We start from the raw sequence: 72,089 nt of genomic DNA, 5'->3' as shown, positions 1-72,089 counted from the left end.
AAATCGCTCTGTATATACGCATCGGGATATTTTAGTGAGTGATCGTCAGAATAATTATTAAAAAACCATTAAGGATGAAGTTTAAAGTTGTACAACACCAATAAGTGAATAATTACAAATTTATTGACAAATCATTAACCAAAACACTATTTATTGGGTACTATATTACCATGTATAATCATGAGAGGTATGCATACAGTACAAACGCAGTTATTAAAAGTTATTTGAGCGCAGTTAGGTATATTTATAATATAATATTGTTTGGTGTACACATTTATACCGCAAAGGGTAGTGCGAAGTACAGCAAAACGAACGATTATATCAAAAGATTTTTGAAGGCCTCGTCGACTTAAGATTCAACTTTTATAATTCGGAATATTATTATTATTATTATTACTATACACTCTCTGTGCCTATAATATGATATATTATTATTATATACATTTATACGTTTTTACAATAGTAATAACTCTGAAAGAATTAGTATTATAATGGGCGCGTCATTATACCATAAGAGTATCATTATATTATACTGTACGGTATAAGTTTAACACCAGATAATATATTTCCGGTTATTAAAACACGTATACTTATATTATTCGCGGAAGAAGTGTATCATAAAATATAATACTATAATGTGTATGGTTTATTATAATTGACATATTTTGTGTGCGCTGTTCACCTCGCACAGATATTATATTATAATATAAATTGTCCAAAACAATTATAATATTACTCATATTCATACTATTATTATGCGCGTTACCCATCGCGGACTATGAAAAACGTTTTGATACTATTATTATCATCACAGTGATATATTTTAATAATAATAATAATTGTTTAAACGCACACCAATCCAAACGGACATCGTCAACGGTAGAGATTTTTGGACGGTATATTTATTATGTGTATCATAATAACAATTTATGCATGCACAATGTATATTGTATATTATACATAAATATATATACAGGGTGATTCATCGAGCATGATAAACCCATTTTTTTCTATTAATAATGAATTTATTTAAATTTAGATGTTTTGGAATTTTTTAATATAATTTATTATTCAAAGACAATTTTTTCAAATTCTTGAATTATTTGCATTACTTAAGGAGTGTTCTGTGGCGATACAACTTCTGTTTTTCTAATAAGATTAATGAGAACCACCTTTTTTGCTGTAAATTATTTAGTGGATAAGTTTTTTGCAAATTCTGATGTATACCTAGTTCAAAATTTGAATCAGTAGGTAGTTTCTTAGTTATTAAAATGTTTGTACAAAGGATAATATTCTTTAAAAATGATTCTACAAAAATGTAAATTAAACATGTTGGATCTAGTATTGATTATACTTGGCCCATTTTTACAAATTATTACTGTTGATAGATTAAAGACTAACATTTTCAAATCACCATGGCCCCCATATCTTACCCATTACAATGGACCTTTTATCCTCAGAACACAAAGTTAAATAACTCAAAAATTACTTTTACGAATTTTGATTTCGATACGACAAATGTTTGAGAATAATGATTAACTGAATAATTTACAATTGAAAAGGGGGATTCTCATTTGGAAAAGAGGAGTTTGTATCTTCACTCCTCAAGAATTTAATAATATGGGTAGTTAGTAGGTATATATAAAAGTTCCGAAAATCAGATCTTAAATAACTTAATTATTGAAAAATAAAAGGGGTGAGCATGCTTGGTGAATCACCCTGTATAGTTAAATTTATTATTTTTTGGTTAAGTTATTGTTTTTATATATAATATATATAAATAGTATATTAGTATTCGAACAAGAACCTATATAGGAATGAAGAATGGTTTTGATTATTTTACTGCCACGTAACTGCAGAGCTATACGCACACATGACGGAATATGGTTTTTTTTTTAATAATTCTTATCGAGCTATTGTTATACACTGCACAAAACGACAATTAATATGTTATGTGAAATAGAACGCCGTCGCGAGGTCAATCAGAAGAATTTTTAATTGGTCGCGTATAGGTGTTTGAAATACTATGCGAATTATGTTTGCGGATTTATAGGATTTTACATTATGACTGTAAAGTAGTTTATTCTGGACGTCATTACCTATCGGAATCTCAATTTTATTTTATTTCTTATATTATATTGTCTGTATTAATCGCTACAATGGTAAAGAAACGAAAAATTCATAAAATTATCAATACATTGCAGTACAATACCTTTGTACACGCGCCTTGTTGGCAAATGCCGTAGATACGTCCTATACGATTTCGTGTGATCTATACTGCAGATGACTCGCCTCTTTAATAGTCATTAATAATAATATATTATTGCGTTTATTTATTAAGCGAACATATAATATTCCGGCCGTTGACCTATAACATTTCTGGTAAACTGCACGAATAAACCGGCAGTTATAATTTTTGAGTTAATTATTCTATGATCCGTGTGTACCTACCTATATTAATTAAAAATAAAACATTTTTGATTTAATCGCTGCTGTACGAAACACGTAACGCCAGCAACGTAAGTAGGCCAACAATACTGAATAATTCACCGATTGTCTACTTACCGGCATTGATTTATTACCGAGTAGATATCGTGTTTGCAAATAGGCAAATTGTCTACGATTTATACAGTGATTAGAGGTATGGAAATCACTTTTTAGAATTTATATTATAAAAAAATAATATATATATACGTCCAGATTGTACAAAGCACACGTACATGCAGTCGACATTACATTATTGATTGACGATTGTTTTAATGGCTAATCGATTAGATCAGAGGTCTCCAACCTACCGATTCCGACCGGTCAAGCTTTTCGAACCAGCCGGCCAAGCTGGGTAATTGATATTCAGGAAATAATGTATTCGTTTAGCATTTATTATAATTTTTGACCAAAAAGGAAATAATAAAATAAAAGGTGTTTATAATAAGCAACGACGCTGCTGATTAGATAACGACGAAAATGTGATGCAAACTATGACGAAACAAGCGATTTGAAACTTCTCACTAAGTTACCTGACATATTATTACAATATTTACCCATGTAAAACCATTGTTAAAATAATTAATAAACTATAAAATAATAAAATGATTCTAATCTTTTTTTAAATTTTATTACCTTTCTGTCTGCTTCGATGAACAATAATTCTGACCCGCGATGCCAGATGCATATTTTAGATTTGACTCACCGTAAAAAGAAAGGTCAGAGACTACTGGATTAGACTATAGTTATAATATGTATATTACAATTTACCTAATATATTAATTTAAGCCAGTCAAAATACAGGATATTTATCTGAATGCAATTAAATTATTTTAGATTCTGAGCGAAGCAATGAATGTATTGATTTTACAATGATGTGTGTTTTTTTTGTGTCTGTCATCACTTTTTAGGACAATAAAAGTGCTTGGATTTTCTTCAACAGTAACTTTTCTGATAGGAAAGTGAATCTAGTTGGTACTTTGGGGGGTCAAAAGTAAAAATTTCTCAGTAGTTTTCACAAGCGACGTGAAAAACAAAAGAAAAATTAAGGAAAAACGGGAATTTTTACGCAAAATCTGTTTTCGAGAAAATCGATTTTGGTTTTTGGTGTAACTCTAAAACAAATGATTGTAGGGACATGAAATTTTGACTGAATGTTTATATTAGCATTTTCTATACACCATAAAATTTACAAAATATTTTGACTCTTTTTGAGCTGTTTACGACCATTGTCAGTTTTCAATTTTTTTAGTTTTTTTTTCTATAAATATCAATAAAATTTTATCTGTTGGGTAAAAAAGCATGAAAATTTAATATAAGGCTCCTAGGTTATTGTTTCAAAGGCAGATGAAAAAAATTAAAAATCCTTTGTCACAGTTTTTAATTATAAGCATTTAAAGTTCAAATTTTGACAAAATACAGAAAAATCACGAAAAATAGCAAATTATTTTGATGAGAATTCATAAAAATTTTTCTTTTTAAATATAAGATTACTCATAAGTTTGTCTACCTTTATCAAAAAAAAAAAATGTCTAGAAGAAACTTAAATTAAATTTTTATGACCGTCTGAAATTTATATTTTTACAACATTTGATATTTACTCGATTTCTCATGTAACAATTTTCTTATTTTATTGTAATTAAAAAACGAATGACTGTAGATACTTGAAAATTTCACTGAATGTTTATATTAGCATTTTCTATACACCATAAAATGTTGAAAATATTTTGACTCTTTTTGAGCTGTTTACGGACATTGTCAGTTTTCAATTTTTTTAGTTTTTTTTTCTATAAATATCAATAAATTTTTATTTGTTGGGTAAAAAAGCGTGAAAATTTAATATAAGGCTCCCGATATATCGTTCTAATAGCAGTTGAAAAATATTAAAAATACATAGGCACAATTTTTTTTTATAAGCATTTAAAGTTCAAATTTTGACAACATTTATCAAATTTATAATTTATTAATTATTTTGTAAAATTTATAAATTTTTAACTTTTATGGCTAAGGATTGAAAATTTAAAACAAGGCTCCACGTAAATAGGTTATATATAAATTACTTTATTCACAATAATATCATCAAATATACTTGGTAAAATCATAGGCTGACTCACCGTTTTCGCTCAGAATCGTTTTTCTTATACAATGATATTATATCATTGAATTCAAATTTAACACCATCCATTACAGTGACCCACTTGTAACCTACCGTACAGCAGAGCGACATCCACTTATCCACCTTTTTTTAGTTTAATTTATATAATATTGCATTTACCTATGATATACTTTCACAATAGGAAGGTCACATAGTTTTTAAGTTACCTAAAATTCACATAATATTATTGTCAATGTGCATAATATCATTGTATAACGTGACCATTATTTGTGCAGAAAAAGGGATAGTTATACCTAACAGCTGCAAGCTATGTATTTCAATAATTTATTAAGTTAAAACAATTTTATTATTTTTAAATATCAACAGTTATAATATATTATGACAAAACTAGTGAGTGGAGTGTGTCGGGATGAATATACTAAAAGTGAAAAAACGAGGATTGTCACTTGTCTGCATATTTGTAATTCAGTTGAACTAGCAGAAAAGCTGTTGGTAAGTCATTAGACCCAAATTGTATCACGCCTTGGTGAGCTGCAGCATTGAATATAGTAAAGAAGTCTTTTATTAAACTACTACCTATATACACTGCTACAGCTATATACTTATATATATTATATGACTAATACTAAAATTGAAGTGGAAAAGCATCCCATAGGTCGGTAATATATAAACATTTTCGTATCGAGGTCACCAAGGAACCGGCGGACAGAGGAGCTCCAGGCGTATTGTGGCCTGCCTAAACGGTGGAAAAAGGAAAAAGAGTTATGAAAAAGCTATATACTTATTATGATAGAAGCTATATAAAATGCCTAATATACGTCGTGCACACAAACATAAAGAGGAATGAATAATTAAAATCGAAAGATGGGAATGTTTGCAATAGGAAGGGTTTTGATGGAGGTTTAAAACGGTCAGAGCTATATATAATATTTTATCCGTTCATCATTTATTTTTCGCAAACAAAATATAATATTCGATTAGATATCTGAAATGCGCGCCGCCGACGTATATATCATAAAAGAAAATTGAATTTTGAGATAACTATTATGCGAGTTTAGATAATGGGATCGAAGAGAAAATAATGTCGAGTCGTTCTTAAATATAAAAGGAGGACACGCTCGCTGGCGGATTCAAATGAAATCCTCGGCCGAATAATAATGAAAATAAATGTATAGAAGTACTTCAAATGCGCGAATATTAAATACCAGCTATACAAAGATCAGGAAAATCGTCTTTGATATAATCCACGTCCGTGAATTGCTTATCTCTTGAACACCCGAATTATTGACTAATTACGTCTAATTTTAATTAGACTGATGGCCAAGACACAGATACGATGGCGGATCTCTTTTCAAAAACCGCTCCTTTTCCGGTCGGGCGGACGTCAAAAGTTTAACAAGTCGGCGGTGGCGGCCGGGTTGAAAAAAAAAAGACTGGCGAAAAAACTTATCGAAAAAGCTGTGAAAAAGGGTTGAAAAGGCAACCCTTAGGAAAAAGGGTTTGGGTTTTTCCGTCCGAGGGAGAGATTCTATATTAATTAATTAACCGACCTGCTGCCGCCATCGCAGCATCAATCAACGTCCTTTCTCGCAGCGATATTCGAACGGGACCATAATATATATATATACTATTATTATTATTATGTTTATATATATATATATACATAAGTATATAGTATAAATTATACTTCGTATGCGCCGCACAACGTAACGTATAATATTATATTATATACCTACCTGGCCGGATTCTAATTTCATTGCGAACGGGTTTCATGCACAATTTACGGTTTATTGTATCTGCAGCAATCCAGCTCCGATACATAGGAACGCGTAATACATTACATACGCGCACGGAGAATATAAGTTAGAACAAACAAAAAAAAAGGCCAAACGTATTTTTTAATAATAATTTTATATCATATTATATTATACTGTACCTCATCGTACCTATTATGAAATGCGGCGCTCGACACATGTGGCTGCGTACACGACATTATATTATATAATATTTTATAACCTATACGTCCTATTATAATATTATTATAAATTTATAACATAATATTGTACATCACGCGTGCCTACCTATATTACATTAAAACTGAGAAAAAAATATTAATTTGGCGGTAGCGTCTGCGTGGAAGGGGTGGTGGTTTATGTGCGTGCGGCGCGGGGAGGTCGATGGTGGGGAGGGCTGGAAATCCCCGAAATGGGCCAAAGGGGATTATTAAGATAGATTGGATCAGGGCCTATGTGACGTTGAAACAAAGGCTTGTTTTAATTTAAACGAACGGTTTGACCGGGACTAAAGCCGCGATTTTGACGGATCGCATAATAAAGAAGATTTTCCTCGTCTGCAACCGCCGCCGCCGCACTCTTCTTCGTCCGTCGTCCGCTGTTGTATACATCACACACGCACTGCTCTGCCGCCGCGTCTGTCCTATTATATTATCGGTTGGTAAATTAATGGAAAAACAACAACAAGACGCGCGGTGGGCGTTTCGCGCTCCAATTAACGCGTTTGGGATGCCGACGACGGAGAGACTTAATAATAATAATAATAACAATAATATTACCAAGTGCGAAGCGAAAAAAAAAGTTAAAATAATACGTAAAATTCGCCAGCGTCGATCTATCCTGTACACACCATACACCCACGTGAAGATTCCGTCAAACGCTGTCGGTTTGATAAATATTATTTATATTTACTGTATAATATTATTATGTATATTTACCTACTGAATACGCGTCTGTTATTATAATAATATAATATAATTTTTCCTTCGAGACGACGTTTCACGCATCCGTCCGGCTCCATCTGGTTTTGTCTAGTGTCCCGAAGAACTGCCAAATATTATTGTATACAGCACGATCGAAGCGTTAAACGATCAGCTGACAATATGATCGAACAATATTTCGGCCGTTTAACATATTTTTCAGGATGACCAGAAGTCCAATACGTAGACATAATATTACCATTATGTCGATAATATGGTCCGAAACCGTCCGACGACTTATTAGATAAAGCTATGTGTACGATAAGCTATAATGTTCTCGGCTATCACCTTTTCTGAAAGTATTTCCGTCGCTATAATTACGTTTTGACGGTATAAGATCCAAAACAAATATACATCATTTGTTTGAATAAAAAAAACATATACGATTTGATGTCTGAGCATGTATAATATATTTGTATGTCATTCCATTAGTATTATGTAGAGCACGCCAGGACGAATTGATGACGGGATAACAGCAGCCATCATTTCTCCTTATATATATACTCCGCAAAGTTTCTCGGTTTTAATGGATAACATGCAAACACACATAATAATATAATATATTATATTATATACATTTGCGGAAAGTAGAAGATCATAATTGAGCTGTTTTATATGTTTACGTGCAAGAAACTAAGAAACTGAAAAATGGAGATACGCGTTTCGCCGTATACATCTGAGAGTAAAGACATAACTCATACATATGGTACGGTCCCTCGATGTCGAACAATATATTGTGGATAATCTGCAAGATTTCATCTTTCTACTGATTTGACTATTATTTGGTGACATTTTGAAGTCGATCGGGCAAAGGGGGGGGGGGGAAAGCTGGACCCCTTAATGTTAAATCCGATTTTACTCAAATCATTCAGATTTGCAACTACCGAAACTCAATTTGTAATTAATTTTAAATTATTTTATTGTATTTTGAAGTTGATCGGAGCAAGTGAGCAGGGAGCCAATGTCATGTGGTTACATATAATTTTCCACGAATCCAACACTTCTTTTGTTCAAAATTATCCATCCCTCTTTGGAAATTTTAATACCTTATTTCAAGTTATTTCTTTTGATAGTTTTTTCAGCTCTTATAAACAATGTTGACCAATTGTTTTTATACAATTATCTTGCAATAGGTTATTTTTTTACTTAGCATTTTTTGTTTTTTAAAATCTTAATACATTACATCGAAAGTCAGTTGTAGACTAATATACGTCTTAAGACTCAGTCTTATCACTGAGGTAGATAACAGCACAGAGCAATACACCAACAGGTGATAATAGCTGCAGTTATAAATAGGAAATAGATAAGGTGTGCCTGAACGATACGCTTAGTATATATAATAATAGAACATAAGTTGCGACGCTGAAATGCACGCTAAAGAAAAATACTATATAAATAGTTGTTTAAACGACGACCTGTCAAATCTGTTTACGGGGATTATTTGCGAAAAACGAAACAAAAAAAAAAACGAAATACGAAAATAAAGAAGCCTTTTGCGAAAGGGTTCGAAGTTATTAAAACCATAGAGTCGAGTAAATAGAGGGATTTTTTTCCCCCGTCAATCCGTCACCGCCCGTGCGTATGTATATATACGAATGTGGTGGAAAAAAAGTTTAAGGGACGCGGCGGGGGAAGAATGAAAAAAAAAACAGAAATAAAAAAAAGATTAAAAATTAATAACAACAACAAAGTCATAACTGAATCAAACTCGGCGGGAGAAAGACAATAATACGACGATATTTCAAGTTTGCACTTTGATTAAAAAATATTAAGAGCAGGAAAAAAAATGAAAACAAAATAAAACCCAAGTGCGTGTGGCGGGAAGACGTGGTATCGGGGTAAAGGGTTAAGATTTTGGGAGGCCATAAATATAATTTGTCCTCTTTACCCCTTTCGCTCTCTTTAATTGTATTTCGTTTTGCCGACAGATGTTTGTTTGAAGAATGAACTCTTAACTTTTGTTTTATTATTATTATTATTTCTTTTTTTTTCTTTCACTTTTTCAAATGAATTACAAATGCCAAACTTTTACTAATACAATATTCAGTACCGGCGGGGGCGGCATCTGAGGTTCTTGTCGGTTTTATTCGCGTGCGCGAGCTTCCCTATTAACGCGTCCACGACAAGCGAATATTTCGTTTATATTGTAGGGACTTTTATATTGTGTAATACTCACCTTATAGACTACCGAACTACGATCGTTGTTGTTCTCACTAATTATAATATCCGTCATTGTTATTGACAATGGTTACCAATATTGTTAATAGGTAATTATAATGGTAACACGATAGTGTCATCATTATTAGATATTAAACTATTAAACGATGATCGTGTGCGCACCGGTCGAATGATAATATTTGATATATTAATACATTACGGTTCGTTTGTTCAATGACTTATTTCACAAGTGGCCATTATCACTAATTCCCGTATATGTTAAAAACTACCCACATACGATAACGCGAGCGCAGCGCGACAATAATCGGTTTCCTGGCCGATTGGCTATATTATTATTATTATTATTATTGTCAGTGCATTTATGTTATAATATACGCGTATATCATTCGACCGCGTCTGCGTGCTCAGTCGTGTAACACATTTTATAGCGTATACATAATCATATATATTTATATATATATATATAATCGTATAGACGCCGACGTACATCAGTCAATTTTTTTCGTTTTTTTTTTTTTTATTATTATTATTTCCATTATTATTTTCAACCATTCGCCTGTTAATGAACGAACATCCTGCGTGCGCGCGTGTTACATCATTTATATTGTACAGGATGACATCATCGACTGGGGGTCCATATAATATATATTAATATACACGAGATATTAATTGATAATCGCTCTCACGCACTCGAACCAATTGGGTTCTGAAGAACAATAATAATAATAATAATAATAATAATAATAACAACAACAATACCGCCGCCACAACTACTACTACTAATAATAATTGGTCGTGAAAAATCGACACGGATGTCGTCGGCTAACCAGTTTACGTACGGCGACCGGTCGCAAAAAACATATTAATAATATATAGTGTGTTCATTTTCAGAACGTCATCACAAAGTCGATATTTGCCATAGTTATAACGCCGAATTTCGATTGAGGTCTTCCCCACTTCTACTACAATAACATCTTAAATTTCAAAACGTATACTCTTCTCTATTTTAAATTTCCTTTTTTTTTAAAAACACCGAAAACCGTTTCGTTTGTTATTATAATAGTACGATGTACTTTACGTTTGTCGTTGACGAGACTTAACGATTTTGATATCGTGTCTAGAGTCAGTGCGGTGTGATCACCAATTTAGTTTATGTAAACGCAACGAAATCGTATTAACGGTCATCCGCCTAAATTAACTGCCAAAACAGTAGGAATTATAAAAAAAATTGGGGTTTGCTGCACAAAATCTCAAAGTCGTACACAAATCAGCACAAAAGAAGCTCCTATAGTTTGGTTCTTAAATTTCGAGGTGAGGAAATTAATTTTTCATTATTCGTACTTCATATTATAATAGTACTAAACACAATATATTGTATACGTACGGTCATTAAATTGTTACTAGTCGTGATGATTTATTATAATATTTAGCTAAAACCTAAATGGTGTCTAAAGGTGGTCCTAAGGTGTCTCTTTCCACACCTTTGCAACAGTCACGCCAGAATCTATTTCGCAAGCCGATTGTAAAAACATGTCTACACGTTTCCCCAAACAATGATTGTATTGTATAAGCGTACTCATTAGAGTTATGTCAGCAGAAAATAATAAAAAACTCGCCTGTTTATCAGCAGGTAACCGCGGTATATACACAGCGAGTTTGATATTATTGTAATATTATATGAGTTATGACGTATAATCTGCGTTATTAACTGAAAATATTAGTTTTATTTTATTTTAAATATTTTTTTTTGTCAAAACTATTATAAATATGATAGGTAATGATTATGATCGTGTTATTATTATGAATAGTAAAATAAATTGTTGGATGAAACAATAAAATATAATATAGAAGCATAAACATTTGTATACCTAACATTTTTTCTACACTCGGGGACAACTACTAGCGTCGAGAAATAATAAAATAATATGATCAAAACTATATCGCTGCATCGCCCTCCCCCTCTCCCCCTAGATCAAAGTCTCCGCAAGCATAATATACATGAGTAAACGAGTCTATCGCACCGGATGCAACCCGGGTTTATGTGGGGGGGGGGGGGGAGAGGACGAGGATCTTGGCGAACACACCATCGAGTCCTGCTGCAGCCCCACGTCGTCCCACGCTTCCGGTTAAATTTTGTCGATTGAAAAACAAATTCTGCCGTTGAAAATTTTGTTCAACGGAAATGTATAAAATATAATAATATGCATATAATATAATATTATGCCGCACGCGTAGATAATTGATCACTTCAGGATAATATTATAATGACAATTAATGCGTTTATTGGACTTATCTCGGTCGGTCGATCGGAACCGCTTAAGCGTGTATATACCTATACCGTAATTATGGTAATATATTACCAATAGATATGCATATATTATTATTATACGATGCTTATAATATAACATAATGTACACGTACCACATTATACACCTAATATGTGTGTACAAAAATATAGAATATAGAATATGATTAATAGTAGACTGAAAATTATTATTCGAAACGATGACGAAAGGCCGCGCGCGATCGAATAATAATAATAATAATAATAATAATAATAATAATAACCAGTCGCAATTTGTTATGACTACGTTTTTTTCCGAACACGTTATAAAAAGTAGTGATTCGTTTTGAATTATTTTCGTTTTAAAGCACAATAATATTCGCAGCAGTGTTCCGGCTGTGACAATTATGAATGGTCCACCGGCGAATTTATAACCAGTTTTGCGACCGGACATCATCACGGGTGATTATTTTTCGACGAAAATCGCATAATCCTACGCAAAAATCGTACGACGAGACGCCAGTTTTTATTTTTTAAACATCAATATGCGGGTTTTAAACACACCTATTTGTATACATTTTGGCTTTTTTTTCCCCCCCAGTCGTGCAGGTAAGATTTCAATAATAAATTTAGATTTCCAGTGGAACGAGAAATATTTAGTAGTATTTCGCGGATACGATCACTGCAGATAATAATAATATGTAGCTGTCGACGAGTGCGGTGTTTCTACATATTTTATCATTCCGCCAGTTTTTAAAATCAAATATATTATTATAGTTCGGAAAAAAATATGGTCGACAAATTTCAAAACAGTATGAAATGTGTTTAACAGTTATTTGCGATGGTTCGCGTTCCGCTGTTTAAAATTAAATTATTTACATAATCTCTGGCATTGCGTTTTCGAAAGTTTGAATAAGTTCGTGGGAACTGCATAATATAATATATACCACGTCTAATTGTTATTCATTTGTATATAAGTCAGTGTTACCCTGTCATAACATTTTTTTATTTAATATCAAAGCCGTATAAACGTTAAAAATATTTTATTAATTGTTGAACTATATACGAACGGCATTTTCTGGTAACACTGCGGCACACTGCACTTGGCGTACAATATAATAAAATATATAGACAAAACCGAATGTTTTCGAGGGTCGTTGTGTCGATCGAACGATTCGAAACGAACGAAATTACGCGGACTCGACGACGAGGGGCTAGTTTTTGATTGCAGTGATTGTTTCGTTTGTACAATTTTATATAAAAGCCAATATGATGTTATACCTACTTACTGCGCTGACGTGTACCTATGTGTAATTGTACAACAAAATAATAACATGTATTAATAATAATTGTGCGAGTGCAATCGGTCGAAAGTCCCGGTTTTTTATGTCGAGTGTATAAACAACTGCTCTGACCACGCGGGTACTGTATATTATGATATTATTATAAACATTCTACAGACCTGCAGTGGCAATTGCACATTGTTCAACGGCGAAAGGGCCGAAACAAACGCACTTGCAGCGTCGCCGAAGCGAGTTATTTACCTATATATTTTTTAATTTATTCGTACAATGTGTGTGTGTGTGTGTGTGTGTCGTGTGTGTGCGCGCGCACTTATAAACGACTCCTATACCAATGTTATTGTACTTGCGTATTTAAGAAACATATTGTAATATTATTGTGCAGTGTTTTCGGACCGCAGAGTGTTTTGAAATGCCATATTTTGAAACGGTCCGTCGAGAAGTAGCTTATGTATTCTTATTAAGATTTTATCGTTCGAGTGGATTTATTAATAATATATTATACCGACTGTACGAAAGCACTCGATTAATGAGTAACAGTCGCTGTTCAATAACTATTATACAATATCATTATATATATTTTTTAAATGTATTTATAATATTATACCCTTGGCCACATAGTGAAAATAATAAGTTGCATAAATTATATACTAAATCTAGGTGGTAATTCAATTTTGTTTTGAAGATTGGTGGCTGTGATGAATCGGATGATGTTGGCTATGGATTGGGGGTGATTGTTTAATATTTCGGCTGAATAATATTATATTATTGCGCGTGACAATCGCGGTTTGTTGCGTATATATAGCCACAGAAATCGAACGCATACGGCTTTAATATTATATAGCTAGATGTCCGGTACAGCGTCCGGTCCATGCAAACATTTTTTATTTGTTATAAATATATTTGTAAAAAATGTATAATATACAAATTTCTACTAATTATAATAATAATATAATATGTAACCAATGACAATTATCTAAATAAACAAAAAAAAATATTCTTTTTTCGTAGGCTGAAATAAAATGCACGTATAAATTACCTCCGAAGCATAAGGATTGAAAAAAAAAGCTATAAACACTCTACAAATTTCTAGAAATCTATTAATATAACTTTTATTGACAAAAGTCCAATAATTTTTTAATTATGATACAGAACGATATTATATACATATTTGTATACATACATACAGATATCCATTTTAATATATAGAGAGATATCGTATATAGGTATATCGTATATGCAATCGGCCTCTACCCTGTATCCCGAACATTCGTGTTGTATGAGATCTATCTATTTGATTGTATAGTGTTATAATATGTGACTTCTGTCTATTTGTATTAAGTGTTATGTTGTAGGACTTACGTTTTCTAGATAACATGTTGTTGTTGAATGTTGATAGTTGATACCTCTGTTGTATTATAACCGATAAATGGGCATAATACAGAATATAAATATAGAAAATTAAACTACACGGAAAACTTAATCGGTCCTGATGCTGCGGGTGCTAATACGCAGACAATTGAATTTATTTGTCAAATTTAAAATTCAAAATATCGAGTAAAATGCTTCATAATGGGACTAATCCAGAAAATATGTTGGCACGTCATCTTATGAATATAGAAAGCTTGATACCGATCCGTACCTAACCAGTTCTGAAGATACGTTTATTCGATTTTTAAAGAATGATATATTTTATCAAATATAAGTGTAAAACATTTTTTTTTAATAAATTAATTGTTTTTCATAAGTACCTATCCCGATATTATAACTTAAAAATATCTCTATCATATTTTGACACACCATTCATTTTGCACACTAAAACAGTTAATAAATTATCGTTCATATCTTTAGTTCATAATAGTTTATCATAAATATACCCACATATGAGATGGTAGGTATGAATAGATCGCATACGTCACAAATATCTCATATCCCGTGGACAGCTTTGATTGCACGCGGAGAACATTCGGCAGCCTGTATAATACTACTGTTTTATAAAAAGTCATTTTGAAGTCTTTTATAGCTCATACAACAATAGATATACCTATACTGGCCAAAATATTATCTTCGAATGTTCCAGCAAAATGGCGGCAAAATGTAAAGTACCTTTTTACAATATATATATTATAGTATGTGCGTGAGAATGCGGTCTGCGAAGACGGTGGCGCTTTGCACAGGGGCGACATCAACGGTTTACTACCATTTTTTGGTCCCTCTGATCAAAAAACGGCTCATACCGAAACCATCTAGACCATCTAACCGGTAGCCTGCACCTCTCGTTGCTGCGGAGACTCGTCGTCACGATGAGGCCTTTATACACGTAACTGTACAGATACTCGTTTATTATTTATGACATAGAATCGTCACACTGTCACGCCGTAAAGCTGTGCGACGTGTGGTGTACATGTATCGTATTATATTGAGACTTAAGGTATATTATAATGAGAAAATGACGTGTACCCATGCTACCTACCTGTCGAAAACGCGTCGCGGCGCAGACGACCGTATTTAGTCTTCGTCGGACGCGCTCCGCACAATGGCCGGACGATTTATACCGGTCGACGACAGTTCGAAGTTATATACCTGCCTACATTATATTATTATTATTATTATTATTATACTGCGCGCGAGCATTATACGCGTATTTGATAATAATAATATAACGACTACGCAACAATAACCATGGTACAGTATGATATTTTACACGGCCGAATATCGTCTGTCGCGTACAATGTAATAATGTTCTATACATACTATATAGACGACGGAAAAATATATATATATCGTTTCTTCGCTCCAATATATATATATATATATATTTTATTATATACTCAGACACTATATAATAATATATATATATATATATGCCACAATAATATATTACCGCAGCAGTAATATCATATTTACGTCGACGTCGAACAACGGGTCCGGCGCGGTTGTGTTGGATATAATATATATATATAATATTATACAATATACGCCACGAAATCCCCCGGAATCATTAATTTGCATCAGTGTCCCCGCGGACGACGAAGCGCTCTCCCCGCTCGCCGGTGACGCGACGTCGTCGGCGGGACATCGCCTTTTATAATAATTACACGGCTATTTATTACGCTTTGTAAATACAACGCGGACGGATATCATTATAATACGACGTCATCGCCGCCGCCGCCGCCCCTCGAAAGGCGAGAGACACAATGACGTTTTTGACACGAAAAAAAAAAAAAAAATAAGACAGATACGTCTATATACCGACTATTATGTGGGTAGGCACGTAGGTAATAATAGTGTGGGATATTATTATTGTTATTATATTATTATTAATACGCACGCAGCCGCCATGAGGTGTATATTATCAATTGATACGGACGGCGGCGCGCATAAGTCTGCGCGGCCGTCTTATATTATGAATAATATTTAATGAAAATTAATTTCCCGAGTGATGGAATAATATTGTATTAACATAATGCGCGCAATACATATTATTTTGTATTGTGAATGTGTTGTGTACCTATTTATACGACTCGATCGCCGCCGCCTCCACCACAAAGGTCGACGTTAATTTTTTTTTCATACCACCAGCCATCGTGAGACGTTAAAACCGTTCTCTCTATGCGCATAATCTATAGTGTCATAATGTGTGTGACGGCTGTCGGGGAGTTGTCTCCGTACAGAAATTCGTCGAGACACTGGACATTTGAATGCATCTGATGTATTGCTCTCAATAGCATTAGGTACAACTGCAGGACTCTAACAACTACAGACGACTGGAAAGAATTGTTCATTCTTCATTGCGCACCGCCACGAGTGACATTTTTCCCGCTGATCTTCATATTGTTTTTAATCATACTGGGTGTCTCGTGACTCTCTTCTTATCAGTGGCCTCTCCTGATAACTATATAGTGTCACGGAGCAACAATATTTTTTTACGACATAGCTACAGCACAGGTAAATCCGGCAAAAGATCTAGGTATTATTCTTGCAAAGAGACTAACCTGCAGGGGTCCTCACTTAAAAACTAAAAGGAAAAAAGTAAATGGTATCGACTACATCTTCTTCGACCATACATAAGGCTCAAGTCAAAGACGTCTATAGATACGAAAAATATTATATGTATATACAAGTCCCTCCTAACTCTCATGTGGGTTTATGCTATTCACACGTCTTGGGGCCGTGCTGAAACTTCACAAATCTGTACCATACAGCTGGGAATTCCAATCAATAGAACTTCGTCTCGCCACTTCAGCTTCTGCTCTATGGTGCATATCCAACGACACGCTCATCAATGACAACTCAAAAATAGAAACCGTAAGACAACTTACTAGCTTCCAAATACTACTTCAGATTCCACTAAAAATGATCAACACATCAAAACATTTTAATTTTCTCACTCTCGTACAATTAATCTCTCATTGGAAATCCAACTCGCCGTTTGAAACGCCAATGGTACAGCGAGCTTTACTCAAAATATAAGTACACGACAAATAAAATCTCGTTGGGTTCCATCACTGGATTGCTTCCCTCCTCGAGTGATTCAAGTAAATAAAAATATCTGTAATCATATTTTCCTATTATGCATGTATAGATTGTTAATTTTCTAGTAAAAACAACAAAAGTAAGGTTTAAAACTGTATATTCTAATTTCTAGTTTAGAACCTCTTCATAAACCGCTGCTGACGCGAGTAAGTATTTACTATATAATAATACATATTATACACAATTACCACTACAACTGTCGAATCGAGATCGGGTTTCGCATTCCACGCCAAACACCTCTGCGCTTTTATCTTATATTATCATCGTGCGGTTAAAATACCGAATCCTGACTCGGTTACGGCATATATAATATTATTATATGTTATGTTTACACGTGTGTACGGTTCGCCTTATGCAAAAGGGTTGTAATGCCGGGTGTAAACCTCTTAATCGAGTGCGTTTGAATATATATATATATATATATATGTATATATTGTATCGCAATATTATTATAGGTTTATATATAATATATTATATTATAATGTACATGTGTATAGTGCACTATGTACAGAGCAGGTAATCGTCGAGTGGATTTTGAAAAACGTTTGTGTTGTTTCCCCGCTTACTCTCTCCCTCCTCGTGCTAACCGTTCAGTGGTACAACATCGTTATTATATAATAATATGTACACAACAATATTCGACGGGGTACGCATCCGCGTGGACCGGGTCTAAACCGGTAGCTGCATCGCACTGGGTTCTGTGGCATTTATCTCTCTCTCTCTCTCTCTCTCTCTCTCTCTTAGAAAGAAATTCAAGTGCACACCGAGAAACGACGACTGTTTAATAATGATAAATTATTATTTTGTATTACTGCAGCCGGTTCGAAATTATATTGTTTTGTACGGACGAGTTGTAGGCTAATTTTACACAAATATAGAGAGAAAGACACACACTGCGTTAAACGACGTCCGTCGGTTAATATATTAATATTCACAAGCCATAAAGATATTATTATTATTTTTTTATTGGTATTTTTATAGTATAATATTATATTGGGAGACGAAAAAAAGTATTTCAAATGCATAAAACAATGATATTATCAATATTCAATACTTAACAGTTATTTTTCTGTTTAAAACTAAATATCCAATATTTTAGAAATTATAATAACTAAAAACAAGTAGTAACTATATAATATTATAATCATAATTATAGTCCAAAAATATACGCCTGCCGTCCATCTCTATTGAAATGTCCAATAAAAGTCAGCTGACTTTTAATGATGGGGATATGCTCAAATAATTTTGAAAGAACACGGTTTTTTGTCACAAAAGTACGATATTTCCAAATGCCCAATGATATAAATAATAATATATATTATTTTATACAGAGTGAGATTTTATTATTTATTATATAAAAGTCGCGCATCGCTGTTATATATTATATATTATACAGTGGCTATTAAATACCTACGTCAAATTCGTCACGTGGTCAGTGTACATTCCCCGTCGGACTACGTAGTTATATTGTGTATAATTTATTGAGTGAAAAATAAATAATGTGTCAAAAACATATAACTCATAATTAATTTTAATATTTTGACACGTTTTAATACGATCATAAATTAAAACGCAGAAGTGCAATATATCTCATTATATATTAGTATGTGTACTTGTACAGAAATTGAATTAATACATTTTTTTCAATATCTACCTATGATAATATATTACGTAAAATAAATTGTATATATTGTTATTATGTTTTAATTGCACCGTACAACCTACAATAGTGCACTTATTATAGGTACAACCGATTTTTATATACATTATTTATAGTCGCAACGTAGACCGCGACGGCTCGCTGAACCCATTCGGTGTTGTGGGTGGGTAGGTATATCCATATTAATAATAATTGGAGACATGGCGAATTATCATAAAATGGATGCAATGATTAATATACTTTTGAGTTTTTCACATATTATTAAAGTCTTGATCGGTGTAGTGTACAAAATAATATATAATACTATTATTATGTATTACGTAATGTGGTCAAATTAAATGCATGGCGGAAAATACGACCGCTAAAATGTTTTTTTTAAGAACTTATTTCGATCAGAACTGTTATGTCTTTCCGGTGCCTATCGTTGCAACGGCGAACGTACACGTACTATATAATTAATACATAGCAGCTTAAAACTTTTGTTTTTAATTACAAGCAAACAAATTAGTTACGAAAACGGGTTTTCGTTGTTCTATTGTTCGCGCCACACTTTTTCGATTTACCTATACATAATATTAAACATATGCTAATCGTACCCGATCGAGATAGCTCGCTTATATATACGTGTGTGTGTGTGGTACATCACAATGCACCACAACAATGTGTTTTTAGATAAAAAATGACTGATCATTTAAATATATGCAAATCGCCGTGTAACGACTACTGCTATAAGTACGGTCGGCTTGTTCAAACATATTATATACGCGTAATAAACCGAACGGATAGGACTGAATATTATGTATACTGTATAGGTATATAGTGAGTCGATATAGGTACCTATACGGATGGTTGTTAAATAATATATTATTATATTATACGCGATGTGTTAAATGAACTGATCGATTCGTGTTAACATATTTTTCTATAATACCCGTGGTGTCTTTCATATAATGTGTATAAAAAAGAAAAAAAAAATGAAAAATCGAATAACGACGATTCGTTTACAATAGTAATATCATAATAATATACAGTATTATATATATCTATATATACGTAATGCGACGTGTAAAGAAGTCGCTTGTGTAAAAGATTTGTTAAAAAAAAAAATGAAACGAGGAAAATAACTCAAAGCTAACCTATAGGTACACGTGTAACATATTTAATATTATACGCGTCGATCGGTCGGAGCGATAATCGACTCTGTTAAATTATTACGATATAGATGCAGATATATTATACTACATTACGACTTACGCGCGGCGGCACACGACAATAATATTATTATATTATTATTAAAATATCGTTATTATTATTATTATAACGCGTTGTACATATTATTATTATAGGTAGGCAGGTGCCCACATTATTATAATCGGTTCGGAATCCAATAGCTACTTATCAACCCATGTGTGAATGTGTGTGTGTGTGTGTGTGCCGGCGAGGCGTACTTGTATATATTATATGTATACATTATTATATATTATTATCATTATATGGGTATATAATACCTTTATATGCTATATAATATGTTCAGGTATATACCATACTCGCGCGGACCGATAACCGGGCAATGCATCAAAGCGGTAGTGACACGGCGGCGGAGAGACGACGCGCGTATAGTTCGACGTGTCCGACAACGGGAAACAACAATTTTTTCTTATTTTTTTTTTTTTTATACTTCATTTTTATTCTTATGCTCATTTTTCCTTTCCAGCGCAGACCACGTCGAATAAATTATAATCGGGGCCCGGTAAAAAGTTCTCTCGGTGAGTTATTTATCGACCCGGCGTGTCCGAACGGGCGGCGCGCGCGCGAGCGCTGCACGTATTAAAATATGACTGTGCGCCCGCCGCCGCCGCCGTATTGTCTTTGGTATATACCTATATAGGTATATACACACACACACGCTTATTATTATTATTATGTATTCATATTCGTTTTTATTTTATTCTTACAGATTGAACGATATCGAGAAATTGTGGTTTTCGGAATATTCGGCCCAGCATGCGGCCAGGTGCGATAATCACTGTTTGGAAAGAGAGGCCCGTGCGGCGGCGGACGGACGGACGCTAGGGGAACGGGAGATGCGAAGGGGGAACAAAAAGATTAAAAAAAAAGCATTTTTCGAAAAATAAAAATAACCGTCGCCCACCCAACATGCAGCGCGCGTTCGGCGGCGGCTATATGGGATGTATAGGTATTACGCGCGGCATAAATCAATTTCGTCTCTGAGATTTATGCGGTCTCGCTGGGAAAAATAAAAAAAAAAAAAACGAAAAAATATAAATAAATAAATAAAAAAAATGTCGATGTCGAACATATTTTATTATACGATATAGGTAGGTATAGGTAGGTACCTATAATATACTCGGCTCTCGCTGCGGCACAGTATGCGCACGGCCGCATAATTATAACTCACTGCATATGCCCACACGACGTCCGGGCTGCTGCTGCAGCAGTGAGCGCTACCGATCTCGTTGCTATACGGAAATTTGTTGCGCGGGATACCTACACGATATAATAGCAATTTTATAGTAATGATAAATGATAATAATAATAATATAACAGTATAATATATGATACCATGGTATATACAATGTACCGGATACCAATTACCATATTATACCATGTACCATGCAGGGCTCTATATAGGTGTATTATAAAGTCATAATGCGCCAGTACGCGAGGCGGTGGCGTGGCGTGCGAGTAGGACGCGACAAATGTGTAAGTAAACGTCGCCGCGGTCGTTTGGTATTTCGTTAGGTATATAATTTTCGGGTCGTCCGCGTCCCTACGGCCTCTGTGTTGTGATATCTACCTATCGATATATCGAGTTGGACCACGCCTGATTTGTTGACGACACCGTTTTAATGTGCAGCACTGTCAAAAATAAACTAAATTCCGTTGATTTTTTTTTAGTAAAGTGCGCATAGGCCACGCGAAATCGACCAAGACTCTCTGCAAAAGTACCTATATTATAAAAGTCTCTTGCGCGTCTTCTGTAGTGTATAACATCACGGGTAATTACGATTGCTGTATTTTGAATTTTTTAAAAGTCAACGTTCTAAAAATAAAATATTCTATATAAACTTTGACGTTACATAAGTTGGCGAATTGCATGCATTAATTCTCGTGGTCGTCGAAAATTGACGATATTTTATACGACCAATCCCGCAAGCTTATAATATTTTCTCGTCACACACGACGTCAGCACAGGAAATGTGCAGTTTTAAATTTGAGAAAAATATTTATATTTTTTTTCATATACCTATAGCTTGTATAAGAGTCACTTGATATTGCATTATACATAATATTATATTGGCTGATAAATCTTGTCGATGTATAAAAATATGTAGTCACCACGGTCGACTCGAAGTCATATATTGACCGCGGGGGGGCGTATAAGGTTCGTTATTGCGGGAATCGAATCGAATCAAAACAAATAATAATATTCTATTTACCGGGCGAGGATCATATCACCACGTGAACTATACCCTCGTTACAAGGACAATGCACAGCTATGAAATGTTTAGTGTATATTTTTTTACAGAACATCGATAATGAAACGCGATTGTTCGAAAACCGTTTGATGGCCCCGCTTTACCTGTTTCTCGGAAAACAAATTTAGTGTGTAAAAAATTGGACTTTTCGTCTTTGCTGCAGCCGACGATCGACCACCTCCAATTAGATACAAAGAAACATTTTGTGATTATTTTCATTCATTTAATTGCGTGTATACACCACAGCAGTTCGTTACGTCATGTAATATAAGTACAATACGGACGGTAATTTAGTCCACATGATAATAGGTTTAGAAGATTTGGGAAAAAAATTATTTGAAATTTACAGTGGGTACTTATATATTCATATCTAATAGTTTAATATTGTATTAACATTCTATAATATTTATAATAACTGTCTAAATATAATAAATTCCATCTAGATTAAATCTTACATAATATTTTTTTTTTGTAAAACCATCATTAAAAACCATTATTCTTATTAGTAAATAAAGTTAAAAAAACTTGGAAACTAATCATTCAAATCCTACTAAGATGCATCAACATTTGAAAAAAATTGGGTAGAACACATTTGAAAAAAAAATAAGTTTGTTTCACCACAGGATGTTCTTTTAATGATAGAAGCTCAAAGCATTTAAAATTATGCCCTTTAAGACGTATACTTACATAAAATTCGTAAAACTAGTCTTTAAATAAGCGCATCACCAAACGAAAAATGATTGGGGGAGAGAAGGAGCTCTTGGTGAATCACTCTGTATATATATCGTATAAAACGCATGATAAAATTAAACAATATTTTGTGCTTTCTGGATTGAAATGTACTTATATAGGTAAAGTTGCACGACAAATCGGGCCTAAAGTGATATCGAACAATTTATTCTGCGATTGTCGTGTACTCTTGTTATTAAAAAAAATCAAATAAATCGGTTTCTCCTGAAACGTGTTTTACGCATACATAATAAACATGCATTAAATAATTAAACTGCATTTATAGGAATTCGTGACATATGTTATATACTATATTTTATTATTATGCATATGATATTTTTAAGAATAACTCCCAGCCCCTTAGGTAGGTACACACGTAATATATATCCGATAATATTATGACGTCGAATGTATATTATAATAATAATATTTAAAATTATTATACGAGACGATATCGAAACAATATTTATTCAAAAGAGATCGTCAGTCGAGATAACGATTGTATATTATAATATTGTAAACACAGTGATTATATATTATTATAATATACTCACAACAGATAGGTACCTATATGGGGAAAAAAAACGAAACGTTTATTAACGCGACGGACCGCGAAACAAATCAAGACCAGTTATATATGTATACGCACGGCCCGCTGTCGCGTGTAGGTGAGTTTCGAAGGTAATTTTTTTTTACGAAATGTTATACGACAAACAAATTATAGCGTTTTCGGTTTAACGTGCTCATGACTATAATATAATATACGTCATAGTATACCTATATATATATATACACACCGTGGTGGACGTTCGTCCGGATAATAATATTAATATAATATAAAATATAAAATATCTTTCGTCGGGACCATCAATATTGCGCGTATCGGTGCGAGTATAGGTATATAATATTATTGTATAATATAATAATATACGTTTGCGTGCATTCGTTACTATACGCATTAACGTCCGCCGCGAGTATAAAAATTTCATAAAAAAAAAAATAAATACGAGCATTAATTTTTTTTATGTAATACATAATAATATAATACAATATATCTACATATATATACACCTAAATCATACGTATACGCTGCAGAACAGTTGGTGCGACGCAAAAGAATGTCATTTAACCCTGAGTGATGTTATAATTTTACACGCATATTCTATTGATAGATACTTTATGGCATTTCGTGAGCTTAAAAAAAAAAATGGTATGTATTAAAATTACGAAATTTCGACTTAGAAAATATAACGTTTTTAATGTATGGTGTCGCGTATAATGCATGTCATTAGTGCGAATCCGGCTAAAGATCGCGTATTCGTTATTATGAAAGACGTATTCAGACCGACAAAAAGTCACGCGATTGCCAAAATCATATCAAACACGTGCGATATTTTGCTTGAAATATTATAAGTATCTAAAAAAAAAGGGAATCTCTTGGCAATTCTGTGTTTGCACGTATAATGATTAAACTGCGACGACGACGTTTGTCACAGTGGCTAGGGTTTAAAAATATACGCAATGTGCAAGGATCGATAAACATTATTTTCGCGGACGACATTTAAATGGACGGCGGAAATAAGTCAATCCTATAAAAAATATATAACAGTATAGCTAGTACACAAACACACACATTTTTATTTTGTGTTACAGCCTAACATGTAAAAACTAACAATTATTCAGTTTATACTCGTATATATTATATTGTCATTTTTCAAAACGTGCTATGTAAAGTTGTATAGCTAAATAATATATTTTAGTCGACATTCTAGTCTCGATATGACTCAAATCTCAAGGGTGATACGAATTCAATTTTAAATTTAAATTTGATGGTCTAAACAACTAAGATAGTGCATTATCGAAAATGCATTCATGCCCTAAAAATGTAAAATGACACTTTTATAAAATGCATTAGGCAACTATATAATCACGACACAAATATGATGGGTATATTTAACATGTTTAGGATCTAACATGCATTGTACCTACATATAAATATATCATTTAAATCGTTTTGTATAATTTGTATGAAAATTAGGTGGTGTATTAATTTGATGATGCTGAAGTTGGTTTATTTGTTTCCAGTGGTTATAAAGGTTTGTTCACGGAGAGGTAGCTGCAGGTTAAACTTTACGTATATAACGGTCAGTATCGAATTGTATGGAGCATCAAATGCAAAATTTGATTAATTTTAATTATTGGTGTTGGTCGAAGAATAAATATGTACCTATTGGATTCCATGGTTAGAATCTTGAAATACATTTTTTCAATTTCAACTTTCGTATAAAATCCTCTATTCCTCTACAAATTATTATAAACGCCTTCAAAAACCAAACATTCTAAAAAAATTTTGTATTTATTTAACGCGACATGCAACAGATTTGTACTGAAAAGAGCATTTATAGCTACCACTAGAAAAAAAATGCAATTATCATTGAAAACCCACGTGCTGTATTATGTCGATAAATGTTTTTGAGTCTTTAAAGATTGCAGTAAAAATAGCCACTGTATAATGGCTGCACGCTCGTGATCGACGTGATCGATGATCACATTGCGAATGGACCGGAGGTAAAGTGCTCGCCTCCGCCAATATCATATTTAAATCCACTTGCCTGGTGCGTGTGTAGATTGTAGAGGTTTGGTTTCACGTGGTATAAATAACGAACGGAGATTGGGATAATATGCTCGAGTGTATATAATATATAGTTGAACTGAGGCTGCAGACTACGCCCGCCGGGCCACAGGAGGAGGAAAAGGAGAAAGAGAAGGAGGACGAGGAGGAGGAGGAGAAGGAGAAGGATGAGGAGAAAGAGTGGGACGGCGTGTTCGGAACAGTGATGCGACGTATATATGTGCAGAAACATCGGAAAAGTTTCGTCGTGACAGGTTTTCGGATAAGCGGAAGATTTTTGTACGCGCGCGTTATTATTTTATATATAATATTGTAATTTCGAGTACAATATAATGTGACGTATGTATAACGCGCTACAGGGACGGGGTGAGGGAGAGGGTGAGATATCGGGGGAGAGAAAGAGAAAGTCTATAAAATAATTAAAAGCTCGCGCCCTCTCGACACTCTCGTGTGGGTGCGGGTGTGGAGGGGGTGTAGACGCTGCGCTGTTCGTGTTTTCAAAAGAGTTTTGTACGCGCGATCGTTTGTTATCAATCATTCGAAAAAACGGTTGTCGGCACGATGGGTAGGTTAGAGGGGGGGGGAAGCAAGTATTATATACACACGTTATATGACGTAAGGTGCGCACGCTCCCGCACATTATATATACAGTAGGTATATAGCGAGCGTCTGTCAGAAACAACCAGCAGTGGCGTAAACGCGTTCGATCAAAAACCCTTATAAGTTTTACACGAACCGAAGATGAAAAAAACGCGGTCGCTCCAAGCAGGTACCCCCTAGCCAGTCGCTGCACAGATGCCCTAGAAAGAGTATATATACCTATATAGGTATATTGTAATATATACGATGCGATGAAAGCTGACGGAATCCGTCGAGACGGATATAATACAATAATATATAGCAACGGAAGCGAACTTTGTGCCGCACGATATTATATTATTATATACACCATATACCTTGTACCATTATTACATACTTATATATTACAACATATAATATTAAAACCGTATCGGTTGTGCAACTCATCGTACACATTATACGACCCTCACCCGGCGTGTTCGGCCATAGTTTTTTTTTCCGACTGCGCGATATTAAATAATATGTGTTCAACTCGTTCCTTTATAAGGAAGATCGACGAGGAGGAAATATTATTAAACGCGTTTATATATTATTATTATATTATAATCTGCCAAGACGGTGTGTGCCCGGACGGCACCGCGTGCTTGCGAATAGTCTATCGCCGGAACGTTTAAATCTTTGTGTAGGTATGTAACCTATGTAGTATTTATAAGTATACGTATATATATATATATATACTATATAGGTATAATAATGGTATATACGGAAATATATCTCGACTATATGTATATATAATTATTTATACCTATGAGTTCCCCCAGAAGACTATATGCTGATAATGTAATAATAAAATAATAATGGTTATTATTATTTTTATAATGTTATGCTCGTATCCATATCGAACGTCTGAAGTGCACACGGGATTTAACGATTTATTAAAAAAGTGAAGTGATGCGCACACTACGTTAACTTTTAACAAGACGTCGCGAAGCACATTGTAACACGTTCCTATGTATAGGTAATAGGTATATAGGTAATACGCGTGTTGCGCACACACACACAAACTCATATAATTATACATACAAAGCTGTATATAAAAGTATAAATATATATTCTATACGTCTGACAGTATATTAGCTTAAGAAAAAATTGTTTACCAAACTATAATTGATGTTGAAATAATATTTAATCTGCCATGTTTGTTGCGATGCAATGATTTAATGATCATTTACCTAACTTTAACTTTGGTACGCACGGCTTGTTTTTGAAATTTCTATTGAGTAAACACAACGAAAAGTTTTCTCGCGGTTTTATATATACCTATACATATATATTAATCAAATTGTTCATAACATAGAAACCGCGTAAAATGCCTCTTGGAAAAAAAAATGAAATCACGGTGGCGCACAACTTAGCTAGATTTTCTTATAGTGCAGACTTACTGTACTCGCTCGTTAGCATACAAAGTTTCAAATTGAACCGCGATTCCACTCAACGTTCACGTCTTATATCCTCGATACAACAACTTTTAAAAACCTCATCCGAGTCCCCGATGGTTCCTTTCTTTTGAATAATTTGTTCGTCTAAAATATATACCTTCAGATGCGCGAGGCACATATAGCAACACGCATATTGTATACAACATTATAGGTGCACCGCTAATACATAAAATGTATGCACCGCCTTAAACTCGACACATAAAATAATCCATCTGTGAACGAAAAAGCGTACTATGTATATCGCTTATAAACCTATGTCTGAAGTAAGAGTTAAGAGTGCCTATATCTTATTCATTTGATTAAAGATAACTGCAGTTAATAGTAAATAGGTACACACGGCCTGTGTTTTGCAGTGGTACCTATATAGTCGTTTAGTTCCACTGAATTATTATGATTTTAAAAATGGTAGTGAAAAGAAAGTTTTTGAGGAAAAAAAACCAAACGTAACACACATAATAATATAACCGTATTATATTATGATGACTCGCTTAATGGTTCCAAGATACAATGAAATAATATGTGTGATTATATTATTATTATGTTGTACACAACAATCGGAAACGATTAAATACCAACGACTCAAATAATTAAACGTTATATTTTCTTAATATTCGAAACTTCTAAGTGAAGTAAAGACAATTACAATGGATCCTGATTTCTATTTCTGTATTAGCATAATAGGCGTAGGATTGATCTGAAGGGTCGTCTGCTGCAGGTCATTAAATAATAACAATTAAAATAATAATAATTCAAACGTAATAGCCTCTCCTAGATTTATTAATATTAATATGTATCTATATGAACATGTGAATTAAAAAACTATAAAATCAAAATAAAACAAAATAAATGTGTATAGTATAATAATATATAACTAGCTAGGTAGTATATTATAATTGTTATACGTTGCCATATTAAATAAAATAACAATACTATATTATACAGTTTTTCAGAGAGTAAATAGGTAGGTACATTGATTATCGTAATTTTGTCAAAATATTGTATTAAATATTAATATAAAATGGTGGATAATATATCAAATAATATTCAGTTTTCATGAATTTTGATATATTGAAGTCAAGACGATAAAAAATATACCTTCGTCTTTCAGACACCATCATATACGGTTACAATTGAACAATAACTTTGAAGCGTAGGTACCTACACGTAGTTTTTATGCTTATTTATACCAGTTACTGTAGACTAATGTCGAATAGTGATAATTTGGAATTCGTAAATTATTTTTCGATTTTTCCACCCTCGCTAATCATCCGAAACTCTTCCCGAAGTCTGATTGCCATTTGTGCTCATCGTTTACAAAATCTTTTTGTATATATATTTTATCCATAATATTATTATGTACTAGGTAGGCGTTTCGAATAAATGTACCTGAAAAATCATTTTAATATTAAGCATCGTTTTCTCATCATAGAGATACAATGTAAGAGCCAAAAAATGGCGAATACACGGTTTCTCCCCTCCCCTTGTACTTATACCAATAAAGTTAGCGTGATGCGACGATAAAAGTATTTCAGTTACACATTAAACACGAACAGTCGTATTATGTTAACAAGACTCACGTGGGTGTATATTATTCATCGTTTATACAAAAGTATGAAATATAATTTCCAAGTTGTTTATTTTAGTTTTTTTGCAAACTTATATTATTTTAACATAATATTATATATTATCTTTTGCGTTTATTTATCAAAACGATTCTCCGAACCGTGACTTTTACATTATAATAAAATGATGGTAATATATTATAAACGCATGTTTATAATAGGCCTTTAGCATTTTAAAAACTAAACAACAACATTTGGCTATATTTTCTGTGATGATAAAACATTGTTATAAACAAATAATAATACATAATACAATAACGATGTTAACTAAATAGGTAGAAATAAAACAAGAAATAGACAGAAAGCAATGCAAAACTCTCATTACCTATCATGGTAAGAACACCATCGTCGATGTAATATACCATGTCAAGGCACCGCGACCAATCGCGTCACGGATTTATCATGCTCGCCCAGTATTTGTTAGATTTCTAATAAAATTACGTTTTTGAGAGACTAAAAATAAGCGAAAAGAGTAATTCTGCAAAATAGTAATACGCTTGTTTAAAAATTGTTTTAAACCTCTCTAAATTATATATTGGTACTAAAGCTTATACAGAATTTAACATCGATATATTATGTACCTATATAGGTTACACGATTCTAACTTGAAGCAATAGAAAATTAATTTTAAATTTAAAAATGTTATAAAAAATTTTATTTTACAACAACTAGGTACGTATAAATTGGTACCTAATAGAAAAGTTGTTTGAGTACTAATTTTACTAATTTGAGCAAATACAATAAGTTTAACTAGTTTAAAGATGACTCCTCGTTCTCGTGTGAACTTTATCATTACACATTTGTCAAACTTACTTATATAGGAATAAATAGAAAATTACAATATTGTATGGACAACAAAAGATCTATAGGTATAATAATATATTGTTGAATTATATAATATGTTTTCAAGTACTAATATATAGGTAATATTATATTATACAAAGTGCACCAAAACGTTTTTTTTTTTTTTTTAAATTAGCTTCAACTCAAAACTATAAAAAACCATACACGTTGATCGCCCTGAAAATATGGACAGTTTTTGGATAATAGCGAACAAGTCAAAAACCCCAACTTTCTAGAAAACGAAAAGAAACTTTTCCTAACCATTTTGACTGTATAAATGTATTTTTCGTTCTTCACAACTATAATTTAAGATGAGAGTTGTCGTGACAGTGCTATCGTGCATATTTTTGCAATAGAAACGACGTTGAATGTTATTTCAGTTTTTCTAAAAGAAAATAATATGTAGATACCCTGTTTATATAATTTATCCGAAATTTGACTTGTTCTCTTTTACCCGCTGCACACCGTCCAATCACATGCGCGCTTTTCCCGATTCTCTGCGTGCACTCTCGAAGGCACTGGGTTCGATTTAATGCATCATTAATATTATTATTGCATAAAACTTCTCATTCCCCGCGTACATAATATTTATGTGCACAATTTATTGCAACATCTTGAATTCTCGGCTCCCTCTCCTCGACAGGATTTTCTGCGAGCAGCAGGACATCCATATATATGTGTGTGTGTATTATATATAGTTTAACGATATCGAACATCTGTATAATATATTTTCATCGGTGAAAAGTTTCGCGTATATGCGCGGCGTCTGTTTTAATTGTGCCGAACAAACTGCCGGCCGAAAGCTTTTCTCTCTTATCGAAACGTTCCACTCTCACGACTTTTGGCACCGCACGCACTCGTCGCGCTGGCGCGGGCAGAATGGCGACGATAATAATAATAATAAAATAATAATAATAATAATTATTATTATTAAAGGCAACGTTCGTTTCGACTCTTCCCCGCTCGCTGCAAGGCCGCGAAAATCCTTTGCCATCATACTGCCGCGTTTAGATCTCCTCCTCCTCCTACTCCGCCGCCGCCGCCCGAGTCTTGTAACCCTATATAATTAATATACATATACATAACATAACCCTGCACAATAGTCCCGAAGCATATAACATATACATACCTTTAATACATATCGGTATATGTATATATTTATGTACACTATGATATAATATAATTGCTTCCAGTCGAATTATTGCTGTTGGCGCCCGGCAATTAGCTCAGCTGCTTATCTGCGGGTTTTCGACGGTTATATACCGTTTGTGCAGCAGTGTATTCGTGTATAGCGGTATACTTATATATATATCATATCATATATACCGCGGTCATATCGCCGATATCTGCACATGCTCAGCTCGCACCGACGTAAGATAATGTACTCACCACACTTTCACATAAATTACGTATATATACCTATACGCGTATACGTAAGATGTAAGATGTATATAATATGTTTATATATATATATATATAGAGAGAGATACGTGTATACGGGCGAAGTGTGTGGCTGCGGAAGGAGTGCAAATGTGATAATATTATTATTATGTATATAATGTAATATTATAATATATTTATATAGGTTAGGTTATATATATGTATATATAAACGGTCGTAATAATAACAATGATAGTCAGACCTGAGTGTGTGTGTGCGGTAGGATTTCAGTTTGATACGGCAGTACCACCGCTTTCGTAGATTTTCAACGACATATAATAGTAAAGCGCCACGCGTTATTATTCCGCTTTCGCGAGGTGCCGGGCACGTATGCGGAGAGATAAATTTGGCTCCGGATCAACGGGCACCGCGATTCCGGTATGCGTGTAAGGTGCTATTATATTATGGTATACCTACTTACTGTACGGCACAAATCTACTTCTGCAGCCAAAGTTTATTCTGTGACACGAACGGGGAATAGCGAAAAACAGGGGATTCGCTGTTTCGCCGTTATGATATTATAATAATATATGGCTTTAGGTTTTGGGCGAGTACCTAACCTACCACCTATATGACGTGTATTATACGTCATAATATCGAGTAAGAATATTATGTATAATGTCATGTGATTCGTGAGTGAGCCGCTGTTTTCTATCTCGAAGATGTCGAAGTCACGGTGATATTATGTGAAATGTCAAGACGTTATCAATCAATGCCCTGCACCGGGCACTTATAAATATTATAGTGTTGCTAATAATTCGTCGTACGTGTAAGATGTTAATCAAATACCTAGCCCTACATTAGTTTATGGTTCATATAAGACTACAGCGATTTTCACTATAAGCGTTTATTATATATTTTTCGTGTGACCATTCTATAGAAATAGATATAATCGTATTATATTATTATTATGGTTAGTTCGAGCTAAATGCCGGTGATTTCCGGGATGAGACGAATACCTTATCCAGTTGAATATTTTATCGTCGTGCACTCAACAGACACTCGCGTTGTCACCATCATAATAATATTATTATATACGCGATGACCGTGTATTTTGCGCAATTGATCGAATTTACGTACAATCGCTCGCGTGATGGTCGTTTTATTGGTCTCAATGACTCGAATATAATAATCACAGACTTCTATACTACACTAGATAAGGAACTCCTATACAATTTACATTTTTACAAGTGAAGCTCAGCTGTGGACGGCCGCCATTTTGTTGGTTGGCAAAACATTTCATTCGTTTTACAAAATGTATTAGGAATAATATTTTTTTTAATGGTCAAATAATATAGTAAATGTAAAATGACTTATATAAAATATATTTTTTTTTAACAATATGTTTAGAAATAATAAAATACGATAAATCACAATATCATCTTATTTGTCATATGAAATACCATACAATTGCCAACCGACCTTGAAGCTTCAATTCGTGGCAGGAGTTCGCTATCTAGTACTATATAGAAATATGTGATAATAATATACTGTAATACCTATAAATAATAATATATACATACGCGTCCGTGATAAAGTGGACCGCCGTTTTGCAGCCCCGCACGCGGTCATCCCGAGCACCGATGTAAATTTAAAAACATAACATTTATTAATGTGTGTGTGTGTGTGTGTGTGTGTAGGTATGGTTTGACTCGCGAGGATTTATACTTTTAAATGTCCGTCGCGAATAACGTCGTATTATGCGCATATATGTATACAAATCAGCGTTGTTCGAAACTAATTGCTGCGGTCATATATCATGTTATAATATTGGTCCAACGACGAACCGTTTTATACATATTATTTAATATATATTATATTATGCGTACGACCGAGACTCGATTTAAAAAATATTTATTGCACTACACATAATATAACGAGCAAATTAATAAACGGCGTGCAGGCCACAGCGCGGCGTTATAATGGGCGAGCATATACACATACGTATTTAGGTATATCGCGTAGACATATATATATAAATACATTATATACGTCATTATAATGCACATACGAACACAGCGTGAAAGATATGAATAAAAAAAATACGCTTGTACACTATTATGGATGTATTCTATTAGGTATACATTAAAATATATATTTATATGTATAATAAATAAATATATATTGTAAATACATACAGAGAACGAGCGAGAGAAGGGGAGGGAGAAGGAGTGAGAAAGAGATTTAGTGATGTGCAGTAATTAGCTATACATAATATATGCGGAATTACAACGAATAAAAAAACTGATGACAAAAGCCAACTGATTTAATGGAAACGCGGTTTGAACGTCGCCCTTGTTTTTATTATAATATACCATAGGTACCTACATCGCATATAGACGCGATCGTCTGTTCGACGACCTAATTATCATATGCGATCGTCGCAGTGTTCAAATCGTGAGCGGAGGGCATTGCAATTGCCAGTTGTAGTATTCGATAAATAAATAAATTGCAATATATTTATGTATAAATACAATTCATAATACATTTTTGTCATATATACTGGACGCTGATATTATTATTAAATCGGTTTTCCGTCGATCGGTTTAACACTTTAACTCGTGAAATTCCCTTTACAGAAGCACACGCAGGCAATGACGGTCGTTGGTCGACTAGGTGTATCGCACTGATATATATTTTGACACGATTTAACGATACTTCGAATCGAAACGACTTTTAATCTACAATCGACGGCGGTGAAGTATACAGCCCAAAACGAAGTTACCGTCTGTCGTTCGCGTGACCTCTAAGTGTCCCCGACTTTAGGCCCCCAATCTCTAATGCATACGTTTTGCCGAGTGTCCACCAGAAAAAAAAATCGAACACAACGATCACAATAATGATACAATATGATGTTATAATGCTATCATGGTCAATATAACACGAAAATATGTGCCAATATTAGCACTATAGGTGTGTAGGTAGTTACTCGTGCATATATAGCGACCGGCATGCGTAATTCGAAGAGGGCGGCGACGGTTTTTGATTAAATAAAAACTCGGCGTACAACTATGTATACAGGTATACTAGGGATATATACCAGGCCCGTGGTAATAATCATACCGGGCTGGTCGGAGGTACGGAAAAAAATCGTTGTAAATAAATAAATAACGCGGAGAAATGTATAACGCGCGGCGAGATTTCCGATTGCCGTTCGGCGGCGGTGGATAAACGCGCGTGCCGGCCGGTGCTAATGAAAATTTATAGCGTCAGTAAGTCATTGTTATGACCCGGAACGTCGCGCTCATATATATTATATTATGTATACGTGTATATTGTACACGTGTATATACGACTGCGGTGGCTGGAAAAAAAAAAATAATGAAAATATTAGCCTATACAGCTTGTCGTTTCCGAAACGCGCAGGCAGCAGCCGATACGAAATATATGCGTAACGTTTTCGGGAGACTATAACATGATTTTATATTAAATTATACATTTATTACGTTGTTCCAGACGAGGAAAAGAAGAAAACGACCAAACGCAGTACGTATCGCAATATCCCATAGTATTATAATATTGTCGATGCGAGGTCGCCGCCGCCGGTTCGAACACTGGAAAAAAATACGTGAAAAGTGCTCTCAATATAATAATTTTATTGCGTGTGTAGTACTACAAACTAGGCCTTATATATACTATGGTATAAGGTATCTGTGGTTTACCCACATAAAGCTGGGTTCACACTACACCGTGTCGTGTGAAATCATATTTTTATGTTTATACCAAAACGCAATATCAATGATATGAATATTGTACCTGGTGATAACATAATATTATTTTATTTTAGTTATCACCTTTTCGCACATAATGCAACCATACGGTCAAAAGGTGAATATATTCAACTATGCAGTATCGTTTGGTAACTATGGTATCTGTGATTATTTTACACGTCACGGTGTAGTGTGAACCCGGCTTTACATTGCATGTATATTACGATAGATACCAGTGCTATACCGCATTACCTATACCAGTGCAGTTATACCTCTGTGCCTCGACCACGTATAGAACCCCATTGTTCGTGCCTCGCACCCGACGTCCACATCCCAGATTTCCGGTTACACGCACGCGCCTCAGTCGGTGCACGCGACCGGGTGTCTAAACCGTAACACAATGGGGGGAGGCGCACCCGCGTCATTTTTTTTTCCTAAACAATTAAACGCCAGACGCGGAGAGACCAGCATGGCACGACGACGACAATATAACAACAACAATAATAACACCTAATAATAATGAGACGTCTTCGAGGAAGCGAAATCGAACTCGAATGACACAATTTCGTCCGGTTCGGTTCGTCTCGTGTAGAACACTATAGTATTATACCGAACTCGCACACACACACACACACACACACACACACACACACACACACACTCACACACATGTCTGTCCGTCCGTCTGTCTGTGCGCGTTTCTTCACCCGAAAGGGGCGCCGCCTACTAATCAAAACCCGCGCGCCTCCTATAATAGCCGGTCATTACACGTTTGTGCGATGCGGCCACCCTGCGAGAAGAATAATATCACATCACATATTACATTATGAGAGGCCCACACATGCCGACACACGCACACACACGCACACAGTACACACACAGAGCGGTTTATTGAATCGTCATTATCGACACGGCCCGGAAATCGTGACTTATTAGCCGCGGTATATACCACGAGTCATACCGCTCGGGGGGGCGCGGTTATATACATGCCCATATTTTATAACTACTACCTATGTGCAAGTCGGTAATTTTAGTTTCGGACGCGTTGAGCGTAATTCGGTTAACATAATATTATACTGTGTCCTGGAAAAACGCGGTTTCCGTGCGAAATTATCGAGCGTTTTTGCGCAACAACTTGATCGAACGCTATTGAAAACAACGTTGTGTACCTATATTATGTCGTCACAATTTTTCGAATATTTCTTTATCTCGTTAAACTCTCCGAGCACGAAACTATAACCGAATTCGATTGATATTGCAGCAGCGATCGTGTCGGTGGTATTTATTTCAAAAGTATACAGTAGCAGTTCATACGACATGACGGCCCGTCCGCTGCAGGAGAGGGCAGCAGAGAGAACACCACTGATAGTTCTGACAGTTTTATCTTCCAAGTTGTTCATACATCGTACTAATATCAGCGCATGTGCCAATAATTGTTTTCAAATGCGACCGGATATAAAAACCTTAAAGATTAGACAATGCCTCGGATAAGTCGTTACATTTATCTCCAGTCGCCTCCTGAAATAAACACTATATACGTACAAAGGACACGACGTATACTATATTATATTATTTCTACTATATGCACATTGTATATATACGTTTTATTCTAATGTTATGTTATATAATCGTTTTAATTTTTTTTTTTTACTGCTTAAGGAGTGTAGGTACAAATATAGAGGTGCTTTGTATGCGTTGGTGTATTAACAATCGACTTCAAATTCGGTAAAAAATAATCAGTAATTATGAAACATTATCATAAAATACTAATAAGTGTTTATTACAGTATTATCATACTATCGTTGTTCATTGCAGAACACAATTATTAAACAGATGCAACGCGCTTCATAATTATTCTATAAATAAAACATTTAAATTAAACCACCTACGTCATCGCACGTAATGATTTTCTTATTGGCCAGTTGAACACAGGTGGACTTTGTTTTTTTATTGTACGAACATGTACTTATAAAATATGTCTATGAGACTCATCAACCGCGGTTCCGGTTATCATTAACGGGAAGAAAAAGAAAAATGGTAATAAAATGAGGTAAATAATTTTACTTCGCAGCGCGTATATAGTAATATATACATAAACGAAATTTGAATAAAACAATTTACGTCTGGCTTCAGAAACCTCGAAACAAAATGATTTCGTTTTCCGGTGCAATTAACGTGAAGATACACGCGCGTAATGTACAGTAATATGCATCGATATGTCATGACTTATGATTATTATAGTAAACTCTCGTTATGTCGAGACTCAGGACTTCAGGAGGAACAGAAAAGTGTTCGTGACGTCGAGTTTTATACTTACAACGGTATACTTTAACGGTAATTATTAATTCAAGGGGATTTAAATTGACAACGACATTACGAAAAATTTGAGATTTCGACGTTCGGCACAATAAGAATCCACTGTGTTATTATTATTATTTTAACATGAAATATTAATACGCGAAATTGTATTGCTCTACACAAAGCGCGCGCGTTTTATTTATTATAACATAATAATATTGTCATTATCGCTGTACCTACATTATTTCGCATGTAAGTTGTTTTAGCCATAGAAGCCGTATACCTACCTGCATACTTGCGCACAAAGACACTCAAAGAACCAAAACGCCACGCGTATTATAATGTGTTATTATAATATACCTACAACATAGATGATATTCTATTCGCGGCGAGTGACGGCCGAATTCCAACAACGGTAGCTTTGTATACAATTTAATAGGTAAATACCTCACGTATAATACCGGGTGCATATAATACAGCGTATATATATGGTATTATAATAATATACCGCGGTATCCGTCGCGCGGTTTTCCGACATAACAACATTATCGTTATAGAGCCGGAGAATTTTTTATGCGATCTGCAAGTACCTGCGCACCAACTGGTGAATTCAATTTCTAGTCTGCTAGTTACTTAAACAGCCACATAAGTCAATACATGCGGTTGGAACGCGACCGCTGCTTACGACGATTGCAAGACTTATACCTGCAGCTATATATACGTCTCCTGCAACAGCCCTCGAATTTCGCCTGCAGAGCCCTCAAAATAATTATATGATATTTAACGATTTTCACGGTTTGCGTCAATTCATAGAGTTGAATTACACACGGGGGGGGGGGGGGGGATATCAATCGTCGTTTTCGCATAATATAATGCCGTTTATCGTCAAACCAGCGTCAACGGCTCGATATAAACAATAATATTAATCGCGGTGTAAACGATATATATATTTATAATATATATTTTATATCGAAGGACCCCGTAGTTCGTGCGTCAATGCAATTATGCGCGGCCGCCGGAGCCGCACACGATAAATAATAAAATAATATAATATAATATATTACACATGTCGAATCGCACGCATAACATTATAACGTATTTTTTCCGGTCGATATTAATAATAATAATAATAAAATTACATAAATAACACATTATTTTGGCCGAGATATGCGAAACCACAGCGCATTATAATATTCACAGCCTCCGCCGCCGCATTCACTGCTATACACATTACGATTATTATTATTATTACCTACTAGTTTTTGTTTTTCTCCTATAATAAATATACACACACACACACACTGGTACGGGACGATGTACGACGGGTAGGTTATAGTTGTACCACGCCATAACATAATATTATAATATACCCAATATAATATAATAATATTGTGTATATCGTATATATAACGCAGTAATGTGCGCTCGGAGGATTTAGTGTGCGTGCCCCGCGCCGTGGAACCGGTCCGCTACCGTGTAAGTTGGCACGCGCAGCGGGTCGTAAATTTCCGCTCACCCCGCCCGCTAGCGACGCGAACGGGTCGGCCGCGTTGCGGTTTTTAATAATAATTTTCGAAACGCAGGCGCGCGCGACGTTGAATTTGAAATTTCAAATCAAATTTATAGACGCGCGCCGGTCGCCCACGTGCACAATGTCCCGGGGTACGTATATATAGGTACGACGTCCAATATTTACGTCCTATATAATATGTATAGGTACTCTGCATGTATAGGTACGCATCACTGTTCGTCGACATTTTTTTTATTATTTGTACAAAATCTGCAAAGGGACATCAAAACATGAATATTGTACAGTATACCGTATTATGGCAATACAAGTGAATAGTCTTCTATGTACCGTACTGCGGGATATAGTATATCTACCCTTGATGCCTATAGGTACACAAGTATATGTACGACCGGAACATAACCTTGTGTAGCAGAATGCATTACTTCCGTTTCCATTGTGTTAATATGACATTCGCCGAGCAGTCGATTACCTACTATGTAGGAATACTGGAAAATATGATATTACTATCAAAGAAGTAAAAACAAATGTATTTATACAGTTGTTTTTATTGAAAACAGAAACTACATTATATATGCGTCATTTAGAGTCCAATTGTTAAGAATCTCACGTCTTCGTGTATCCAAAAGACGATGTCCGTTTGTATTATGTGTAGGCATACAAATAATCGAACGCTGACTTTGTGCATATGGTTATATTATAACTTCTTTTTTGAATTTTCAGCTCGTCATCAAGTAGCGTACATTATTATGTACACTATGTTTTTTGAGATAGTCCTTCGAGGAAAAAAATTGCACACCGTTAGGTGATCTTGGGATGTCATCAATAAAGTACCCCGGGTAGACACTGCATGATACGAATGGACACGATCTCACAGACGCTCATTTCAGACATAAGATTTTTAACCTTTGTACTTTCAATTACATAATAACGTAATATGACGTAAAGTTTCCGTTTTCAATACAAAAATATTTCCAAATACGTTTGTTTCACTTCTATGGAAGACGTGTTATTTCATATTTTCCAGTTTTCCTGGAACATCCAACAGTTATAATATTATATTACAACTATATATCTGTGGTGCTGCGGCCATTATCTAACCATAGTCGCGGATGTGACGTCGCAAAACATTCATAAGCCGGTGACGCCACGCCGTCGGACGAGCAGAAGCGAACTCATAAAATAGGATTTCTGAGGAGGGGGGGGGGGGTGTATGGAGGAATAAAATCACGTCCAAAAACAGACCGGGTAATAACACGACTCCTACCGCGGTAATTGTTTCGACCGGTTTGCGTCCGCACATACCGTGTAATCTTCCGCCGGCGCCGATCTGGTAGCAACGCGTATAGTCACCAGGACCGTCGCTGCGGTTCATATTATTATATTATATTGTACCTATTACCTATACCAATAACGGTAGCCGGATCCGAAGGTTTCGCCCCCTCGTGACTCGCGATTTTCCGAACCGTATACTCTTTGTGTGGCCGAGTCGCCGATATAATATGCGATTTTTTTTAATTTTTAATTCATAAATAGTTCCGTCTATATACTATCGGTTTATAGTATAGCATTCCGCCTGATGTGCGATCCGTCTCGTGTGAAAATATTATACACCATCAAGAACCGTTATTGTTTTATTTTCTGCTCGCAAGAATACCGATATTATCTGGAGTAACAAAACAATAATAATAATAAAAAAAAAAACACTTACAATTTTTTAAATAACCAATATAACAATTTTAAAATATGATTTTGAGTACGTTGAAAGTACGTGGTTTGTACTTTCGATATGGGAAGACGGTGAAAAACTTCAGTATAGGATAACAAGAAAAAACTTCAATGTTTGTGATTGTTCAGTACAGAATAACCAAAAATGTTATTTTTTTAAACTAATCCTTTTTGAATAGGTATGATCGCTATTATATGCAATTATAGTGTGCGAGTCTCAATTGATAGGTAAATATTGCTACTATGGTTATATTCTGGAAAAACGAATGTTTCGTAAATTGGAGCGTTTTTTAGACAACCAAACAACATAAAATTTCGAAAATACAATCAACATTCAATTATAGCTGTGAGATATGATCACCACTAAAATTAATACCAATCAATATGTGAGGACGCTTAAAAGAAATGTAAAATGATTTAAAAAAATTACCTTCATCGTGTAAAAAATAACACGTTCCTCCCTTCGACCCCGGAGTCTAAACTACATCTACACCAAGTACATATTATACTATATTACTATAATATATACACTGCGACGTGCAGGATTACCGGAATCGATTTTTCACGATCGCGTTTTATTAGCTGCCACCGTACGGACGGAAAACCACCACGTGGCGGTCGTCGTAATAACATTTATAAGTAGGTAGAATTACTTGTATGTCCTATAATATAATATACATATATATGTATACACCACCGGTCGGCGACCGCGGGATTGCCGACAAAACACTATTTAAATGTAATATCGTATCATGTGTTTTAATATATGCACGTGTCTATATCGTATTATAATATTATTATTATATACAACGCCGAGTCCATCCGTCAATAGACGTCGGCGTAATTTATGAGCGAAAAAGCAGTTTTTTTTCATATAATATTATAACCTACCTACCTACGTACAAATGATGACGATGATAATATTATGTGCGTGAGGATGTGTGTGTGTGCACGGGCGACCGAAAGATAAAAAAATATTATATATATTAATCGATGCGTCTCGGGAGGAGGCCGCGTGTGCATGTACCGGAATATTATTATAAATAGGTGTCGTGCGACGGACAATTAAAAAAAAAAAAGAAAAAATTAAAAGAAAACCGTACTTGTCGGCTCCGGGAGTCGGGGGTCGGGGGACGAAAAAATCGAAATCCGGCAATAACATAATTTATTGGACCTATTAATAAAATGCATATTACTATAGTATTATATTATTATATTACGATGACGATGGAAAAACATAGCGGGGCGTTATATACACAACATATTATGTATACCCAATATACATAGTTTTTACATACATAATATATTATTACCAACCTAATAATGCACATGACGTTATCATTATATACCTATTATGATATATACGCGCAACCGTATAGGTACAGGCACACTATTTTCACGTACACACAATAATATTATTATATATTATTATATAATAAATATATACGTTTTTAACCTCGTGTTATATTATTAATATATATACGCTTGTATTTAATATTATGTTGGCCGGGAGTGGCCGCCGCCGCCGCCGTCGTAGGACACTGCGTTTAGCCGGCCGTCCAGCTGCGCCAACAGACTGCCGTTCGATTTATAATAATAATATTATCGTGTACGAGGCGTGCATTCTTCGGGGATTTTTCCACCTGATTTATGGGTCCGGTCCGATTTTTTTTTCCGATTTTTTACGTAAACATCGCGTGCGTCCGTCGATAATCCGATACCGTACGATAAATTCGCCCGGCCCGCCGCGACCGTTCGCCTCCGAGGCCATGCACGACGCGTATTATGAGTTCTCTCGCGACGACCGTCTGCAGCAGCACCGCAATTGTATTATAACTATTGAATATTTATTGTTATTGTTATTTATTAATATTATTATTGTTGTTGTTTTTGCACAATGCGCCGTGCCGGATTTCGTCCCCCCCCCCCCCCCCGCAAACACCGAAGACTGGCCCGCGGTATAAGACACGCGGCGGTGATCGCTTCGAGGATCCTCCCATTGGCGCACTAAAATCATCGATATATTATTATTATCCCAGAAGTCTACTGAAACAACGCAATGCACATAAAATAATGATCGAACCACTGCATATTATAAAATATCTATGAAAATCTTATTTCGTATATTATACGTATGCATTTTGGGAACTGCAGATACCGCGTTGAACATTTTATTCGAAATTTCGATTTTCGTAATAAATTCAAATCATGTTTTGGATAACTGCAGCAAACTGTACCAAACGGTAATTAGTTTTAGGCGTGTCTAAATAGTTAAATGAGTTGAATTTCTACAGTTAATTCAAGTTATTCAAGTAATTCAACAACAAACCATTATATGGACATCAAACAAATTACAAATACAATATAAATAATAAACACACCTGTATAAAATGTTATGTTTTCAGTTATGTTTGAATAATAATATTTTGCTTTTGTATTTATTTGAATTCCATAAAATACCAGTTAATTCAACTTATTTCAATTAAAAACGTTAAATCATAAAGAACTTTTAAAAGTATTTTTAATCGATTATAATATTTATTATAATACATAAATTTGCAACAAACTGAGCCCGTAGCTCGTAGTTTCTGATAAGTTTATTAATTGTTTTGTGCTTTGTAAATTATTAAAATAAACATTCGGATTTCTGTTTTATGGTTTAATTATTTTAATTTTTGCCATTAAAAACTAAATTATGTCCTGATTTGACATTTTTTATTGTGCCTACCAGTATTTATAATTGTATAAGAAACTTTATGATAACGAATTAAAATATCTCCATTCAAAATATTGATTAATCAAATCAAAGGCGTGCGCAGATTTCTAATATCATGTATAGCAGGTACCATATTATGATATGTATAATATTACAAAGACGTCCACTCTGTCTAAAAAGAAAACTCATAATTAAATTCCATTGCGTTTCAATTTTTTTTTTGTGAGAGGATATTGTTATAATAATATATGGCTTATTAATAAGTATAACACAAGTATTAACAATTTACCTATACATAACTCATAAATCGAACGCGATGACGTCTATTATACCGTTTTGAAATGTCATTAAAAAGGCATACAGCGAATATAGATTGAAGGGATTCGAGTTCCTTTTAATCTACAACTCAGCAACCAGTTACGAAGGTTACGAATTTTTTTTTTAGATTTGTAGAATTTACAAGTTTTTATGAATTAGGCTGAAATTGTGTATAGTTAGTTTCTATATATCACAGTACTATGGGGACAATGCGCGTAATAACGATTTGTGACCGATACATACATCGCAAACGCCTAAAGTCTTAGGGATCGGGTATTGGTTCGGTTTTATTCAAAAACCGTGTTAATCTGAACATTTCGGAGATTTTACCCATTGCATTTTAAATGTTAACCACCGTATTTTACTCGACTGTAGTGTTTCTACAACACATCCTGTATGCGATAGTAATTATCTTAATCACGTCATGAGACGAAATACATCTGCTGGACGCTCGTAAAATTTACTTTCCAATAGTCCTAACTCATGGCTAGTTAGCTCATAGTTAGTCTCTATCTTTACTGGTCTCATATTTCCAATACGGTTATCAAATACGCTCGAATGATCTTTGTTCGTCATCGGCGTACCTATATATATTATACTAGTTTCGTTACGTCAAGCCAGTTTAACCGTTTAGTCGATCCAGTTTGGGGCAATGGGGGTTCGAAAGCCACCCCTCTAAGCACGTAAAACTGCATGTCATGGAGAAACCTTGTTGGTACTCAACTTGTTACCTATAACGTGATCACTACACATCTACTCGTTCACAATACATAATAATAATATAATTTCTCAAATCTTGTCACCAACTCTAAAGGATCACATTTCGTGGTCTTAATATACTACGCACCTGATTAAGGTTTGGAAATCATCGAAATACAGCGCGAGCGTATTTAGGCGGTGTCTAGATATGTTGAGTTAAGTAACTTTCGTACAAAATTGTTATTACGATTTAAAAGAAATTATAAAAAGGTGGGAAAGTGGATGTAACTCTGCTGTATAGTATGTTACAAGTGGGTCACTGTAATGGATGGTGTTAAATTTGAATTCAATGGTATAATATCATTGTATAAGAAAAACGATTCTGAGCGAAAACAGTCAGTCAGCCTATGATATTACCAAGTATATTTGATGATATTATTGTGAATAAAGTCATTTATATATAACCTAATTACGTGGAACCTTGTTTTAATTTTTTAATCCTTAGCTACAAAAGTTGAACATTTTATAAATTTTTAACTACAAAAGAATTATTACATTTTAAATTTGAACTTTAAATGCTTATAAAAAAAAATTGTGCCAAATATTTTCAATATTTTTCAACTGCTATTGCAACAATATATTAGGAGCCTTGCATTAAATTTTCACGTTTTTCTACCCAACAAATAAAATTTTATTGATATTTATAGAAAAAAAAACTAAAAAAATTGAGAACAGACAATGTCCGTCAACAGCTCAAAAAGTGTCAAATTACTTTCAAAATTTTATCGTGTATAGAAAATGCTAATGCAAACATTCAGTGAAATTTTCAAGTACCTACGGTCATTTGTTTTAGAGTTGCACCAAAAACCAAAATCCATTTTCTCGAAAACAGATTTTGCGTAAAAATTCCCGTTTTTCTTTAATTTTTCTTTTGTTTTTCTTGTCGCTTTTGAAAACTACTGTGAAATTTTTACTTTTGACCCCCCAAAGTACCAACTAGATTCACTTTCCTATCAGAAAAGTTACTGTTGAAGAAAATCTAAGCACTTTTACTGTCCTAAAAGATAATGACAGACAAAAAATAAAAAAAAATTTAAAAATAAACACACATCATTGTAAAATATCAATACATTCATCGCTTCGCTCAGAATCTAAGCCCATACGTATGGTAGACATTAAATCATAACACATCTAATTATAATTAAAAAATATTATATACAAATACCCGTTTAAATTAAGAAGCATATTTTAATAAAAGAGTTTAATAATGCCTGTGCATTAATCCATGCAACTATATTCAAATTTCAGATAAAGAAGAAAATAAACTGGCAGTTGAGTTGGAACTGGCCTGGTCATTCTCGTTGGATTTCTAGGGACAGTGAGGAAAGTTGAGATATTTTAATGGTTAATTTTGGTAACCACGGTTCAACTATTGAATGAAAATAAAAGTACCTGCTGCCAATTGATCAAACAATGGTACTTAAATGTCTTTGTCGAGGTTGTTGTCGGCGTATTATAGGAACAAACGATTTTTTTTTTTCCCAGATACGCATTATATATTTTTTATTAATATAATATTTTGTTTGTATTATGATTTGAATAAATAAATACGTATACAATACTATAATATAATATAATAATAATATATATTATTAGAGGATATCCTTATAAAAAATAGGTATAGTAAACAATAGTTTTTTTTTTCATAATGTGAAGAGTATTAAAAATGGTTTGGTCTAATCAAAAAAATAAAATAATATAGAAAATATTCTAGAAAAATGTTAAAAAAAAATCACTAGGTTGTTCCTTAGGTACATTTTTTCAACGCAGTATAGATCGATTGAACTTTTTATTTCTATGCGGTGTTATAAATTTTGTTATGAGCACATTTATAATGATATGATACAATATTCAAAGTGGTCGTTGGGCATAACGATAACGTCCTGCAAGAACACTGCACTGCAGCGGTGTGGCAGGACGTAGGTATATTATTTTACGGGAGTGCGATGAAACACAAACCAATTATCCTCGTCCCAATTTGCAATACAAAGGTCTTTTAAACATTTTTGTTTAAACATAATCTCGTGTTACATTATATTATTATTTAGCGCGCAGTTACATTCATTCGGACAGTATCTCCGACTAATTGTTTGCGGCAGCTGTCGTAGCTGAGTAGCTGCGGGCACGTTTGCTAATAGTAGTAGTCGGTCAACGATATAATAATATAATATAGAAAAGGAGTAAAACATACACAATCATACACACACACACACACACACGTACGCATGTATGTGTATAAAAATACGCACATATACAACACTCGTCTGAACGCGTGCACTGCATTTTAATACGTCCATTCACATCCATCTTTGATGTTTATATTACATTAAAAATTTGCTCGGCAATTAAAAAAAAAAAAAAAAATTAAAATAATAATAACAATAATAATAATAATAATAAAAGAACTGAATAAAATCGTTAACAAAACGAAAATATGGCGGAAAATATTTTTAATTAAATTATTGCTGCCAGGAAGTAAAGTGCGCGGGGCGAACAGCACTGCTGCGCCTCGACGGGCGCGCGCGTGAATATAGAGTTCTGGCGAAATATAAAAATCCCGACCCAAAAAACACGACTGACAAGCCTAAAAAATCTATGCCTTTGAATCCGAAGTTTTTAAATACTTTCCAAATGATAAATAAGCCTTTCGCGGGACGTTATATACACTGCGCGCTGCTACCGATACGGAGGAATTCACATCAAAGGGCGCACGCTCGCAGGAATTTTAATCAGTGCATTTTTACCTGACAGATTTGTCTGCACTTTGTCGTCGTCGCGTTGACGATATTATTTCGCCATCGTCGCCGCTTAGTAATTATCAAGGAGAAGGAATTACCGTGCGAAATCGATATTTGTACGAATGAACGTATATTACTCGCAGATAATATGTATACGTAGGTACTTGTACGTGGTGTGGGCATAGAGTAATTTATATAATATTTATTACTATATGGGTGTGGGTGACAGAGGACTCAGCGTTTCGAAATAATGTGTACCGACTTTCGAGTGTGAGTTTGGTATAATATTATTGTGCGTTATTCGATATAATATTATATTAACGTGTCCAAACGGCGAACCTACGAGAAATTTGTAGTGAAACGACTCCATTTACAGGAACACGCCGCAACTGATTAGTAAATTGATTTCTCGATGGACATAGCAACTGCAGTGACAGTGTCACAGAGTCGAAATTCGTCTTGATGCTCACATACTATACAGCGTGATTCACCCCGTGCACGCATACTCTAATGTTTTATTACTTAAATAATGAATATATTCGAGTTGTTTGTTTTTGGAATTCTTAATGAAACTAAAAGACCATATTTTAAAATTCTCAAATTTATTCGTTTGTACTACTATTGAGGAGTGCCCTGCGGTGGTACAAACTTCTGCTTTTCAAATGAAAACCTCCCTTTTTTACTGCAAATTATCTAATCGATTATTTTTTTTGAAAATGTTGATACAGGTAATTCAAAATTTGAACAAGTAGTTTTTCATTCAATGAAATTACGTTTAAGATAATAATTGTCCATAATGATGATTTTACAAAAATATAAAATAGGTATTATGTAATATTGGATCAAGTATTTATTATATACTTGGACTATTTTTATAAATTATTCATGTCGATATATTAAAATTAAACACTAAAAGTTTTTAATCACCATAGCCTCCATATCTTTCAAACCCATTATCATGGACTTAATATTATCCTTAGTACCTACACAAAGTTAAATAACTCAACAATTACTAATTTATTTTGATATAATAACGTTTTTAGAAAGAATATAAGAATATACATTAGAAAGAAGGGGGGGGGGATATCGTTTAAAAAACAAAAGTTTCTATTATCACAGAAAACCCCTGCTTATGAGTAGTACAGAAAACCTCAAGAATTTGAAAATACGGTCTTTAAAAGTAATATTTAAAAGTTTCAAAAACAGATTTTAAATAACTGTATTATTGAAGAAATAACAGGGTGAGCATCCATCGTGAATCACTCTGTATATAAATATGTATATATTAATATATTAATATAAGTTACTTTTTGTAAAATAATATTATGCTGATAACTTGCGACGACACATAAGTTTTAATTTTTTAGTAGAAATAAGGATTCCTATATTCTATAGTACTATAGTAGGTACCTACGATTTTAATTCTGTTATAGGTGGTAACAGTATTTATTTGTCACTTATTATACCGTGTGTCACCTAAAACACTGTACATTGTATAATTAAACTAACCATATTACCCAGTACCTTATACATATTTTTGAATTCTGTTCGGAGGGCTGAGACCAAACTATTGGATCATTAATCTCCGGCAGACAGAATTTTAAAATATTATGTAGGTATATGGGGTACTGCGAGTGATAAAGGTTACCGAGTTATAGAGTGTACCCAGTTTTCGCGGACACGCGGTATATGTTATGATTTATGTGTAATGCAGACAAGTCCCTCAATGCTCTTTACAATTATTAATTTTACAGGCAATATAATATATTTTAGACTTGTATCTTTAAGAATCTGATAGTGTATAGGACTGTAAGTCGGCACGGTGTTGCACGTCGAATTTGGACGGGAAAATACGAGAATTGAAAAGTAACAAGTATAAATTAATAAGTATTATCATGATAATATTATAATATGCGTTTATGTTTTATATTAATTAATGATTATACCGTATAAATTAGTAATTTTGTGACACCGTCTATTTTGGAGTCTTGGTTATATTAACGAACGGACGTGATGACGTGCTAAATACGTTTAAATTTTAACTAGGTATAGTTGTTCATCGATTAAAATTAAAACTGTAGATGTGAATTTACCCAAAATCGCATTATTTATTAATCATTTAAACTGGCGTGTTTTATTTAAAATTGTTTACATTCTCTGTAGAATTAAAATATTTAAATCTGTTAAAATAATTATATGAAATTGGCTGGCGGAGAATAATAATATCATGCCCAGTTTTGTGTAACATAATTTGTTCGCCGTACACACGAAATTACAATAAATCAAACGGTATCGTTACAATAATATTCAATACTGTGACTTGCGCTGTAGCGGTCAACCTGTGATATTGCCGCATAGACAAAAATTATAATATAATATTTTAATCTGAGGTTCGAATCACTCACTACAAATGTGATTGAATTTGTTATTATAATAATATATATATAATAATAATAATAATAATAATAATAATCGTCTTACCGTAAGCGTCGTAGGTTCTCCCACGGGCGTGTCTATTGTAACGATCAACAGGTAATCATCGTCCAGATAACTCCGGAAATCACAGGTGTGGACGTACCTATATTATATTGTAATATACGTATATAATGCATATATTTGATGTTCACGTGTAATAATAATAATAATAATAATAATAGTAGTATAACAATCGTGAATATTTATTAGAAAAAGGAAAGATATAGATGACGTGGCGGCGGAGGGACCATAATATCATATAACGACAGAAAATTGGGCGTCGTATAAAATACTATGTGTAATATTATTATCGTATATAATATAATAACAATAATGTATACATAATATGATATTAAATTTATATAAATACAATAATATTATTAACGACTTACTAACCTTCACGACGGTCGACGACGACGACGCTGCCGTCCGCCGCCACTGCCGCGTGATTCATTGTCGTCGTCGGACGGCCGGCCGGTCCGAGGGGCACACCCTGCGCCAAGGGCATCATCGCTGTACCAGACCATCTCGACCTGCACCACCGACACAGTGGGAGTACAATAATATAATAATATGGACCAAAACGAATAAACGCCGTACGATTAAACGCAGCTACTAATATAATGATGACCACACCACATACATAAAAACGATTATCGGTCGTTTACCGCGCGACGACGTTCGTGTAGCTGGTAATCCGAAAATATATTGTATTAACGCTTCAACCGAAATCCATACACGATGACCTAAAGTCACTTATACTGTACACTTTTGTACCTGTAAGATGGAATTGGAAAACATTAATTTGCAAGTATACCCATATGTAGCTGTATCTACATTGTATACACTTATTTATAACTGCTAAACAAATTATTTCAACTTTAACCGTCTTTTCATGGGTGTGCTCTCAGCGGGGGGGGGGGGGGGGGGTGTCTGGGAGTTCACCCTCCCACAATTAGACATTTTTTTACGTGCTAGTTTTTAAGTGTGCTGAAAGTGCCCCTATACCTTTATGTTCCTAGAAATTATCCACATGAAAACATATTATGGAAAGCATATTAAAAACAGTTTAGCATTACCATTTTAGATTCTGAGCGAAGCAATGAATGTATTGATTTTACAATGATGTGTGTTTTTTTAATTTTTTTTTTGTGTCAGTCATCACTTTTTAGGACAATAAAAGTGCTTGGATTATCTTCAACAGTAACTTTTCTGATAGGAAAGTGAATCTAGTTGGTACTTTGGGGGGGTCAAAAGTAAAAATTTCCCAGTAATTTTCAAAAGCGACAATAAAAACAAAAGAAAAATTAAGGAATAACGGGAATTTTAACGCAAAATTTGTTTTTGAGAAAATCGATTTTGGTTTTTGGTGCAACTCTAAAACAAATGACCGTAGGTACATGAAATTTTGACTGAATGTTTATATTAGCATTTTCTATACACTATAACATTTTCCAAATATTTTGACTTATTTTGAGCTGTTAACGGACATTTTCTGTTTCCATTTTTTTAGTTTTTTTTTCTACAAATATCAAAAAAATTTTATTTGTTGGTTAAAAAAGCTTGAAAATTTAATAGAAGGCTCCTAGGTTATTGTTTCAAAGGCAGATGAAAAAAATTAAAAATTCTTAGTCACAGTTTTTGTTTATAAGCATTTAAAGCTCAAATATTGACAAAATACTTCTTTTGTCAGTTCTCAATTTTTTTAGTTTTTTTTTCTATAAATATCAATAAAATTTTATTTGTAAGGTAGAAAAGTGTGAAAATTTTATGCAAGGCTCCTGATATATTGTTGCGATAGCAGTTGAAAAAATATTGAAAATACATAGGCACAATTTTTTTTTATAAGCATTTAAAGTTCAAATTTTGACAAAATTTATCAAATTTAAAATATAATAATTATTTTGTAGTTAAGCATTTTTAAAATGTTCAACTTTTGTAGATAAGGATTGAAAATTTAAAACAAGGTTCTACGTAAATAAGTAAATATATAAATTACTTTATTCACAATAATATCATCAAATATACTTAGTAATATCATATAGGCTGACTGACCGTTTTCGCTCAGAAAATCGTTTTTCTTATACAATGATATTATATCATTGAATTCAAATTTTACACCATCCATTACAGTGACCCACTTACAGCAGAGTGACATCCACCTTTTTTGGTTTTATAATACTGAAAATGATTAGGCAAAAATATTTATATTAAGATTTTTTATTAAAAATAGCACTGTTGATAATTCGCCTTAGTTGGCCGCCATTCCAAAGAAAGAAATTCTGATTGAACTATTGAAGGATTTTTTCTCATGTGATTACTATGGGTATATTATTATATCCATTCGGTTATGATCATGGTTGTGATCCAGACGGAAAGTTTAAAGGGTTTGACCACGCCCTAAATATTGATAGATAATATGACATGTATCTACAATATTATTCTCTATATCCATCCTTGAAAACAGTTTTAAAAATAAATACCTATGGGAAAAAAATATTCAATTTTATTTTAAAATATTAATAAAAAATACTTTATATTATTTTATAGATACCTACAGAGTATACAAATGAACTATATTATCTTTTGAAGTCTGTGAGTGCGTTTCTCATAATTGCTGTGAAATTCTGGAGACAGTACAGCAGTGGGTAGTGGTAAATCCTTGGCCGTCTAGGACATTTCTCAGAGTAGACAGTGTGATGGAAGCGACTTACCTTTGTACCCTTTATTTTAGGATTGGGGTACATTTGTATAAATATATATATATAGATTATATTATTACTATGTTGGTTTTTAAAATTGTAAATGTACAAGTTGTGTTGCACTAATTATATGTTCATACGAAATATTTATACATATTAGATATTATTATCTCTTAGATTTTAAATAATATGTATAATTACTTACTGTATTTTTCGTTATTAATATTTAATTAAAACTTAAGATCGGTAAAAAAATTAAAGCGAATCCTCCTTCCCCCACCCTTATGGAAAATTCCTGAGCACGCCCTGTGATGGTTATGATTCTGCAGTTGTATTATAACTCCGTGTTATTATAATCTACGGATACAGTGAAAATATTGGTAACTACACCTCTACTTTGTATCTTATACGTGGTGTATATTTAAGCGTTTACAATATTATTAATTGTTCATTAGCCATTATGATGGTTTTCCATTATTCATGTTATTATTCCATTATTCAATTATCTATTCGTTTGAACAATAACGACTCGACTGCGAAGTTGTGTGTACAAAAGATATTTCTCATACGTATAATATTTTTTTTTTTACAAAAGCGTAGCGTAGGTACCTATTATACAGTTTATACATAATATTATCATTGAGTCCAATAATACACTGTAAGCAACCCTACAACCGTATGGACTTGCTTAGACTGCGGCTTCGCGGTATATATTATTATCACAGTGGTATGCATTTAATAGTTCAAGAAGTTCTAGTGCTGTACAATCATTGAACATCGACTGTTAACAACAATTATTCACACAGACAATATTTCATCAACGTGACGGTCATAATAATATATTTATTTATACACAATATTAAGCTGTTGTGCAGTGCCATATTATACGAAATAACTAAAAATAATATACTATAATGACATAGTTTTTATAACACTCGATTATTCGTTAACGCCATCGTTCTAAAATAGGTGTGTGATAAAAAATTCATAGTTATTTTTGTAATAACGAAAATATATAGCGCAACATATATCTATTATATAATATATATAATGCATAGTATATACCTATAATATAGTGAACGTGAATTATTGATAATATTTGAGATGAATGATTCTGCTATACTGTCATTGAAGTTTCTGAATTTAAAATAAACAGCACATTATTAATTTCTATATCTTCTCAAAATTACATATTATAAGATTTACTCTTATAGACGGTTTATTTCACGAATCTGTATAGTATATTATAGAATTCATTTTTATAATATTCTAAAAGGAATATTTTATTATTTCTTTTAAAAATCTTAGTATTATAATAATATACTGATAAAACAATTTTCTAATTTTTGCATAGGTAGTTAAAAACTTTAAAATTGTTTGAATATCGTGTACATAATATGATATTGTACTATATTATTTTATGTACGTAGTACGTCACAATTTAAACTAGATAATAAATAATTGAAAATTACACCTTTCCGAAAACCTACTAAAAGTACTTACTATTTGACATGCGAAAATACACATAACAATTTTTTTTTCAAACAGAAACATGAGCTATTTTAATAATTTTTCATAACTACAAGTATCAAAAATGTCCAATAAAACAGAGTTATGACTACTTTTATGAGTTTCCATTATGGTTTTTATAATTATTATTTCAAAGAACAAACATGTTATTTCGTGGGCCCAAATGACCCGTATCGAAGACATGTTGTGACATAAATTATGACAATGGGTTTTCGTCAAAAAACTTGTGCGTGTTTTTTTTTAATTTAAAATTATATTATAGTCTTCGGCCGTGTATAACAGTTCAAAATAGTGTTATATTGTTTTAAAGTATGTATAAAAAAAAACGAATATAATTATTTTGTTGAAAAGATTTATGCAATTTTTAATGGTCTTTTATGTATAAAAATAAATGTGTGTAATTTTTTTTTTACATAGTTAGCTCATATATAATTATTAGTATTTATAATGTGAAATATTATAATATAAATATATTTATACGCGTCGCTGTCGACCTCTAGATTATAGTATCATCGTTATATTCACATGCGCGTTTATACCTATATATATATAGGAATAATATGATATAAGTGGTACAATTTTTTCTCTGTTTGTTGTCTAATATTATATTATATAGGTACCCGTTTGGCGTTGACAGATTCGTATAACGACACATAATATCGCGACGTATTTGGCCGGTGTTTTGGCATTAGGAGGCCGTTAAAGTGCGTTTCCGTTGAGGAGTTAACAGAGTATATGATATAGCAACTCTGATTTCGCATTTCGACCAACACCACCGATGCACGTCGAAACGATGATTTATTTTTCGTTTTTACCATTATCCTGTGCTGAAACTACAACAATTATTAGTTAAAATGTTTTATAATATATATATACAGGTAGCCGTTATAATAGCTGCGAAATATGATAGTTCATCTAATTCGTGGTCTGTTGTTTGTCCAAAGAATTTTTGGCACCCGAATAGTAATTAGTATATTATATGGACCATAGTATAATATAGTACTCGAGATTTGGGAACCGTTTCGGCGTTTGACCGAATGCAATTTTCGAATCTTTAGCGATAGGTACGGTGGCGTTCACAATACTGCGTCATGTGTGTATTTATCAGTGTTTGGTAGAAGAACGAATATTTTGTGGACCCTCGTTGGCTCGTTTGTCGCACTTTCATATAGTTTGCTAACAACACGTGAAAGACACTCAGTTGTATACTTGTACCAGAAAGACTGTGAATGTGAACGGAATTAATATTTTTATAGAATTGTAATTGATCAATTGTATAATTAATAATAATAATAATATATGGGTTAGTAATTGTAGAAATTATTGACAGTCTTTACTTTACAATTTTAAATTTTAAACTATAGTTTATGTGTATTATAGATACCTAACCTTTTGTATCATATTAATTGTTGAAAATTATAATACTTGGATATCATTAAATTTTGTATCTCATTATACCTACACCACAGTGATTATATTGGATATATATTATATAAGTAATAGACAGTAGTATTACTTTGTTTTATTATAATACATATATAGACTAACGAATTTAATGTGTTATTAATTATTACATATATATATATATCAATATTTTTTTAATTCACATTGTTTTTTTTATTAAAATATTTATAAATAACAATTTAATTAATCAACTCGTTCATTTATTTTAAGATCGCGTTCTGGGATCGTGAGCTCAATCAATTTTCAAGAAATCCCTCTGCGAGCCCAGTGTTACCTATAATATTATATAATGATATGTAGGTACCTACCGCACGGATTTACATCATAATCGTATTCTACGGAGTATCACTATGTCATTATAATCACCGCATAATACTGCTGCGGCACCTGACGTGGGGTGGCATATCGTCGTACGTATGTATTATTATTATTATTATATAAAATGAGGGAGTGCAGATAACGTCCACATGGCACAGTGGTGTATATTATAATATCGTAGATAGGTATATATTGTTAATGTCACGGCGATGCGCCGGGCGAGCGGAAACGCTGCATAACATGTCGGAGCAGCGACTACAACAGCACTCGAGCCGTGCACCGATGGTAATCCCATAAATTTCGCGTATCCATCCGCTAAAACCGTCAAGTCCGTCCGGCCGCGTCCGGCTCGAGCGTCTTGCGTACGACCACAGACACCGTGTATGTGTGTGGGTGTGTGGGGGGGGGGGCTTGGGACAAATGTGTGTGACGCGCCAAATGTTGCCCGCGAGTTTGATAAATTGTTATCCGGCGCGGCGATGATCCGGTGCTGCCCTCTCCTACCCCCCGAGACGAGCGTCTTATTCGGCAGGGGTGTGGGTCAGCGTGTAGGGCGGTAGTGGTTGTAGAGCAGAAGCAGTCTGTCGTAGACGGGGTTGACGGTCTCATCTGCAGCCTCCGTCTCGGGGACGCTGCGTAATAACGATAATAACTATATACGGCGGCGACGGAGTATTATCATAATATACAACAGTAGTAAGTTGTCGTAACGAATGATGACGCGATGATCGCAGCGGAACGGTAACGGGAGGCGATTCGCAAAGGCGAATTTAATATTATTATATATAATACAGGTATTATTATTATTATAATGCTAGTGCGACTGCTGCTAACTACGAAATCGTCGTCGGCGAGAGTGATGGGCGACACGTCGTGTAGCGTCCGTCTCCCGCCACCGCCACAGCAGTGTCATTATAATGTGCGCGAGGGATCTAATCTATTCTCTCACACGCTTGCACGCGAAACGCTCGCAAATAAACGTCGTGTACATGTACACAAGCCCGTCAGATATTATATAATAATAATATGTAAAATGACGACTGGGTAGGTACACGTATATAATATATTGTTTACTGCAGTGTGTGTGTGTGTTCTGCAGGGGGACGAGACACGCTCGCGTGAAGGACGCGTCTCATTACCGCTCGCCGGGGTAAAAGGAGCTTACGTCCTAAGGAAGATGTATAACGTGTCCGAAAAGACGACACGGCGCGGCGACCGGGTATACGGTAGCGGTAGGCAGGCAAGTAGGTAGGTATATAATAATATATAATCCTACTCCTCCGTCGTATACACAGAGCGCAGTTGACGTAGTCCTGCAGTGTACGCACTTACGACTTGCCGCGTTTAATCACGAGCGCGGATCCGAGAGCGGATTGCTTTGATTTGCTAACGCCATAACTATATATATGTATCACAACCCGTAATAAGACGTTGTTACAACAGACGTCTCTCCGAGTGATTTGCAGCTCCGACGGCGGGCCAGCAGTCCTGCTGTTTTAGACGAGTTTTTGCTGAATCGGGCAGCCGGTGATTTGTGCCCACCGCGAGATGGGTTTCAAAACTTTATCATTATTATTATTGTTATTTTCTATCAAACCGTGTGCGAGTTGAGTTGGGCATGCGCAAATGTGTATGTGTACCTTATTGCTAAATTATGGTTTTTTTTTATCTCACCAATAATATTATTAGGTTTTCACGATAAATACGTCGATACGTACTTATAGCCTAAGCGATACTTTCAACATGATTTTCAGTGTGGGAACAATACGATTTCATAATGATACAGTTCTCAATATATTATATGAGCCACGATGCACATTTCGGAAATTTATTGATTTTTATATATTTGTACTTTCCCGCTTATATTACCTATATAATATTGTTAAACGTAACTACCTACAGAGTACCTATTGTACGATCGTATGATATTGATTTATTTTCCGATCTAAATTGTATAATCTAGGGTACTACTTGACAAAATGTTCAGTATTTGTCCGTTGGTAGTTAGTGCTCTGCATTTTCCCTACGGTCGAGCATATAGACACAACCGTCATAGTCAAAGACTCACGTGTATGTTCCTAACGACGTCGTCGACGGCGCGATAAGCATAAGACCGACAAGGTACGAGGGTGGTTGGTATTCTTTGCGTCGGTTTCAATGGTACCTATATAATATATATAGATATTACGTTAAATCAACACCAGCAGCCACCTGTTTATATACGTCATATAATGATGTATAAAGTCAGGTAATCGATTTCATTGTATATTATGCACAATATAACACTGTCGCCGCAGTGTAGGGAAATCGATTCGTTGATGGCCATCCTAACTCAACGATAATAGTTATTATTGCGTATAATATTATTTCTCAATAGCCAACCGTGATGAAGGTCATCGCAGATATCACCTCGTGTCACCGTCTTCGGTATCTGCTGCTAACCTATCTGTATATACATTCACGCATATTATTATTATTATCATATCAAAATATATTTTATACTGTGCTACTGGCGGGCGGTCATTAATCAATTTCAGTAACGATTTCTTTTCTCCGGACGTATCAATGCATTCGTTCTATTCATTTGGTCTCGGGAGTCGGGACAACGCATATATTATATTATTGTAGTTTGTGTAACGAGGGACATTTTGACGGACACACTTTGTCTGTGAGCACGCCTCGTTTAAGACTTGCAGACGAAAGAAATGGGTACCTATACTTAGCACGCACTTATTATTATGGGCGCTGAATAGCTGTCGAATAGTATCTATATCAACGAAATCCCATAAACCGTACCTGCCGAATGCGTTTCGATACGTATTTAAAAAACGAAGCTTGTATAATAGCGAGTGTCTACATGACGAGTATATCGCTATGTTATATTATATTTAATATGATACTATTGTGAAACGGATCGTGAAAACGGGAGTAGCGTTGAATTAGTATTATATTTTTCTATTATCTACGACACGCTCGTGAATTCGTCGTGAGACGTTTGGTGCGCCTTTCATGTTGTTATTGGTCGTCTATAATGTTATTATTCGTCCCGAAATCCGATTGCCGCAACAGTCGAACAACACGTGTCTTTGAACTATAATTATAATATCATGCAATACGTCAATGTGGTGAAATCTGTCCAGAACGATCCTGTAGCCGTACCTACCCTGAGTAGTCGTCGGGCGATCGACGCGACCTACAGCAGCGAGGCAACAATTTATAATACTCTCACAATAATAATTATTATTATTGTTATTATTATTATTACGATTACAATACGTACGACCCGCCCGCCGGCGGCAATCGACGAAACGTCAACCGTTTCGTGTATAAGCGTGTTCGCCATCGCATGAATGAAACTTACCGAGTAGTGTGTTTGAACAGAAAAAAACACACATTTTTTTTCTCTCCAAATGTCTTTCACCCTCTCTCACACGCGTATTTCAACCGCCGCCGTCGTCACGGCCATCATTAGCGCTGACACACACGAATTATATTATATTATGTACACACAGCAGCGCCCATACGAGATACAAGGAACGCTCATCGGCGTATATATAAAATTGTGTGCGTGAGTGTGTGCTTGCAGCTCAGTCGCGTTTAATAAAACAAAAATCAAACACGTCTATTCATTATGCTATTATATATATGTACCTACGCAGTCGAATAATGTGAAAGGAATGAAAAATGATTGCCCCTTGCCGCCGGTGTGAGGAGAAATGTATACATATAGATACACGTCATATACTGTGAGTATTATAAAGCGGCGGCATCGGCAGCAGGTGTAGGGGGTGTCTATATACTTCGATGAAAAGAAGCCTCCCCCGTAATCAAAGACGAAGGGAGTATATACATATATACGTAATATTATAAGTGCGTATATAATACACGTGAATTATTATTATAAGCGCACACAACGTTCCGAATCGGGTACGTATATATCATATAAATAATACAATCTGTGCGTGTACGACGGCTACGGTGACGACTACAACTACGACGACGACGACGACGACGACGAGGAGAGTTGGTAAAATATTCATTGAAACGGATGAGGGCGACCGGGTTGTATATAATATATTATATTATATATTTTGTTATTATTGTACGTGCGTGGATGGCCGCCACGTATAACGAGTTCGATGAATAGACATATATAATATATATATAGGATCGCGGAGACGGAGAGAAAGAGACCTGAGCGCGCACACACACGCGACTATATAAATATATATAACATACATAATATAATATTCTTTCTTTTATACTCCGAGAATATCATATTATATTATATACCTACATAATATATAGTACGCGTACCTTTTTTATTTTATTATTTTTTTTTTCATAATACGAAATATTTTATTATATTATCAATCGTGCTCGACTGATTCGGATTGCCCGCGCAACGACGCACAATATATTATTATGATACGCGTACCTACCACCTATATGTTACGAATATCGTATATTATACTCGACCCGAAGGAAACGGCGCTCGCATCACCTCCGTATATTATTCATATGTCACACGCGGAGTGTGCATTGAGTATATTTTGTGCTGTTTGCGTTCGCGAAACCACTTTCAGTTTTTTTTTTTTTTTTTTAATATCACTATGTATGTCTATACGATATAAGTATAATATGCACGTACCGTTAGCATTTCGTCGAGAAAAAAAATTCGGTATTTATTTTTAATCCGAACCCGGGACACGCTCACGTGACGATGTTCGAGGTGGTGGGGAAGTGGTGACTGAGGGCGTCATATCCCCCATGGCTATTTTTTCTTTTTTTTTTTAATTAAATAGAAATATAAAAAAAAGTGAGATACAGGAGTTGGGTGGGCCACTGCGCGGCTTTCTTTGAATCTGAAAGCCATATAATAAATCATTGCGTTCGAAAAAAGATTCTGAGCTTAACCAAAATTTATTTGTGAATGAATGTGCGGTGGTTGCTTGAATTCATTTCACATCTCCGTTGCTTTGATGCTTTTCCCAGTTATTTTCGTACAAATTACTGGACAGCTTGAATGCAATCTTAGTTAGTTAGTTTAGTCTGTGTACGATATGGTGTATACTGAAGTACTCGGATCTAGTACAACGAATAGCATGATGAAACGCGTGTTCGACAGTTTAATGTTTCTCAATAGTAAAATTGATTGAAGTATGGAAACAATTTCAATTTTTGAAGTCACGTTTACGGATTTTTGACTATTTGAAAAAAAGAATAACAAATAAAATATGACATCTGAAAATATGTAAATGAGGACATGACATTTATTTCATAATATAACAATGCATTCATTAGTAATTAGTAGGTGGATACATCATACGTATATTTTTATTACGTATGAGTATGAATAAAATATTGTAAATACTGAATAAACATAATATTTTAAAAATTATTTTATAATATGATATTAATACAAATAAAATGATAACAGCTTTCTATCTCAGAGTATCTCATAATATATGTAATATATACATAAAAAAAATTCTGAAAACATATCTGATCCAATCGACATACGTTCTGCATAACTTATATATTTATATTCTTATGGTTACCAATTATTCATAAATCATACGATAACATTTAATTAATCATGAAGTCAGGTATATAGCCTTATAGAAACTGACCTACGGATGGTGAAAAATTTGCTTAATGCGTTAGTACACCATTGAGTAATAGTGATTTCAATCATTTTTGTTTATTACATAATACTATATATATATATAGGTATAAGCACGTAAGCTGTTTTCTAAAATCATTTGAAACTTTTAATCTTCTTATTCCACAAAACCATACTGTTCGAGAAAGCAGCTGTCAACAACAAGTTATTTTCAAATGAATCTTGTACTATATACGCATAAGTAGTGTACGCATCTATAGATATATAATCTATATTATATACATTATGATATAAAGTCAGTCTTCGTTGCTATATAAACTTTTGTGTGTTCCATTACCTTTATTCCCCGGATTGTTAAACTTTTATTCGGTGACTCGTAACGCGTAGGTAGGTATCATTCCGAAGGAACACAGACGATGATGATTTGATCATAAATACGTATATTCCGGTCAGAGAGTATACTATTAAGTTTAACAATATTAAAATTTAAAATATCTGAAGATTTCGTCGACACAATAATACTATCGTGATAATATGCGACAAATATGTATAATAATGGTGCGTATAGGACCGTTGTTAATATTATTATTATGTGCTCTATGAATATTTATGACGTGTCTGCACATCAAACCATGTGTTTTTCGACACTTTGTAGACGGCTTGCGTTCAATATAATAACGAACATTGAAAATCACTTCCAGCAGCAGCAGCAACAGATGCCCTCGATATAATATATAACAAATTATCGACTGCCGGGTCTTCTGTTCTTAATTCCCACAGGACTACTGTTTAAATCACTTGTATATACGAAACCGTATACTATATCGGTTAAGACAACACGTGTTTATGCTCTGCACGGTCATTATGCGTTATACATTATTATGTGTTCAGCGAGCAGTGTGTATAGGTCGCATAAGCGATTAATTTGGATAAAAGGCTAAACGTCTGCGTGTATTAATTTGCAATACTACACTCACACGATCGGTCGTATAATATTATATCATGTACATGCTATATAACTTCTATACGGTGTTATTTATGACGCTCGATCTATTATAATATTAGCTATATAACAAATGTTGGAAATTATTAAAGTATAGGATATTATATTATTATTATTATTGTAATATTAACGTAAAAAGCAAAATAAATAATAACCGGATAATGTGAGTAAAAATATATATATATATAAAAGATTAAATGTAAACAATATTTACGGATATTTTATAGGTATACTGCTGTGTCTGGAAAGTATATTATGATAATATGATGGTATGTCTGTACGTTAAGCGTAATAAAATAAGTATTAACGCATTATAATTTTTTTTTTCGTGGAATAATGGTAATCCGTTAATAAAACTTGATATTATTTCACGAATAAAAAAATTGAATAACACAAGTTATAACTATCAATAAACGACAGTTCTGCGACAAATATCAATGTAATAACTTTCAAGTTGTAATAACAAACAAAATATACAATTACTAACTGTCCGCGAATAATTTTAAGTATATTTTTATTGTGTAATTTTCTCACCACAAAAGTCACAATAATTAATATAAAACATTAAGCGATATTACATACCAACGATTGGTCGGAAATATAATTCTCGGACAACAGACAACTATTATACAGTCTATGCATAACTGAATACCTACTTATTGTGTTTTGTTTTACGATGTCGTCTATTAGCAGGAAAGTGTAATATAAATACAATAATATTTAAAATAATGTGATATTATTATGATAATATTTTATTAAATGATAATAATAGTAGCTTGTGGAATAATATTACAACAGTTGCAACACAATATAATTATTTGATATGTTTAAAAATAATAATAGTAAACATTGTTGATGTTACATTACATATTACCTAATTGTAATCTTTATTATATTATACAATTAAAAATGTAAATAATGTTCGAACGTGATTTGTACGGTCCCCGAAAAAAAAAACAAGTCGCATGTTTGAAAATTGAATAAATAGTAAACATACCTACTAAATGATAAAATATTTTAAGGAATACGCCTGATTGTCACAAAGGAAATATAATACAAAATTATTCAAAATATATAAAAAAAAATCTTCAGTGTAATAATTTTCGTAAAGTTAATTAGATAGAAGAATTAAAAAGGAATCTATCGCAAAGTCAGACTATAGTGCTATATACCATATAATTTTATAAAATAAAAATTTAATTTAATTTTGTTAAAAAGTTATTTATGTATTTGATTTCCCGAAACAAAAGATAAAACGTTTTATCCGAAAAAGTTCATGTTATATTTTTATAATCAAATTAATTAATTTTTAAATTAGTACAACGACAAACATAATATATTATGTGAACTGAACTTCCCGTCTGTTGGAAATGTGGCCAAATTGAAAAACATAAATAATTTTAAACTTTGTTTCGCGGAAGCTCCTGCAGACACCGAATAGAGGAAAAAATATATTTTCAATATTCCTTTTTGTCTTTGAAAATTTAAATGTATATATCGTCGCAGCAGTGGAAACCTATATATAACATACAATATACTTATGCTATATACTTGCTTTTATAGTTGAGCCTATTAATACATATTATTAACAGCAGTTATATTAACTGTTCGGTGCAAAAATGCATTTCCATGACGCTTGTGCTAGAATTTGGAAACAATTTACGTATAAAACGAATGAATAAATTAAAATATAGAATTCACGATGAGTCACAGATATACTCGAAAACTGCAGGTATCACCATAACATAGTGTTTGTTCGGCATAAATATTATAATATTTTCATACGTATCGACTATAGAATAGTATCATTATTATGTGTATAATATTGTCAAAAATCGACACTGAAGATGATATTATAAAATTATAGTTGCATAATATATTATAGTGTCACACGTTCCTAATACTGCTGCAGAGGTTACTTCCGCCTCGAATGAATTCATATACGTCACCGCACACCTCCTTCGTACACATCGAGAGTGCGTATACCACTCTATATTATAGGTATTTAGTACTTAAGAGACCCTCAGATGATGACTCTTTACTGCGAGACGGCGCATGTATATGATGATATTGTACACGGCGGTGCGTATATATATATATTATTATACGACCGATCGGACGAACGCGAGTTTTACGATCGACGCTTCCGGGCACCGCGTAGGTATATACATATATAATATGTGTATGTGTTTACTAATAATAATAATAATATAACGCCACCGCGTTTACTCTAGAGTCGTACTTTTCCCGCGCCCCTGCAGTCCTGTCATCGTGCAGCGGAGGCGTCACGTGTGTGCATTATACTGCAGTATATATAGGTGAGAGAACCGTATAATAATAATAGTAATAATAACTGCTCGGATCGTAAACGGGCTTGTTCGTCTCTTAAAGAGAGACGCTGCACGACGGAAAAACATACACTGCGGCGCATAATATACATATACATATAGGCGCGCAAGACGACGCGGTTTTTACCACTAATGGAACCGTGTGCAGCAGGTAGTAATAAAATCGGCCGAAGACATGTGCAAACGATAAATATTATTTTAATACATATCGCGTACGATAATAATAAGTGTCCTCGCTGTATATATACCTACAGGATCCATACAGTGCGGATGCGGTTTTAAATCTGCCCGTGCAGGTGGGAGGGGGGTTGATTTCTTCTACCGAAGATGTGTTTTGGACTAATTTGCGTTTTAGAAAAAAAAAAGAACATCAAAACATACACTATAGATCACTATAATATATTATAATATACCCTCCCCCGGGGTAGGTGTATTCGACAGCTTCTAGTTCATCGCCGGCTCTCGTTTCCTCCCCCATTTACCCGACGACACAGCATTTGCGCCTGTCGCGACTAAACGACTATAAACGATCATCCGGAGACGCGAACGACACGACGCAAAGCACCAGCGGAAATCGGATTTCTAACCGATCGCGACCCGTCTTCCGCCGGTGCACTCGAGAGTAGTAAAATAGATACCTACCAGATGAGTGTTATGCCGACGAGTTAATCAACACGAGGTTTTTGACAGCTGCCCCACTATATTTTGGGGAAATTGTGATGTTATATCTACAATTATATTGGCACGCAATCGGTGTGGTGGAGGAGAGCATGGTATAAGGGGTGGGCCCCAAGCGGTTAGTACGTTTTTCTAAAATATATATATATACATAATTGATATATTATTAGTCTTCCTTATTACTTAATCCGGGCTCGGGAGGAGGTGAGCATCTGCAGAGATTTTTGGCACCTCCATTAACATCATATCTATCGGTTTAGATCAAATATCAGAATTGGTTGCGATTCGTTATATTTTCTATTTCACATCAATCGAGAACGACGAGACATAATATTATATTGTATTGATGTCGCCTAAACATTATTGTGAGACTATAGATAACATCAACTATAGACTATATTATAATATGCATACTATTTATCAAACATAAAAAAATGATATCAATAAAACAGTAATTTGATATATTATATAGAAGACAAAATACAGACATCGGTTTTAACTTTTAAGCGTACGTTTTACACTTGGATAAGTCTTAAAACAGACGCTCGTTGTATATAAAGTAATAATACTTTTAATATAAAGTTAATATATAATTGACATAATTATAGATAACATAAAATGTAAGTACATCATAATATATTATAAGTATAAAAATTAAAATATGTCGTACGGGTGTGCGATCGAAGGCAAACGGGTCTGTTAAAACAGCAACAGAATAAGCAACGGTAGGTATATAATAATACCTAACAAATAAAATATCGTAAATTCAATATTATAGATGTCCACCGGTATTGTGGACATCACCAGTGGGGAGACGATGGACAATTTTACTATAGTTTATTGAAAGCACGACAGAATAATACCGCGTCCAATACAAGACACAATCCATGTTATATGTTCCGATCGAAATACGGTCGCCGCGTGTGATACTCGTGTAAATGTCAATACATTTTACGGTAGGTATATGCCTATATATTGTTATTATACAATATGCACAGTGACAATAATATTATTATATTATTATGGACGTTCGGTGTACACAACGACGACGTTCGGACGGGTCACAGGCGCACGTCAAATCGATTAATCATAATATTATTATAATCTTCCCCAAAGACACCGACGACGCGTATATTATAGAAAATATAAAAGGAAAACCGTCATCTATCCAGGTATGTGTATATTATATATGTTTACCTTGCCGGACGGAGTCGTCTCTTTGTGTCGTTCCGATATATACAACCGATCGGTATTCGGTGCCAGTATCGATTTCACGGCGAGGCAATAATACGATATTATAATAATATTATATGCACCAGCGATCGATAGTTCTCATATAAGATAGCGTCCGACTACCTATATCGTTTCCCATCGGGGACACACACACACACACACACACACACTATCCTCGACGTAATACGACAACGTATAACTTGTAAGATATACCGCATGATACCACGATATGGCTTGTATGTTTTATTATATTATAAACGAAACGAGATGACTGTTATTTTCGTATGTAGCGTTCGATTACACAATATTCGTTTGTAATAGGTATACAATAACGATAAAGGTACCTATTATTTGTGTATAGATTGTTGTTGTTCAATTTTATCATCGATCAACATTCGTATACCAGACAATATGATTTACTTACGCACGGAATCGAAGTATCTAAAGGTATTTTATGTTTTGATAGTACCTATGAGCTGAGTGGCGAAATCGCGATCCCCACGCGAGTACATTTTTAAACGTCTTACGATATTAGATTATTATATAGTGTGGTTCGTATCACTTAGTTTGTAAATGACCCACAAACTATGTCGAACAAAGGACATAAAATAATATTATGTATCGTACTGCGATCGAATCGTACGACAATATTTAAATAAGTGATGTTGTATAAATACGCATATACGGCCGTACTTATTTTAGGTACATTTGTTTCGATTCGTCTGTAGCGTGGAGCTGTTGAAAACGGTATAAACACATAGGCGAAACATAAGATTCGATTTTATAAAATCATACAATAATTATAATAAAAATTATTTTTGTTACCGTAACATAATATAGTCTGTTGTAGTTGAGTGAGAGAGGGCGTCGAATAGAAGGACTCTGCTGCACAATAAAAACGTATAAATAATAACAGCTGACAAACAAACGCGATTATTTTTGGCGACGACGTTTAGGTGTAGCTAGGCGAATTGAAATTATACCGAATGACTCGTAAAATGTTTAACGTTTAATGTGCTGTGTCGTCGTATAGTAGTCGATAATATAGTAATATTCGTAGTTGTTTGGTGCAGAAATATAACGTCAAATAATACCGTAGGCAGGTACGCAGTAAATTATTTACGATCGAGAAATCGACTTTCGAGACAATACACGATCGTGTAGGATTTCGCTTTGATTAACTGCTGTAGCAGGTACCTATTCAGCTGATGATAAAACCGGCGGTCGTCCACGGCGGGGTTGGTGCGATCGAGATCGGTTCAAAATCTATAATGAAAACGCGCGAAACGTTCCATTTCGAACTACCGGTACGGACTCGGGAGTGCACCAGGGGGGGGTGTTATATTATCGTCGCAAGGATTTCAAGAAACAATTTAAACGAAACGTCCGCAAAGGAATTTCGGGCCGATTTGATTTCTCGGCGTGTACGTGTCTTAGCAGATTGCACCGACTCTGCCGGTGAGATTAGACGGAAACTGCAAAGAGTAAATAATTTCCTTTCATCTCTCACAGTCGATTGTTATTATTATTATTATTATTATTCGGATCTTTCGAGGGTATGTCTTCTCGCCCGAAACGTTGCCGTCGTCGTCGTTGGCGGGGTGACAGTTAAATATATGTTTAGGAAATTAGGTTAAGTTACTATTTAAGGTCGAGAAAGTTTTGTTTGGTTGAGTTCAGTTTGGTGGTGTGGACTCATCGGGTTGCGTATCGCTACATTATAACATTTCATATTATTATTATTATTATTACTATTATTTGTTGCATTGATAACGCAAGCTATAAATGATAATTATTGTTTAGAAAGTTACGAGTTATATTTCAATTTAGTTTTTGGCTGTCAATTTAAATGACTTAATGTATAATTGCGCCTGAGTTTGAAAAGCAGTCGGTAACTCGTGTGCTGTGTAAATTCAGTAACTTTGTGTTTGCCATTTTGATTGTGTTATCATAAAGTTTATTATTCGATATATTATTCATTAAAGGCGCTATACGCCGTACTACCTATGAGCACTGACACTATGAACACAGAGTACAAAATTAAAATTTACAATAATATTCCGTTTTCATAACATATTAATCTCAGCTAGTCGGCTATATTATAACCAGACATCGAGTGTACACAAATATTATATAATTAAGTATTAAATATAATACTAATAAACATTATAATATACACATATGAATATATTTAAAACATGATTAGACTTAACATATAGGTCATAGGTATATAATATAAGAACTATAAGCACCGAAACTATTTAACCGTGTAAAAATATTGAACTATATATTTCCACAGTCGAAGACAAAATTCACACCATATTTGGTGATTACGATATTATAATATCTTACCAAGTCTAAGATATTTGCACTGTTCAATGTCGTTATTTGAATGCAACATAGGTACATAATATGATATAATATATAAATAATACATAATAATAATATGCATACAATATAATATACACCTACATGAAAATGTAATACAATAATTATTGTTCACGCTGCAGGTGTGTATTTAACACTGAAATCCGAAGAAAATAACGAGAAAAAAAGAAGACACAATATATATATATCATAAATTATAATAGAACCTACTGAATAGTGTAAATCTTAAAAAAAAAATACTATCCAACTCATATACCATATGGGATCCCATTGTGCGGCATTCTTAGCATATATATATTGTGTATGGGTACCATCGAAATGGAAACATTAATATAATATATAAACCGCGTATATTATGATACCTATACAGCAATCTTACGAATTTATAATCGTATGCTAATCGGACGAAACCTGTATAATTATTTTTGAACCTATATATATATATTATATTTATATGCACTGTGAACGATGGCATGATGTGTTTTAAATTGAAAGAAGACAGATCGAAGTGATTCAGTGTGTTGCGGGGATGAGACGAACCAAATAGAATTGAGTATAAGTTCACGTCATATTATGAGTGTGCCAATAAGGATCATAATGTTCGATTTTGAAACAAATATTCAATTTATTCATGGTGCTCATAATACCATGATAATATTTTTTATTTTATTTTTTATCGTTTTACTCGAAACTGCAGCGCTAAGGCTATATATTATAATAATATCATAGCTGCCTCGTCTAATAGTACGCATTCGATTGGCGTGGATCGAGAGATTTGGGCGTTGAGAAGATTAATTGGTCTACGGTATTTTTAGACGTTCTTTTATTTCATACGACATATTATTATTATTATTATAATGTTTATAGGTACACTCGGCGACGGCGACACGCGGTGATTTAAACGGTCGGACCACACTCGAACTCCACCGCCTCCGTCCGTTTACCTACACGGTATATGTATATTTTTATTATTATTATTATTATTATATTATGTACAATGCGCACACGCATGCGAAGATTACAAGACTCGCACACACGGGCCAAGGCGAATGCGACGGATCTATCTATCGGCAGACGGTGTCTACGTACCAGTTTTATAATACGCGCATAATAATATAATATTATTGGCACGAATCGGATCGGTGTAGGTACGTATCCATACCCATACTGCGCGACACACGCACCGTACGAGCGAGAGGACATAATATTTTGTCGTCGTCGTTTCGGTCCGGGGGAAGAAGAAACCACGCGTCGTTGGAGCCATAAAGAACGGAAAAATATGCGTTATATATGTGTATAAATTTAATATCTCGTGCGCTCATTGTAGGCATCGCGTTATAATAATATACGTTACCTATATTATATTATAATATGTTATATAGTATTATATTATTGTATATAAACGCGCTCACACACCGAAACTCGTTGGCCTCAGATTACCCGACCGATAAATCAGCCCGCTCGCGAATAATAATATTATTATAACACACGCACGCATATACCACCACACGACGATGACCGCATACCAGGTATAATGATATCGCGGTACGGTGACGGCGATCGGTATATGCGACCTGTTGCATGCAGTACCGCAGCTATATCGCGGGCTATCATGATATGCAGCTGCACCGTCCAGCTGAAACTGCACCGTGGTACGAAATCCGCCTCGATTTATATTATATAGGTTCCTATATTATACGAATAACCGGAATAACGGATGTAACCTATAATAATAATAATAATAATATGTTCGTAATCGACAAACGGTGTTGTGCGATCGATAAGGGACTAATAAATCGCCAGCGTCGGCCCCGTGATATGTAAATGAACGTTTTAAACCCGTGTAAAGCGAGAACGGCTTTGCTCGCCGTAAATCGTCGATTTCGCACACACGGACTGCAGTCAGTGCTCTTACTCACACAACATAATATACACATACACCGGCTGAACACTCGTACAATAATACACACACGTGCTGCAGAGTCGGTGGTGGTTCGAGAGACGAAACGGGTGAGACATATAACACACTCGGTCGCGATGATATAATAATATTATTATTATTATTATTATATTATAAACGTGCGCGGACAGAAGGACAGAAGGACGGACGGAGCGTGGTGCGAGTCGGGCGCCCGAGGATTTATTGTGCCGGGCGAAACGAGGACGAATAAAACCATGTCTCTCCTCTCGCACGTGGATCGCCCGGTTTTCACTGTTTTTCGTGTCTTTTATTTTCGAATTTTATCGCGCGAACAACTACGACACGACCGTATAGGTACAATATATATAGTAAACCGCTGTAAACGCGGCTCTATATCGCTAAATAATAATATACGACCGCCGACCTGTCGTC

The sequence above is a fragment of the Metopolophium dirhodum genome, chromosome 8 (genome assembly GCF_019925205.1).
Source record: "Metopolophium dirhodum isolate CAU chromosome 8, ASM1992520v1, whole genome shotgun sequence".
NCBI classification, from domain to species: Eukaryota; Metazoa; Arthropoda; class Insecta; order Hemiptera; family Aphididae; genus Metopolophium; species Metopolophium dirhodum.
Note: the sequence above shows the minus strand (reverse complement) of the source record.